Source organism: Eptesicus fuscus, chromosome 11, assembly GCF_027574615.1.
Source record: "Eptesicus fuscus isolate TK198812 chromosome 11, DD_ASM_mEF_20220401, whole genome shotgun sequence".
NCBI lineage: Eukaryota > Metazoa > Chordata > Mammalia > Chiroptera > Vespertilionidae > Eptesicus > Eptesicus fuscus.
In genome coordinates, this window is record NC_072483.1 from 41,856,517 (window position 1) to 41,928,605 (window position 72,089).

A 72,089-nucleotide genomic window follows, 5' to 3' on the forward strand; every position below is an offset into this window, starting at 1 on the left:
AAGTCCTAATTTGGACACTATTTACAATTAGCTACAATATAAACAAGCAGTAGCAGGCATCAAACATTTAAGGAAACTAGCTGGAGAAAAGTGAAATTGATGAAGTTCTAAGCCCTAGCTTAACTATTTGCTAGAAACTGGAAAAAAAATTGACTTTATTTTATTTTAGTGCCAAGAGCCATTCAGCTCTGTTTATAACACACCAGGAGCATGGTTTAAGACAATCTGTACATTTAATATAGTTTTTTACTATACTAGTAGAGGACACATAAGAAATGATTTTGATTGGAGGACTAGGAGGGTAAATTTAACATTTATTCTTCACCTTATTCTGCAACTTATAAAGTACTCATGGAGATGATGTACTTTCAAATATTACACGTGGCACACCGAGTACAATTGTAGTGGTGCCCTTTATAATATCGTCCATTATAATCTTCTATCAGTGCTGAATGAAATATTAAAGTCAAGTATGTATGTGGTGATTAGTGATCTAGCCTTTCATTTCCTGAAGATTTGGGAGTGATTTGACTGCTTGTACCAGTCCAAAAGGGGGATTAGCTATTGCAGAATGAAAGGAATCAGTGTACAATATCCTAGGGCATTTTTAACATGTCTTCTGAATAAAAAAAAAAATCTAAATCATTGTATTTGTAGAAGATAATATTTTCTTGATGTGTTACCTTTAGGATCTCTTACATCCTATACTTAATATTATAATAATAGAAAATCTGTGAGCAAAAACTGTACCATCTTCAATGTGTTTGCTTCTGACAGATGCTCAGCCTCATGATAATTGGTGAGGCATTAAAGTAGAACTGAAGTAAATTCCCAGTAAATTGTGCAAAATATTATATATTTAAAATTAAGATTATACCATAACATTTTGGATTTTTTTAAATTTTACATTATCACAGGGAACTGTGAAATCAGGTCTGCATTGGTCAGAAGATAATTGTTATTTTATCAACATCAATACTAATGAGAGAGCAAATTTAATGTTAAAATTCCAAATCGAGTTGTTAAGCAACATGTCTCAATACAGGTAATTGATAGCTATTTCAATGGCAGACAAGAAAGATATGATATGAATATATAGGGAAGCCAAACATCTATGGTTGAATTTGGGATCAGCATTGTCATAAATCAACTGAAAAGCTTACTTGTAAATCCTGGTGGTTAGCAAAATAGAGAGTGAGGAAAGGTACTTATTCTCAAAGGTATTTAGTTATTAAATTAAAAATTCTACACAGGTATTTAGTTATTAAATTAAAAATTAAGGTGAAACTATTTATTTTATCCCAGATTGATTTTTAATGATAATCAAAATCAGTAACAGATATTTTTGTGCTTATTGTTTTAATGATCCCCTCAAGAATTACCCTGTGAAAGCACACAGTGTCGAAGGGCACCACATGTGTCCAAGGTCCAGACAGATGAGGACTTCATTTGATCTTTTCAGTGAATGAACATGGAAGCATCTAGTTAGTGGATGAACACTGTCCGTGCTAATTTAGAACTATTGGCAATGGTGATATGCTTAGTGATTTATTCACTTAGTATTTTTATACAATATATAAAATTATGCTTGTGTCACTTCTTATGAATTCATAAAGTGCCTAAAAGCATTTATAAGAATTGTTTAAATAGTTTAATACAGATAAAGAATTTAAAACAGTGGCTCTCAAGTCCAGAAGCACATTAGAATCACTGTGAACCATAAAAAATACTGATGCCTGGGCCTTACCCCAAATCCTTTGAATAAGAATTTATCAAGGACATCCCTTCTAACCCTGAAAGGCCCCACACTTCCATGTTGCACAGAAACCTTCCCTTTCATGCTTTCACAGAAGCCTGGCTCTGCAGAGGACTCTGTTTCACTTCAAGCCTTCCATGTTTTCCCCCCACCTCTCTCATACCTTCCAGCCTGGAGGTGTGGTAAGTGCTTCCCATGTTTTTCATCGCTGTTTTAGACCTCTCTCCTCCCTTAAAAAAATCCAAAATTTTCCATTTCTTGTCAGATTTATACTACACCCTACCTGTCCTTTTTGCTCTATGTCACTCATCAATCTGGAATACTTTCTCTGTGCTTTGTCTTTGGAACTTTCTCACACTATTCCTGTCATAATTTCAATGACCATATAGCTAAATCTTTCCAAAACACAGAATTCTGAGTCCCATGACATCTCCTCCTCCAGTGGTCTTGTCATTCACCTTTCCTCACCTCCTAGGTCTGTAAATCCTAGACCTCGTCATTACAAGAACTGCAACTTTCCTCACTGCCTCTTGTTTCCTAAGATCCTCACATCCCTACTATGCAGCTTACATCTATGGTCAGTCTTCATCATTACTCCCTTGCATACACACCCAACTCCTCGTTCCTCTCTTGCTTCATTGTACAACCATGTCAACATTTCAGCTCTGCTTAAATAAAACCACCCCCTTACTCGGCATCTATACCTACCTGTACAGCCAAGTGTGGTTGTAAGAAAATAGTCATGCTAAGCCTCCATACTTTAACTTTATGACCACTAATCTCAAGTGTACCTTTAATGCTACCTGCTCCTAATCCACTAATTGCCCCACTACTTTCCTCTTCTTCCTTAATCTTTAATACTTTTCCCCCTTTCCTCAGGTTCAGTTTCTTAGTTCTCTAAGAAGAATAAGTAACAGAGGAGAACCATCCAAGTCCTGGCCACCAAATGAATTATCCACTTTCCTCTTGCCTGTGTATTCTGCCTAGTCTGATAACCATAGTCAACCCCATGACTTCTGTACCAGACAGCATCTCCTCTTGCCTATTCAAGGGTGTCTAATAATTTACTCAGTTCTCTTCTATATTATCAATTATTCCGTCTCTTCTGATTTTTCCCAGCAAAATGAAAATTAGTTATAAAGTTACCCAAATTAGTTACCCTTAATTTGAATATGGACTCTAGATTATAAAATAGTATTGTATCAATATTAAATTTCTTGATCTGGGTCATCATATTGTGCTTATGTAAAAAAAATAACCTTGTTCTTAGAAAATATACAAGGAAGTATTCAGAAAGGGGACACAGTAGCTCCAATTAATATTCAGTTCGTTTAGATAGAAAGTGGATAGAGAATGGGAGGAAGAGAAGTTAGGAGGGAACAAGAGAGGGTGATAGAAAAAAAGAGGGAGGCAAAGAGAGAATGGGAGACAGTAAATAGGTTAAGTAAACATCAGTGAATAAGGAAATGATATAGGGAGTTTCTTGGAGCATTTTTACAGCTTAAAATTTTTCTGTAACTTTGAAATTATAAAAAAAATAAATAAATATTACAATATAAAAACCTGCCGAAATGAGAGAAAAAATTCAAATAGGTCAACAGATTATGTGTATTGCTTCAACAGGTTTGGCTAAAATTATTTGCATGATACAATGCATTACACTATATTATGCCATGGGTTAATACATAGTTCAAAAATGGGTAAAGGACTTAATGTAAGATGGGAGACCATAAAAATATTAGAAGAATCCATAGGCAGCAAAATATCAGACATATGTCACAGCAATATCTTTACCGATACAGCTCCTAGAGCAATGGAAACTAAAGAGAAAATAAACAAATGGGACTACATCAAAATAAAAAACTTCTGTACAGCAAAAGAAACCATTAACAAAACAACAAGAAAGCCGACTGCATGAGAGAACATATTTGCCAATGTTATCTCCGATAAGGGTTTAATCTCCAAAATTTACAGGGAACTCACACAATTTAACAAAAGGAAGATAAACAACCCAATAAAAATTTGCACAAAGGACCTAAATAGGCACTTTTTGAAAGAGGACATAAAGACGGGCAAAAGACATGTAAAAATCATCTAAGAAATGCAAATCAAAATGACAATGAGGTACCATCTCACACCTGTCAGAATGGCTATCACCAACAAATCAACCAACTACAAGTGCTGGGGAGGACGTGGAGAAAAGGAACCCTCATGCGCTGCTGGTGGGAATGCAGACTGGTGCAGCCACTGTGGAAAACAGTATGGCGTTTCCTCAAAAAGTTAAAAATGCAACTTCCCTTTGACCCAGTAATCCCACTTCTAGGAATATATCCCAAGAAAACAGAAACACTAATCAGAAAGGATATATGGGGGAAAATGGCGACGGAATAGAGTCGGGTTTGGAGTCTGTTCCTGGGGCGGAGAGTCGGAGCAGCAGAGGCTCGCAGAGGGAGTGTATGTGGGCAAGCCAAGGGACAGCTAAACTCCAGGAGAAGGCGGGGGAGTGCTGGGCAGTGTTCCTCTGACCGCGCAGCACCCACAGGGGCTGGGTCCCCTCCTGGAGCTACTGGCTCGCCGGGCGCCTCGCCATCTTGCAAGGAAAGGAGGATTTTAGTGGAAACCTGACTTTCCGCGACAACTGCAAAAACTGAACTGCTGGGAGCACCAGACCACCGGTCCCCTATCAGCGCAAACATTCGGATTCAAAGAAACTCTTCACTGCACCACGGAAAGGTCAGATTTCGCCGGAAATGAGGGGCGGTTTCTAATCCCCGCGGTGGGTGAGGGAAGCGCGGCAGCCGCAGGACCGGCAGGAGCCGGGAGGTCTGTGCCTAGAAAAATCGGCGGCAGTTGGAACTGCCGTGATCTGTGAATGAGGAGGGGGGTCTTCTGAGCTGCTAACAGAAGTGACCTCTTGAAAGCAACTCATTTTAATCTGACGAGGAGGGTCAGACTAAGAATTTTCAAAGGAGTGCAGGCTCCTTAGTCTGGGGCACAGACCCACGGTCCGCACACCTGGGCTCTTTCCGACTCTGATTGCTAAGCCCAACACATAGAAAAACCCAGGTGGAAACCCTGAAAGACTGCAGGGGGAAGGTGTTTTTTCGGCACACCTCCACAAACCGGTAGAGAGTGCCAAAGAGGGGAAAAAAAAAAAAAAAAGAGCTAGAGAGGCCCGGAAGTCAATTCAGAAACACTGCCACCCAGGGGCTGAAACGCTAATTGTCTCTGGTGTAATAAAAAATAAATACGAGAAATTAAGACACGGCTGGCTTAAAAAGCAGGACTGGCTTCCAACACTGAGGAGCCCTGGAATGAAGCTGAACTGAAATACTGCCCAGACTGGGAAAAAGGCGTACCAAACAGAATAATAGAGGAAGTGAATGACAGCCGCTACTGCACATTTTAGTCTTCCTATTTTTTAATTTTCAATTCTTTTTTCAATTTTTTAATTTTTTTATTCTCATATTTTTTATTTGCATTTTTTGCATCTTTTACTTAAGAAACTAATTTTTTTTCTTTTTCCTCACTCGATTTTCACCTTTTTAATTATTACATTTTTATTTTCAATCAGCAATATTATTACTATTATTTTACTTTTTTTTTTTTTTTTTTTTAATGTCATTTGATTTTCTCTTTCTTTTATTTTTGGATTAGTGTCCTACATTTGATTTGCATCTTTCCCTTACAATCGCTTTACCCTATCTCAAAGCTAACATTATGCCATCACTCTCCTCCTAACCTTTCCCCCTTGGTCCCCAGTTTATCTTAACCCTTTCTGGCTTTAGATTTTCCCTACTTTTTCAGTTTACTCCCTGCTAAAACTTCACCCTACTTATATATCTAATTCCCAACCCCCTGCTCCAAATCCATACAAACCTCTCTCTATGCTACCTTAAAAAAATTATTTTTCTCTCGGGCCTTTTGTTGTTGTTTGCTTGAATGTTGATTAGATTGAATTTTTATGCTTTTTTATGAGATTGTTTTGATTATTCTTTTTGTTGGTTTGGTTGGTTCTTTTGTTTGCTTTGTTTTTGTTTGTTTTTTACTTTTGTTTTCCCTTGCCTCACTTGATATTAGCTGCTGTTGCAGTTTGTATTAATCTCCAGGCTCGTGTTGCTGGAATTTGCTGGGAATAGTGGTTGTTCTAGTGGAGTTTACTCCCCATATATATAGTTTGTTCCCCTTTTCTCTCTTAGTATCATTCTTGTCTCTCATACTTTTTTTTTTCCTTCTTTTCTTTTTCTTTTCTGTTATTTCTTTTTCTTTTCTTTCTTTCTGCTCTTTTCCCAAGTTCAGATTCACACTCTTTGTTTTTTTTGTTTTTTTTTTCGTTGTTGTTCTTTCTTTTTACTCTCCCTCTTCCACTCCTATTCCCTAATTTGTCTTTCTCTGGTGGTTACCTTTATTGGAGGTTATTAATATCGTGAATACAATTCTGTTCAGTGCCTTGTCTGTTGTGCCTGGTTGTGTTGTATTTTATACCTTTAAATCAACGCCAGAGAGAGAAATCTATATAACCAGACATCCGGAGAAGAGAGACAATGGGGAGACAAAGAAATAGCCCCCATAGGAAAGAGAAGCAGGCATCACCAGAAAAGGAAGTAAACGAATTAGAGGCAAACAACCTATCAGAGAAAGAATTCAGAGAAATGATCATAGGGTGGCTGAAAAGGATGGAAGACAAATTCGACAATATGAGTAAGAACCAAGAGGAAATGAAGAAGAACCAAGAAGAAATGAAAAATGACATCGCTGCTGTAAAGAACTCAATAGAAAGCATCAAGAGTAGACTAGATGAAGCAGAGGACCGCATAAGTGAGCTAGAAGACAAGATGGAAAAAAATACCCAATTACAACAGCTTCTAGAAACAAAAATTAGAAAGATTGAGGAGAGCGTAAGGGAACTTCGGGACAATACAAAACAAAACAACATCAGGATAATAGGGGTGCCAGAAGGAAAGGAAACTGAGCAAGGAATAGAAAACCTGTTTGAAGAAATAATAACAGAAAACTTCCCTGATATAGGGAAGAAAAAACCCACACAAATCCAAGAAGCTCACAGAGTTCCAAGCAAAATGAACCCCAAAAGACCGACGCCAAGGCACATTATAGTTAAGTTGGCAAACACCAACGACAAAGTAAGAATCTTACAAGCGGCCAGAGAGAGACAGACAGTTACATACAAAGGAACCCCCATCAGACTAGCAACTGATTTCTCAACAGAAACTCATCAGGCCAGAAGGGAATGGAATGAAATATACCAAGTCATGCAAAGGAAGGGTCTAAATCCAAGAATACTGTACCCAGCAAGGCTATCAATCAAAATTGAAGGTGAAATCAGGAGCTTCACAGACAAAAAAGGACTAAGGGAGTTTATCACCACCAAACCAGCAATGAAAGAAATGCTAAAGGGTCTGCTGTAAAAAAAAAAAAAAAAAGAAAGAAATAGGAAGCAAAGAAGTTACACAGGGGTATAGAATAAAAATGGCGTCAAATAAGTACCTATCAATAATAACTTTAAATGTAAATGGATTGAATGCCCCAATCAAAAGACACAGGGTAACAGACTGGATAAGAAAACAAAACCCAGATATCTGCTGTCTACAGGAAACCCACCTCAAAAAAAAGGATGCATACAGACTGAGAGTAAAGGGATGGAAAAAGGTTTTCCAGGCAAATGGAAATGAAAAAAAAGCTGGGGTTGCAATACTTATATCTGACAAATTAGATCTCAAAGTGAAGGACATAACAAGAGATAATGAAGGCCACTTCATAATACTAAAGGGAGAAATCCAACAAGAAGAAATAACTCTGGTAAACATATATGCACCCAATACAGGAGCACCAAGATACATTAAAAAACTCCTGGAAGATATCAAAGGAGAGATTGACAGTAATACAATCATAGTAGGAGACTTCAATACCCCACTATCACCATTGGACAAATCCTCTAAACAAAAAATCAGCAAAGAAACATCAATCCTAAATGACTCACTAGAACAGATGGAATTAATCGACATCTTCAGAACATTTCACCCCAAAGCCACAGAATATACATTCTTCTCAAGTGCACATGGGTCATTTTCAAAGATAGACCATATGTTAGGACATAGGCAAAGTCTCTCCAAATTCAAGAAGATAGAAATCATATCAAGTATCTTCTCAGATCACAGTGGCATAAAACTGGAAATCAACTACAATAAAAACAACCCAAAGAAATCAAACACTTGGAGACTAAACAGCATGCTATTAAACCATGACTGGGTTACCAAAGACATCAAGGAAGAAATAAAAAACATCATGGCAACAAACGACAATGAAAACACAACAATCCAAAATCTATGGGACACAGCGAAAGCAGTCCTGAGAGGGAAGTTCATAGCTCTACAAGCCTACTGCAAAAAACAAGAAACAATGGTAATAAATTACCTAACCCAACAACTCAAAGAGTTAGAGAGAGAGCAACAAGATAAGCCCAGTGTAAGCAGAAGGAAAGAAATAATAAAGATCAGAGCGGAGATAAACGACATAGAGACCAAAGAAACAATACAAAAGATCAACAAAACCAAGAGCTGGTTCTTTGAAAGGATAAACAAGATTGATGGACCTCTAGCCAGGCTCACCAAGAAGCAAAGAGAGAGGACCCAAATAAACAAAATCAGAAATGAAAGAGGTGAAATAACAACAGATCCCGACGAAATACAAAGGATTGTTACAAAATACTACGAACAACTCTATTCCAACAAACTGGACAACCTAGAGGAAATCGACATATTCCTAGAAAAATACAACCTTCCAAAACTCAATCAGGAAGATTCTAAACAGCTCAACATGCCAGTAACTATGGAAGAAATTGAAGCAGTCATCAAAAAGCTTCCAGCAAACAAAAGCCCGGGGCCAGATGGCTTCACAGGAGAGTTTTATCAAACTTTTAAGGAAGAACTAAAACCTATCCTCCTCAGACTATTCCAAAAAATTCAAGAGGAAGGAACACTTCCAGGCTCCTTCTATGAAGCCAGCATCACCCTAATACCAAAACCAGATAAAGACAACTCAATGAAAGAGAATTACAGGCCAATATCCCTCATGAACATTGATGCCAAAATCCTCAACAAAATTCTAGCAAATCGGCTCCAGCAGTACATCAGAAAGATCATACACCATGACCAAGTAGGATTTATTCCAGGAATGCAAGGATGGTACAATATCCGCAAATCAATAAACGTGATACATCACATAAACAAATTGAGAGATAAAAATCACATAGTCATATCAATAGATGCAGAAAAAGCATTTGACAAAATCCAACACCCTTTCTTGATAAAAACTCTCAACAAGGTGGGAATAGAAGGCTCATACCTCAACATAATAAAAGCTATTTATGATAAACCCACAGCAAACATCATACTCAATGGGCAAAAACTAAAACCATTTCCCCTAAGAACAGGAACAAGACAGGGATGCCCACTCTCACCACTCCTGTTTGACATAGTACTGGAAGTATTAGCTATCGCAATTAGGCAAGAAGAAGAAATAAGAGGCATCCAAATTGGAAAAGAAGAAGTGAAGCTGTCCTTATTTGCAGATGACATGATATTGTACATAAAAAACCCAAAAGATTCCATCAAAAAACTAATAGACTTAATAAATGAATTCGGCAATGTAGCGGGATACAAAATTAACGCCAAGAAATCTATGGCTTTTCTATACACCAATAATGAACTTACAGAAAGAGAGACTGAAAAAGCAATCCCATTTACCATCGCACCAAAAAAATTAAGATACCTAGGAATAAACTTAACTAAGGTGGTAAAAGACCTATACGCAGAAAACTACAGGACACTGAAAAAAGAGATAGAGGAAGACGTAAACAGATGGAAGAACATACCATGTTCCTGGATTGGTAGAATCAACATCATTAAAATGTCCATACTACCCAAAGCAATCTACAGATTCAATGCACTCCCCATCAAAATACCAACAGCATATTTCACAGACCTAGAAAGAACTCTCCAAAAATTCATCTGGAATAAAAAAAGACCCCGACTAGCCTCAGCAATCCTCAGAAAGAAGAATAAAGTAGGTGGGATCTCAATACCAGATTTCAAGCTGTATTACAAAGCCACTGTTCTCAAAACAGCCTGGTACTGGCACAAGAACAGACATATTGATCAATGGAACAGAATAGAGAACCCAGATATCGACCCAAACCACTATGCTCAATTAATATTTGACAAAGGAGGCAAGAACATACAATGGAGTCAAGACAGTCTCTTCAATAAATGGTGTTGGGAAAACTGGACAGATACATGCAAAAAAATGAAACTAGATCACCAACTTACACCATACACAAAAATAAACTCAAAATGGATACAGGACTTAAACATAAGACGGGAAACCATAAAAATACTAGAGGAATCCACAGGCAACAAAATCTCAGACATATGCCACAAGAACTTCTTCACTGACACTGCCCCCAGGGCAATGGAAGCTAAAGAGAAAATTAACAAATGGGACTACATCAAAATAAAAAGCTTTTTTACAGCAAAAGAAACCATCAACAAAACAACAAGAAAGCCCACTGCATGGGAAAACATATTTGCAAATGCTATCACTGATAAAGGTTTAATCTCCAACATCTACAGGCAGCTTATGCAACTTAATAAGAGGAAGATAAATGATCCAATAAAAAAATGGGCAACAGACCTAAACAGAATATTTTCAAAAGAAGACAGAAGAAAGGCCAAGAGACACATGAAAACATGTTCAAAGTCACTTATTATCCGAGAGATGCAAATCAAAACAACAATGAGGTACCATCTCACACCTGTCAGAATGGCTATCATCAACAAATCAACAAACAACAAGTGTTGGCGAGGATGCAGAGAAAAAGGAACCCTCGTGCACTGCTGGTGGGAATGCAGACTGGTGCAGCCACTGTGGAGAACAGTATGGAGTTTCCTCAAAAAACTGAAAATGGAACTCCCATTTGACCCAGTAATCCCACTCCTGGGAATATATCCGAAGAAACTAGAAACACCAATCAGAAAGGATATATGCACCACTATGTTCATAGCAGCACAATTTACAATAGCTAAGATTTGGAAACAGCCTAGGTGCCCATCAGCAGATGACTGGATCAGAAAACTGTGGTACATCTACACAATGGAATACTATGCTGCCATAAAAAAGAAGGAATTCTCATCATTTGCAGCAACCTGGATGGAATTGGAGAACATTATGCTAAGTGAAATAAGCCAGTCAATGAAAGATCAATACCACATGATCTCACTCATTTAGGGATAGTAAAGAACATTATAAAGTGGTGAACAAAAAGATAGATACAGAGACAGTAAAGCATCAAACAGACTTTCAAATTACAGGGGGAAAGTTTGGGAAAGGTGGGGGAGTTATGAAATCAAACGAAGGACTTGTATGCATGCATATAAGCATAAACAATGGACGCAAAACTCTGGGGGGGGAGGGCATGTGTGGGTGTGGGGTGGGGGGGGTAATAGTAAGATATGTACACATATAATACCTCAATAAAAATATTAAAAAAAAAAAAAAAAAAAGAAAGGATATATGCACCCCTATGTTCATAGCGGCACAATTTATAATAGCTAAGATTTGGAAACAGCCTAAGTGCCCATCAGCAGTTGAGTGGATTAAAAAACTGGTACATCTACATAACAGAATACTACGCTGCTATAAAAAAAGAAGGAACTCTTACCATTTGCAACAGAATGGATGGACCTGGAGAGCATTATGCTAAGTGAAATAAGCCAGTCGGAGAAAGATAAATATCACATGATCTCACTCATTTGTGGAATATAATGAACAACATAAACTGATGAACAAAAATAGAGCCAGAGCCATAAAAGCACTGAACAGACTGTCCAACCTAAGAAGGAATGTAGGGGAATGTGGGAAGAGAGATCAACCAAAGGACTTGTATGCATGCATATAAGCATAACCAATGAACACAGACAGTAGCAGGGTGAGGGCATGTGCTGGGGGTAGGAGTGGCTAGGGAGAGGTCAATGGGAGGAAAAGGAGACTTGTGTAATACTTTAAACAATAAAGAATTTAAATTTAAAAAGAAAACAACTTAGTGAATCTAAGTGTTTCTGATAAGTATATGGTAAGCAGATCTCCAAGTGGTCATTTGACTTTCTTATACAGGCATACCTCAGAGATATTTCGGATTCAGCTCCAGACCACCATCATAAAGTGAGCAGCGAAATAAAGCGAGTCATAATCTTTTTGCTGGTGGAGGGCAATGCCTTCCATTTGTAAAAATTGAGACACCTGTAAAGTACAATAAAGCAAAGCACAATAAGATGAAAGGAATGCCTGAGTACATAATAGAAAATACATTTCTACCAATTTTTAGCAACTAGAATTAGAATATAAATTCCATAATGCTAATGTTGTTCATTTTTTTTATATTATAATAAAATAGAGGCTGCCTTGCAGGAACCTTTCTACAGTAAGTGTCAAGAAGCACATAAGATGCAAACGAGTTTCTTCATGTTGCAAGCAAAAATGAATAAATTCCAGAATTTATTTCATTTGAGTCAAAAACTGGTCTAAAAAATGGCCTTTGACACTAAGCCAAGTCAAAATAAAACTGCTTAAAGCATGACTATTTCAGTAGGTGGGTTAATAGGGAGACTCCCTAAAATATGTTTAAAAGCAGTGAGTAAATGGCCATGAAGTTCCTACATTATTTAATAAAATATACCTCTATTTTCTGATTGTATTCAGGGGATCCACAAATAAATGCATTCTTCATTGTAATAGTAATAATTTCAGAACTGAGAAGTATTAGAAATTGACAAATTTATAAGGATTGCTACTTTGATGGGCAGTGCTATAGAATGATACTTACAAAAACCTTGTTTATGCCTTATATTTTATTTCATTCAAGCTGGATTTATGCTAAGGTTTTCCTGGTAGTGCTTTTCCCACAATATTGACAATGGGGCGGGTCAGGGATGAAAAGTGGTAGGTGTTACCCACTTACCCCTTGCTCACCAACAGGAGCCAGTGCTCAGAGTTCACATCACTCTGCACCCAGCTTAACAATCCTTCTCAGCACAGGACTCTCAGCAGCCACCTTCACTAGCTGAGAGCCATTACCATCCTCATAGTGGGTGGAAATCTGCTTTGATAAAACCTTATTTAGAAAGCTGCATTGAACTATGTTGATGCAGTTAAAGTCATCCTTTGTCAGTTTTCTGGCTCCAAATTATGAGGAGATGAGCACTCCTCTGTAGAATTTGTTATTGTAAAATAGCAATTACTAGTATACCAAAGGGGTCATGCTCAAAACAGGTTCAAGCATAGAGGAAACCTCAGAGAGCATCAAACTCAACCCCCTTATTTTCCAAATAAGGAAAACTGAAGACTAGAGAAATGAAATGACATGTACAATGAAACCCACAGGCATAGGAAGATAGAAAACAAGATTCCTTTTTTTTGTTGTTTTTTTCTGATTCCAAGAGAAGTACTTTAGCCCTTGCATAATGTAGCCTCTGATTTTAAAATTAGTTCATTTTTCCGTGTGTGTGTGTGTGTATGTGTGTATGTGTGTGTGTGTGTGTGTGTGTGTGTGTGTGTGTGTGAGGGAGAGAGAGAGAGAGAGAGAGAGAGAGAGAGAGAGAGAGAGAGAAAAGAATAAAAAATTATTTACTTGGATCTTTGTTTTATGTATCCAACTATTCACTGATGAGCTAAATTCATGTCAGTAGGACTCAATCATTTGAAAAGAGCAGACAGATAGAAACTGTACCAATAGCACACCCAATTTTCTTGACAGCTAAAGTATAACAGCCATGGGTGTCATAGGAGGTGGTGACTACATTTGAGCAGTACTTAAGATCTAATGTAATACTCCTCCACAGAACAGTGTAAAGAGTTAATATATAGACATTTCAAGGTAAATTTCTCTCATTCGGATTCAGAAAGTCAAATTTGAAAGCTATTAGCACTATGATAGATGATCCTCTTTCAGACACCTTTCTTTTTTACTGACAAGTTGCTGTTAAAAATTAAAGTAAAAAGAGGCCTCCTTTTTTGCTGCACATTTTTAATGGACCTGAAGCCAAAATAAGTCAGACTAAATTATGGGAGTAAATGACCTCCCGGGAAGTATTATACCAAATTCCAAAGTACTATAAAGACGTTCCTTTGATCTTTTTAGCTTCACAGCCTGAAATTCAAAATCTGTATTTAATTTTAGACTGCATATACCAGCTTTTAAATTTTCTTTCCAAAATGATATATCGTTTTAAATGATAGACCACCTTTAACTTGTATTTCTAAAACTGCTGACTGGCATTTCTTTATTCTTTTACTCTATAAAAACAGATATAGATATAATTAATTATGAGAAGTATTTGGGGTTGGGTGTATAATGGATAAACTACTGACCTTCACTTAAGAGATAGCACTTTAAACTCAACCTTCTTTCCTAAGTGAAATGACTCTGATCCAAAGTGAAGTTTTCAGTTCACACCTGATAAAGATGCTGAATAGAGAAAAAGAAGACTAGACAGAGATGACTTTCAAATCCCTGCTTTTAGGACTATTTTGGATAACGACATCTGATTCAGAATACATCTTTTAGCAGGTTGCAAGCAGGTGTGCTCGCTTTCCACATGGACCTTTTCTGTAGTTTCACATCTGCCTTAGTTGAACAGAATCTTGACAATAATGCATGCCCATTAACACCTGTAAATCAGTCCACATTCTTAAACAAAGAATCTCTTAGATCTTTTCTGTACATGCTGTATTAGCATAGTTGCAGAGATCAGTGCTGTATCTGCTAAGGTAAAAGTAACAGATACCCAGTAATAGTTTGATTTTATAACTAAGACTTGTCAAACTAGAGGACAAAAATTAAGTATTAAGCCTAATTATTGTGGTAGACATCAATAACAACAATACGCAATAGAGTCAATGTGTATCACCCAGGAACCAAAAATATTATTCACTCAGGCATAGAATGATGTTGACTAATGTTAACTATGGAAACTAATCATGTGAAATTTACTTCTACTACCACTGTTGGAAAGAACTCACATGGTTTTGACTAGCATTGCACATGGTTTTCTGAAACTATACAAAAAAAATTGTGTATCCTACCCATATTTACCGGTTATTTTCTGTTTTCTTTTATCAGTCTTTTAGGTTCTATGAAAATTAGAAAAGGAGACTTCAACCAAGATTGGAGTTGGGAGGAACCAAGACCTATCGTCAGAGCAGATGCTCCAAACAGGAAAATATATGCTTTGTAAATCCAACAGAAAGATGTTTTCTATTCTACTATTCCAGCAGGAGGAAGGAAGATTTTCTTTTCCCTCAATGATGGCCCAGCCATGAAAAGCCACTACACTTTGAACTCCCAGCTTCCTTCAAAGGACAACTCTTCCAAACTTCCCCTTTTCTTTGTAAAAAAAAAAAAAAAATGTTCCTCTCTTTTGTTTTCCTGACTTGCCTATGGTTGTGCCATAACTTGCATGTCCCAAATTGCAATTCTCTACTATTCATGAATAAATCCATTTTTTAACTAATTGTTTTATTTTTAAGATCAACAGTTCCAACGTGGCCTTAGGGAAATCACGTCGTTTTTCTATGCTGGTGCCCACAATTACACAATCATGGAATCAATTTTGCTCTACCCACCTCATAGGTAGGCCGGTAAGTAGGGTGAGACAAGTAAGGCACCTAGCATACAAAATTTAAGGAGGCACTCGCTCCTAGGAACATGCAAGTGCAGGATCATGAAAGTGTATTACCTTGAGCGTGAGTACCTCCTTAATGTTTTTTTCCCCCTTGGTGCCTCATATGTCTCCTTGCCCAGGTCATAAGGTTGCTGTAAAGTTGACATAGATTTAGGATTTGAAAGGTTTGAAAAGCTTGAGAGATTATGACCCACATCCTAATAATAGTATTTCTCATAGAAAGTATCAAAATACAATGTCTCTTCTTATTGCAATTAAACAAAGAAATGGTAACTTATTCACATCTTACTTTTTAATCAGACAACTTCAAAGAAATCATGACCTCTTATAAATTTAAAGATAATTTTTGTTAATTTAATTTTATTTTTTTTGGAGATTGTTTCATGTAATAGTTTTGCAGAGTGTGGGAAATAGATTTTGAAGAAAGGTTTAATTTACTAAGAGCACTTATTTTTGTTCAAATTTGGAAGGTCAAAAAATAAAAATTAAGTTACCTACCTGTCTTGTACAACCCTATCTTTCCACTCACCTTAGGCTTTCTCATGAGTAAAAGCCCTTGAACAACTAAGAAAAATATTTGTTCCCTCTTTATATTCTTCAGAATTCTAGTATAACTTAAATATCTTTTATGAGATGCCCAGTACAAACTTAGAATTTAGTATATTAATTACTTCACTTGAAAATGTTTGTTGAATGTTAACTATGGAACAAGAATGGGGCTAGTTTTCTAATATAGCTTATTTGAGATTACTCTATTTCTCTTTCAGAGTACAATTGTAGAAGTTTGGGGAAGGAGGAGAGGGAGAGAGAGAACACTATTTGAAGGCATTTGAAAATAACCAAGGCAATCAGAATTTGAGAAAAGAAAAAATCACTGAGGTGACCTTTACATTTACCATCACATTTTCTTCTTGAAACATTTGCCAATTTACATCAAGGAGAATAGAGGCCAATGATATTAGTATCAAATATGTGCAGACAAATCCTATCTAATAAAGAGGGAATATGCTAATTGACTGCCCCACCCTCAAAGATGGAAGCACCCACAGCCAATAAGAAGGGAATATGCTAATTGACTGTCCTGCCCTCAAATATGGCGGCTCCCACCACCACAAGATGGCGGTGTCCAGTCCCCTCAACCCCACTGGGGCAGCAAGTGAGCAGCAAGGCCGGGCCCACCCCCAGGTGGGCTTGCTCACTCCGCGCACCTGCCTCCAGTGTCCCCCAATCTCCTCAGCCCCCCAGCCACCCAGGGCCACCTGAGGCTCAGGTAACCAGGGCCGGCCGAGGCTTGCGCTGCTGGCAGTGGCAGCAGCAGAGGTGTGATGGGGTGTCACCTTCCCCTGATTGCCAAGTCACCTCCCATTACTGAGGGCTCCCAGACTATGAGAGGGGGCAGGCCGGGCTGAGGGACCCCCCACCAGTGCATGAATTTCATGCACTGGGCCTCTAGTAATATGATAAAAGAATGGATCAATTCACCACAGAAAGAAAATCTATAAAAGGAATCAAATAGGAATTACAAAATAAAAATACCAACATATGTATTTAATAGCAATAGCGGTAAGTAGAAAATCTAGAATAAACCTCTAAAAGAAAAAAGGATGAAATATATATAAAGTAGCATGATTTTCTGAGTAGCAAAGACAAGGTCTAAAATATGTGTAGCTACAGTCCAATAAAAGGGTAGGAGCAATATTTTAAGAGAAATAGGGTAAGAATTTTCCAAACAGATACAAGAATAAGGTCTACTAACTTTAAAGATAATTGCAAAAAAAAAAAAAAAAATGACCCCTGGCCATGTCAGATTAAAACTTAAAAATCAAGGACAAAAATAAATTTTTAAAAACAGTTTAATAGAAAACACAATATTTGCAAAGGAACAGTAATAAAAAAATATCTCACTTTTTAACACAAACAATGAAATTCAGCAGGAAAGAAATGACATCTTTAAAACATCAAAATAAAATTGCTGCCAGTCTATAATTATTTATGCAGTGCTTGGCTAACAAATGAGCCTCTCACACTTACTCTGTTTGCAGACTCATTTTCATTTTTTATGTGTGTGAAGAAAGTCTTCTTTGATGAGATTTTCATATTACAGTTTCTAATTTTTCTTGCTGTTGCTTTACTGTGAGTTGAGAATACTGTGATGACTGTTTAGTCTGATGTTGCCAATGTCTGTTATATTTTTTTAGCACAGCTATAGTGTTGCTAAAAAATATAATGTTTTGCCATCTAATTTGGTAGCAAAATAATCCATACTCCACTGTATCTTTAAATCATGATATTTAGAATTGACTTTTTTTTCCTTCTTTTGTCATGCTGGTTATGAACTGATATAAAAAAATAAAAATACTGCACTACAGCAATGTGTATGGCACTAGAAATACTGATCAGTTAAAACTCATCATTACAATTTGCAGTGCAGTGAGCAGCAATGCAAAGAGATGAGCGAGCATACCATATACATGGTATTTATTACAATGGCCACTGAGATCTGCTGTAGTGCTGGGAAAACAGCCATGAAAACAGGTAATGAATGAGTGTAGCTTTTTTTAATAAAACTTTATTTATGGACATAAGCTTTACATTTCATATCATCTTCATGTATTTTAAAATGATTTTTCTTTTTGTTCTTTTATAGCCACTTACAAATCTATCTCAGCTCATAAGTCATTAAAACAAATAAAAAAAAAAATAGCAATAGATAATGGGGAGGATTTGGCCCCTACATCATAATTTACCCACTCCTACTTTAAACAATGTTAAAAGATATTGGAGTTTTAAAATATATGTAGAAATAAAGTCCATAAATGGGGTTCAAGTGTTTTAAAGCCTTCAAATATTCTGAAAGTTACAAAAATAATTGAAGGTGGATTTCAGTAAGTTTAGTGTGCATATTATAACCTCTTAAATAACTACTGAAAAATCAAGAAAAGAATGTATAAATAAAAAGATAATGGATGGAAAATTAATAAAAACTACTATATTAATAAAAAAGGCAAGAAAAAATAGGTAAGATAAGTAGAAACCAATATAAAATGGTAGATTTAAACCCTCCAAAGCATAAATTAATTTGCATATAAATAAACAATATACACTGATTAAAATAAAAGCTATCAGAGTAGATAAGAACTGCAAAACAACTATATGTTATTGACATTTTAAATATAAAGAAACAGAAAGATTAAAGGTAAAAATAATGTGGTACAGTTATACTGACAAAGTAGATTTTAAGTCAAGAGGTATAACTAGAGATTGAGAGAAATATTTCATAATAATTAAAGGGTCAATTCAATGTGAAGATATAACATTCCTAATTTTGTATGCATTAACAGGAAAGCCTCAATATATAAAGAAAAATAATTACAGAGCTAAAATCAGAAATAGAAACCTCTACAATCATAGTTTAAAAACTACTGTCAATATAGTATACAACAAGGAAATAAAATATTAATATAGAGAAACTTTCCAAAACAACAGACTACATGTTTTTCTAAGTTCACGTGGAACATTTAACAAATTCACTTTGTTTTGAAACATAAAGCAACTCTGAAAAATTTTACTCTGAGCACAGTGAAATTAAGGTAGATATAAATTATAAAAAGATACTAGAAAATCCTCTCAAATTAGGTAACTAGACAATAAAATACTAAATAACTCATCTTTATGGAAGAAATCACTATGAAAATTAAATAAATATGTTTGCTCTTTTTTAATATCTTCTAAAATTAATGTTTACAAGGAAAGGAAGGAGTGAGAAAGAGAAAACATTGATGTGAGAGAAAACATTGATCATCTGCCTCCCCTGGGCATGTGCCCTGACCAGGAATTGAACTGGCAAACTTTCAGTGCATGGGACAACATCCAACTAACTGAGCCACACCAGCCTGGGATACATATATATTTCTATTGAATGATATTAGATATATGATACCTAATAATGTATAAAATTAGAAACTATTCAGAATATAGTTAAACCTTTTCTTTCACATTAAACTAATATTATTAAAGAAGAAAGGTACCAAATGAATTAACTAACATGAATCACAATATGCCAGTATATATCAATTAAGTAAAAACAAAGAAAAAAAATAAAGCTAGTAAAAAGTAGCTAAAATAAAAAAAAGTGAAATAGAAAAATCAACAAAGCTAAAGTTTTATTATTTTAAAAGAATAGCAAAATTTGTAAACTTCCAGAAAGTATGATAAAGATAAAGATACAATGAATAGAGCAACATGGATAATGTTTATTGTTGTTATAGTTATACATGTTGCAGTTTTCACAAATGTAATAATAGGAATTTATGAAAAACATCACAACAATAAACTTGACTACTTCAATTAAATAAACAAATTCCTGTGGAAGAAATCATTATTTAAGACTTTTGGCTATGACTGAGTCAAACTCATCTCTCCTAAAACATCTCTAAAACTCTACAGAATTAAGAACAACAACAAAACATTTCAAGGCTCCAGAAAACACATAAAGGTACATAGTAATCTAGAAGCATTTATGCAGCAGCTGGGATTTGAGAAAGAAGAGTGGAAGTTGGTGTTGTCTCTTTTGGGCAGCTTTTAATACTCCCCTGACCAGCTCAGCTGCTGAGCAAGGGCAAGGCAGGCCTTGAGAATGAGCAACTCTCTGCCATAGTTGAAGAGGTCTCACACAGTTTGGAATGATGGGCAATACCCTACAACATTGCCAGTTTATTTCTTGCAAGTCAGGCCATGTTCGTGATTGGGCAACTCAATATCATAAAAATGCCAATTCTGCCCCAAATTAAACTGTAAATTCAGTGCAATAAAAAACCAATAGGTTATTATGTGAAAACTGACAAGTTGATCTTTATGGAAATATTAGGAGCCAAAAATAGCAATGGCAAGGTTAAAGAGAACAAAGCTGTTGGATATACATTGTCAGACATCAAGACTTACTTTAAAGACAGTAATTAAAATGTGTGTTTTTGAAGAATGAAAAGAGAATAGAATCCAGGATCAATTACATATATAGGTTCACCTGATTTACAACAAGGCAGTGCAGAGGGGGAAAGAAGGTACAAAAATAATGGGATATAAAATTAAAGAAAAAATATTTAGCCCTTATTTCAGAAAAATAAATTCCAGATGGGTCATAGAACTAAATGTGAAAGCAATAAAGCTAGTAAGAGGTAACATAGAAGAGTATCCTTATGACCTTGGCCTAGGAAAAGACTTCTTAAATATGACACAAAGATAATAACCATAAAGGAAAGATAGGTCTGGACTTCATTAACATCAAACTTACTGATCATTAAACATATCATTAAAAGCATGAATGGTGAACTTTTAAGTGGGAGAGAAGAACTATCCTATATAATAAAAGCGTAAAATGCAAATTGACCAAATGGTGGAATGACCAGTCGCTATGACACATACTGACCACCAGGGGGTAGACGCTCAACACAGGAGCTGCCCCCTGGTGGTCAGTGCACTCCCACAGGGGGAGTGCACTCAGCCAGAAGCCAGGCTTACCACTGGTGAGCGCAGAGGAGGTGGCAGGAGACTCTCCTGCCTCCGCTGTAGGCAGGTGGTAAGGAGCGAGGAATCCTGGATTGTGAGAGCCCTGGATTGTGAGAGGAATGTCTGAGAGCTGGAGATCAGGCCTAAGCTGGCAGGCGGACATCCCCCAAGGGATCCCTAACTGCGAGAGGCCACAGGCCTGGCTGAGGGACCCCCCCAAGTGCACAAATCTCATGCACTGGGCCTCAAGTCTATTTATATGAAAGCCTAAGTGACCGGAACAATCAGAACGACCAGTCACTATGACACACACTGACCACCAGGGCGAAGACACTCAACTCAAGACCTGTTCCTGGTGGTCAGTGCACTCCCACAGCCAACCTACCTGGCTGGCCAACCTCCCATGGTCTCTCCCCCCGGCTGGCAGGCCCCGGTCTGGGATGGGAACTGGAGGTAGGTGGCGGTGGATGCAGCCCCTTTCCCAGGGGGGCCAAGGGCCAGTGGCCAACCTCCTATGCCTTGTCCCTACCCCCAGCTGGCAGGCCCCAATCAGCCCACCCACCATGGTGGTGGCACAGTGGTGAGGAAAGGAGGTGGGGAGGGGGGGAACCATGCAGTGGTGGAGTGCCAACAGCAGCGACGGTGTCTGGCATCCATTCTTCCCGCATTTGGCCTAGCAACCATTGCTTCCTCTCCTGACCCCACTGGGGCCTTGGAGCCCCGGGCTGGGATGGGGAACCAGGTATGCATGGCAGCAGATGTGGCCCCTTTTCCAGGGGGGGCTGAGGGCCAGCTCCCTCCTGGGGCCAGCAGCCAACATCGTGTGGTCCCTCACCCCCTTTTTCCCCCCGGGCGGCAGGCCCCAATCAGCCCAGCCCCAATTGGCCTGGCTCCGATCAGCCCTGATCGCTGGCCAGGCCTAGGGATTGCACCCGTGCACAAATTTTGTGCACTGGACCTCTAGTAAGTATATAAAATACATTATATATATATATATATATATATATATATATATATATATACACATATGCATATATTTATAAAACAGATCAATCACAAAAAAAGACAGCCAAATTAAAAATGGGAAAATACCATGAATAGTAAACCTCAAGTTTATTCTTGATGTTTAAACTTTTCAAATTCAAAAAGTTGGAACCCTGGTTATTTTAGCTTAGTGGTTAGAACAGGGCCCCAGGCACTAAAAGGTTGAGGGTATCTTCACTTGGATATATAATTGCCACCTCACATTCAACAGGTCTACACTCAAGTTACCTTTACATAAAAATTATCATCTGTATACTACTCAATCAATTGGTAACAGAATTTTCCAAGTTGAAAACCTTAAAGTCTTCTTTTAGTCTTTGATATTTTAATTTCATCAAATTTACTACTATTAAGTAATTGTGTCTTCTAAATATTTCATATACATCTCATTTTCTCTCTATTTTCATTCTTATGCCTTCATCATGTTCTCACTGGATGATTCTAACAGCCTCTTGCTCGGCTTCCTTTACATCAGAGTAGCTTCAAGTTGACCCCCAGTGATTTGTATCTGGTATTCATACCCTTGTGTAGTTTCTTCCCACTTATTACAAGACTTGGTCTTGAGACCAGTAAACTGTGGGAGAGGTAAAGGTATGTAACTTCCAACATCTACACTAATAAAAGAGAAACATGCAAATTAACCATCACTCTGCTATGACCACCAGCCAATCAGGAGGGAATATGCAAATTAGAAGGAGAAAGATGGCAGCCGCCCAGCTGCTCCAGGAGCGAAGTGGCCAGGTGGGGCAGGACGCCTGCTATGAGAGGGAGGGTGGAGGGGAGGGAGGCGAAGGGGTCTACAGGAGTGGCACTCTGGCCACAACAAAGACGAAGACAGCAGACTCCGGCCGGAGCGAAGGCCTGGGTCCCGGGTGCTGGAGGAAAACTGGTGCTGGAAGCCAAGGGAAGGAAGGCCTATTGCATGAATCTCTTCGTGCAACAGGCCTCTAGTTACATTATAAAAAGACTGTAGCTTCCATTGTGGGGACACTCTCCTTGCTTTCTTGTTCTCTCTTTCATTCTTGGATCACTCACTCTGGTAGAAACTGGCTGCTGTGTATGAGAACTTTGAGGCAGCCTTTGTAGAAGCCCTACTGGCAAGGAATGGAGGCTCCCAGATAACAGCCAGTGAAAAACTAAAGCCTACCAACAGCTACATGACCAAACTTAGAAGCGGTTCTTAATTTTAGTCTTATGTAAGCCTACAGCCTTAACGGACAGCTTGACTTGTGAGAGAAACTCAAGCTAAGATGCTCCCTTAAGAAATTATAAAATAATGTAAGATAATAAATGGATGCCTTCTAAGCAGCCCAGTGTGGGGGCTTTGTCACACGGGCAATAGATAACAAATACAGCCTTCACTTTATATGGAGGTAACTTCCTTACAGTCTCTAGAGACTTATTACTGTTGTTACTTTTGAGTCCAGATACCTCTGCTTATATTATTACTAGAGGCCCGGTGCACGAAATTCGTGCATGGGTAGGGTCCCTAGGCCTGGCCAGTGATCAGGGCCGATCGAGGCCTTCTGGCTGCCAGTCAGGGCCTCCCTTCCCCAAGCTGCCAGCTGCTGGCCAGGACCTGCCTTTGTTCTGTGCCACCCCCTGGTGGTCAGCACATATCATAGCGAGCAATCGAACTCCTGGTCTCCCGAACCAAACTCCCACAGGGACAATTTGCATATTAGCCTTTTATATATAGAGAGAGATAAACAATTCTTATTTCATCCTATCTAACATAGGACTTGAAGCTTCTCTGAACTTAATTGCTAATTCCAATACTACCCTTTGCTTATATTGTTCCACATTCTTGAATATTTTCTTTTCCTATCCACCTTCGAAGACCAAGAAACATTTAATTACTTCCATAAAGCCTTTTCCAATGGCTCTGTCATTCACACTGATTTCTTCTTTGGAGTTAACTCAATTTTATTCATATGTAAGTTCATAAGAGTTCACTTATTTAAATACATTTCCCCACCCCCACTACCTTCACAATATTCATTCCCTTTCAACCACTTTCCAGATAATCACTAATTAATTGTATGTTTAATCCTGTCACCATCCATTCTGATACCTGTTTGCCCCAACAAAGATTGCAGGAGCATTTTGAAACCAATGTTTATTTCTTGTGATCCTGACACTGCTGTTATTATTATCTCATCTAATTGTTCAAATGCTTAGAAATGCTATTATCTTGGAATGAAGAAAAGTGGTCAAAAGATTGAAAGTACACAAATGAAATTTGCAGAAGATACAAAATAATGGCCTTCTTAATAACACAGACAATGAAATAGTGACAAGTGGAAAAATATCTTAATAGCAATGCTGATGGATATAGTCATGCTTTAATATGTAGGTCAAGAAAAATCTAGAAGAAAAGTAAAAGATAATCAAGGGAAGTAATAAGATAACTGTACTGAAATAACCAGATGATTTTATCTGACTGTTATTTCTTTCCCTGAAATTAGAAGACATTCACCTCATTCAATTAGTCAATCACCATTTAAACATCCCCTCCCCCCAGTTTAATCCATACTAGGGGGTCTAAATAGGGAGTCACTGGATTTATGGAACAGGAAAATACAACTGCAGGTTCTTTTTTAATGGAACTGCTTTATTAATTTGTGGTTTCCTTTTTAGGTTAAGGTTAACATCTCATCTTTTTACATGCTTTATGTACAACATATTTAATGACTATATTTGTATATTGCAGGTAGGAAATTCTGAAATAAAGGAAGGAAGAGATTTGTATCTCTCTAAACTTGGAGAAGGGTTAATGGGAATGAATGATGAATATTCTTTGAGGGAAATTCAACTGAAAGACTTCGGTGGGTTTTGAAGTTCTAAAATCTGGTCCAATCTCTTTTGTGTCTTAAACTAACTTTTATTTATTTTTTACATTAAATTATTTTTTTAAAATGTATCTTTATTGTTGAAAGTTTTACAGATGTTCCCTTTTACTCCCATTGTTAAACAGAGAAATCTACCAGAGAATAAGGCTTTTAAATCCAGCTAAGTTTGTCCTCCCAAGCTTTTATAAATATAGGGTGTTCCAAGAAAATATATATTCACACGTCGTATAACGATAAAGGCAGGGTTTATTCAAATATTTTTCATTTTCAAAATTGAGCTATCAGCTGCTAAAGTGTTTATACATTTTTGAACACCCTGTATATTAAAGGAAGGCCTATTTCAGGCTATCAGGTATCTTCGTTTTAAATGGAAATAAATATCCAATGTCATTATTCAGGGCAACAGCCTCTAAATACATATAGAATTTTAAAATTTATTTAAAAAGGGAAAGTAAAGAAACTGGAATTTCAGGTAATTTTTAGGAAAAGCTATAAGCAACTAAAGAATCTCAGAACCAGTCTGAAATGTCATCTTTTCAAAGTACAATTTTTGCTTAGGATCCTGGGAGATTTTTGTCCTCAAATATCAGGCAGGATGCTTTTGGTGAAATAAAACTTCAGGGATACAAAATGGACCTAGAATTGATTTTACAAAAGCTAGATGTTTGCTGATAGAAAGGCACATTTACTAATCATTTATTAATTCAAAAATATTTATAAAGGGTCTACTCTATGCCAATATTTACCCTATTCTACAGACACTCACTATATTTGTATGTAAATATATATAAAAATCTCACATTGGTACATTCAAGGTATGAGCTAGTGCCATGGTGCACGGAGGGCCACGTGTTTAACTCTATCTGAAGACATGGGAGGGGGAAGGGAGTCTTGCTAGGGAAGATAGCAATTGAGCTGAGTACTGAAGAATGAGTAAGAATTTGTGGGCAAGGGTCAAGAGGCATGCTCAGAAAAGGAAAAGAGTGTAAGCAAAGGCGCAGAAACAAGCAATAACATGGTCCCTTCTGGGAAATGGGAATAATTATTTCAGGCTGGGGCTCAGGGTGCAAATGCAGATAATACAGGGGATAGGGCTGGGCAGCCAATCAGGGGCCCATCATCAACGGAAGCGTATACCAGACAGAGACTTCTGATCCTGAAAATCATGAAGAGGTCACTAAAGGATTTTAACAGAAGGAGCAATGAGAGTTATGCTGTGGAAATGCAACTCTGGTTTTAATGATAAATTGGAGTTAAGGTGACCAGTGTAAACAGGCAAGAGTACTAGAAATAGTCCCCGTCAGAAATTATAAAAGCTTGACCTCATGTGGTAATTAGAAAAGGGGACAGATTAAAAAAACGTAATTTGTACCACTTAGTTAACAACAGGGAAAGAAGAAAAGGGGAAGGAGAGTAGTACCATAAAGAGACTGTTTTCCAACTCATGTTTTCTCTAATGCCCTAGAAATGATAATTTCAGTCACAAGAAACCTTTATATACATTCTCTGTATCTGAGACCTATGTTTTTGGTTTGGGACTAAAACTAATGATGCCCTTATTCCCCAAAATTATATTTCAAAGATTACACTGTGGGTTCCTAAAGCCAAATACCTTTATCTAAGTGAATAGATAATCCTATATAATAAAAGGCTAATATGCAAATCAACTGAAGGGTGGAACAACTGGTTGCTATGATGCACACTGACCACCAGGAGGCAGACGCTCAATGCAGGACCTGCCCCCTGGTGTTCAGTGTGCTCCCACAGCGGGAGTGCCACTCAGCCAGAAGCCAGACTCATGGCTGGCGAGCACAGTGGCAGCACTAAGAATGTCTGACATGGGGAGCGGGCCTAAGCTGTCAGTCGAATATCCCCTGAGGCCTCTCGGACTGTGAGAGGGCGCAGGCTGGGCTGAAGGACCCCCTGAGTGCACGAATTTCGTGCAGGGGCCTCTAGTGATTAAATAAAGTCATAAAAGAGAGTGAATATTTCAAATACTGCTTTTTAAGTTAGCAAAATCAAGAAAATATTAAAAATTTGTTTATTCCAGTTTTTAACTTCCTAATAATCTTTTAGAATTCCTGATTCAAAATTTTGACCTAGATATAGATTATTTACATATTCATTACACAAATTTTGTGATACCTGTGAAGAAAGAGGAGGTGGTTAATATTTTAAATTGTTTGCATCATAATTGGAAAGAAAATAAATCATCAAATCTGATGGTGTTAGAAAAATTGGATCAAGTTACAAAGAATCCCTAAATCCTTTCCCAGAGGCAATTCCTGAATTGTTTGTGTGAGCATCTATGCCAGTGATGGGCAACCTTTTGAGCTTGGTGTGCCAAACTTCACCAAAAAACTGAACATAACTCGGGTAGTGTGTCACTTTGAGGAAAAAACATTATTTCGCAAATGTTTCATCCTCAGGAGCAGCAAATGTTTCATCCTCTGCATGTGGCCGCCTCAGCGGCCGCGTGTCATCAGAAATGACTACGCGTGTCAGTGCTGACACGTGTGTCATAGGTTCGCCATCACTGATCTATGCACTGGCATTGATAATACAGGGATCTGGTTGTTCATGTTGCATCTGTTTTTTTCCATTGGCATTAATGGGTGTTAAACATGCAAAGGAAGAGAAGAACAGACTCCATCTATGATTAATAACAACAGTGCTTTCCACTCTGGTGCAGGCTTCTTCCTTAGAAAGCAGCAGATCTTATCTAGTTCAACAAACTAGACTACATACACTTGGTAGGTAAGGATACATTGAATCTGCATAACACAAAGAGTTAAACAAAAGGTTTGAGATGATGGAACAAAACATTCTCCAAGGCCTAGCTGTTACAGACCTTGTCAATAGTTCAGATTTGTGTAATAACACTAGCGTTACTAAATTGAGTCCTTTCTGTGTACTAAGGCACCTTCTGCATTTACCAGTTAACACTCCTGACTAGTGTTTTGGTTTCTTTTTTGCTTGGGGGAATGGGAGGGTCGGCAGAGAAATGGATGTGTATTCAGCCCATGGTAACTTCAACTAGTTGTCAACCAAAGATTTTATCCTAGTAGCAAAACCAGGCAGAAAAAAAAAAAAAGATCTTTCAAATTAATTTTGAAGATGCCTACATTTCTAGAATGGCATTGCTTTAACAGGGCTATGCAAATGAGTCCAATTTAGCATCTTGTATTCAGCTGGAAACCATTGCTAAATGATCAGGATAGCCAGTCACAGATATTAAAATGAATTATATCTAATCTGAATTTTAGTCACGCTACATTAACTAATAGAAAGTTATTAACATTTCAAGAGAAAAAAAGCTTTTGCCTGCAAAATTAACAGTGGCTGAGATGTGACCTGTGAGCCATGAAGCCTGATCACTGTAATGACAGTGTAATGGCATATTTACATTAAAATCTCTGCAGCTAATATGGGATTCAGAATTGGACGGTAAGTCGAGGATTATTTAGTCTGGCCTGTTGGCCTTTCTCTAAGTAGTTTTTTTTTTTTTTTTTTTTACTTCAATACAAATCTGAAACTTTTCATTTCATGACTATTTATGTGACCAGTTTCTGCAGCTCAGTCTCTCCATCTTTATTAGACTAATTTTTGCTTTCATTTTCTCTCTTGTTTCTTTTTCAATATATTTCTTTCTGTATAGCTGTGTTTCTGTGTTTCTCCCCTTGTTTCTGGTTTCGTCTTTGCTTTCTTTGGTTTGATGAACTTTAGGAAACTGAAGCTCAATTACAAACCAATTGTGGGGTGTGTTTTTCTGGCTTCAAAAAGTAGGCCATTTTGATGTTGTTTTTAATTCTACGCTTTCCAAATGCAATTAAAGAGTGCAGTTTTGCAACAAACACTAGTTGGAAATGGATAACAGTGCAACTATTTGTTGACCTTAAAAAACAGATGGTTATTTCCACTGGCCAAAAAAATAAAAACAAAAAGAAAAGAAAGAAGGGAGAGGTTTTCTTCAGGAACAGCAGAGAATTATAATTTGGAGCAAGCATGCTATAGCAAAAACTATAGATAAGTTCATAAAACAAAAGAGAGGAACATTACTTTACAGAGAAAAAGAAGAAAGTTGGGACGGAATGATTTGAATGAAAGCCAATGTAAAGAATGAGAGAGTCCAGGCTAGTGATGGCTTCTCATTGGCAGAGTTGCAACAGTTTTTATTGGATGGGCTTGTTGCTGGTCAAGGAGAAAATCTTCCTCCTGTTGTGATTTTAAGACACTTCTTTTGGGAATGAAAAGTATTTCTTTTCCAGTTGGGGTCTGTTATTTCATTGGAGCCACCCCGCTTCTGGCCTCCCAACTCCATTTTAAAGGTTTTCTTTATTCAGTGTCACATATTATTATTAGTCCCTGGAAATGTGGGAGGTGTTCCTATTATCAGATTGTCTTTTTTTATAGTCAGTTTAGCATTTAAAGATTCAACAATAACATTTTCGTAATATACAGCACTCATTTGCCTCGTAGATTTAAGCTTCTTTGGTTCCTTCTTTCTTTCTTTTAATTGGAAATTAATTGTAAACAATATTACAAAATAGAAAAAGTAATTAAATAAAGGAAGAATCAAACTGACCATTTTTTTTTTGCAATTTTCTAACTGGACTGGTAAGAAACGTTTTTAAAATAAAAAAATAAATCATAGTATTCCATTGTGTAGATGTACCACAGTTTTTTAATCCACTCATCTGCTGATAGGCACTTAGGCTGTTTCCAAGTCTTAGCTATTATAAATTGTGCTGCTATGAACATAGGGGTACATATATTCTTTCTGATTGGTGTTTCTAGTTTCTCGGGATATATTCCTAGAAGTGGGATTATTGGGTCAACTACCATTGCAACAGCATGGATGGGCCTGGAGAGCATTATGCTAAGCAAAATAAGTCAATCAGAGAAAGATATCACATTATCTCACTCATTTGTGGAATATAATGACCAACATTAACCGATGAACAAAAACAGATCCAGAGATAGAGAAGCATCTATTAGACCATCAAACCTCAGAGGGAAGGCAGAGGAGGGCAGCAGGGGTGGGGGAGAGATCAACCAAGGGGAGGGGAGACTTGTATGCATGCATATAAGCATAACCACTGGACACAGACACTAGGGGTTGAAGGCACAAGTAGGGGGGTTGGGGGGACAATGGGGGAATAAGCACACATATGTAATACCTTAATCAATAAAGAAAAATAATTTTAAAAAATAAAAAATTAAATCATCTAGGAAGTGGCAAAAAAATCTGTATTGCAGAGAGCTAAATTTACAAATTATCAAATATGTCTCCTGTAGACTAGTTTATATTTTAACCTGTCAAATTTGAGAGCTGTATACAGAACTTTGATAATGAAATATAATAGAGAGGCATTTATTATTTTTAAAAGGATGGAGAACAAAAGATAAATAATGGATCCTTTTAATGCCTTACATATCTTGCAACAATTCTGCCTCAAAGATTAACCTAATGCATTCTTCTCTAATCATAACAACAAATAAAGCAGATAGATATTTCTAAACTATAACTTTTTTATTGCCTCTATTCTCAAAGAGGGTATTATCAAGTGTTACTTTGCCATTCTTGGATTTTTTTAAGTCTTCTAAACAAGGACTTTATCTGAAGGCAAATTATCTAATTTACACTATGAATTGGTGCACAAATATATTTCAACACAGACACATGTCAATCACAAAGGATGTCATGAAAAAAATGCCATCTCAGTTCCATTTCTCAATTAGAAAAAGAGTACCAATACAGTGACATTGGTTTGACTGAAATAAATCTGTACTAAATGCCTGCTAGGCTCATATTTATAATAAATATAGGCAATGCATTTATAGTAAAACCAAAGCTTCATTCTATTTCTTGGATCTTTATTAAAATACAGACATATAATAAATGTTGATTGAAGAAATAACTAGAAATTTGATCTGATGTAATATGATGCAAATTAAGTTTAAACAGTTTGAACTTTATTTGATATTTCTGAATTCATGGGCATATTTTGAATTTTTTATAAGAAATGAAAGTGCTAGGCAAAAATGAACTGACAACCAGTGTCTAATTTTTCCTCTAAAATTCATTTCTCCCTTTTTACTATTGATAAAGTATGCTTATTTTGTATGTTTATAAGGAATATTCAGAATTTACCCATCCTTGAGTATAATATAAATTGCGTAAAATCTTGCTGTTTAAATTTAATCATAGGAGGTTATTATAAGAGCAGCCAATTCCTAGATACTTAATAACATCCTAAATATGCCAAGATTCATATTGTATTAGGTATTTATTTTCTTAATATGTTGGACATGTGATCATGTTTTTAAAATATACAAATGCTTGGACAATAAAATATAAAGACTTTTATTTAATTACAAATAGGTTATATGTGTCTGCAGCCTAAATAGAAATCAGTTACAAACTGTAAAATAAGTTTAAAATAGGTACACACAAACTTCTTGGTTATCTATACTAATAAAAGGGTAATATGCTAATTAGACTGGATAGACTGGACATCTTCCGGACATCCTTCCAGACAAAGCCTCAGTGGCTGCAAGGGCCGAGGTGGGCAGGTAGCCACGGAGACCGGCAGTGGCAGTAGCAGCAGGGTGATGGGGATGGCGCCTTCCCATGATCGTCCTGTTTGCCTCTCGCAGTAGGACATCCCCTGAGGGCTCCTGAACTGTGAGAGGGGGCAGGCTGGGCTGAGGGTACCCCCCCGCCAGGGCACAAATTTTCGTGCACTGGGCCTCTAGTATGTTAATAACACTACTTCAAAGATACAATAGCCAGACTTAGATTTACTGTGATGGTCTTAGAGGCAAGAGGGAACACTGCTCAAATCCCAGTTCCTCCTATAGATTTAACATTTCATTTTAAAAGGAAGAATAGACTGTTTTTAAAATCAAGCCCAGAAGTTTCAAATGGGAGATTGATGAGTGGTAGCCTGTGAGAATATTGGTGACATGGAGGTAAAGGTAACAAAATGCCCCTTTTACATTCTTCAATAAAAGCATCATGTGTACCTCCTTTTTCTTCTTAAAATGGTATGTATTAGCTCTGACCTGGTAGCTCAGTTGGTTAGAGCATTGTCCTGATATGCCAAGTTTGTGGGTTATATCTCTGGTCAGGGCGCATACAAGAAGCAGCCAATGAATGCATAAATAAATGGAACTAAAAATTGATGTTTCCTTCTTGCCCTTCCTCCCTCTCTCTAAAATCAATCAATCAATCAATAAAATGGTATGTAGTGTGGTCTTGGAGAATCTAAAGAATACACTAATTTTCATAACTTTCTCTCTGTCTTGGGTTTTCTTGCCTGTCATCTATTTGGTTTATGGATTGACAGTTTAAATAAGCAAACACTGTGTAAAACACATAAGACAGTTATTTTAAAATAGATAAATGATTATGAAAATCTAATAATTGTATTTCAATTGTAACCATTATATAGTAAAGTATTTTATCCTCTTGCTGTATTATTCAATTATCTTAACAAATTATGAACCCATGAAATTAATCCTATTGATATACATATAAGAAACCATAAATCAATCTTTTTCTCAAAACTATTTGTAGCTCACATGCAGAAAGAGTACATTGTGCATATATTAACACTAGAGGCCCGGTTCACAAAATTTGTGCATGCGGCGGGGGGAGGGGGGGGGCGTCCCACAGCCTGGCCTGCACCCTCTCCAATCCAGGACCACTGGCTCCTAACCATTCACCTGCCTGCCTGCCTAATGTCCCTAACTGCTCCCTTGCCTGCCTGATCGCCCCCAACTGCCTCCCCGCACCAGCCTGCTCACCCCCAACTGCCCTCCTGCTGGCCTGATCACCCCCAACTGACCCCACCAGCCTGCTTGCCCCCAACTGCCCCGCCCACCAGTCTGCTTGTCCCCAACTGCCCCCCCCCCCGCCAGCCTGCTCACCCCCAATTCCCCCCCCTGCTGGCCTGCTTGCCTCCAACTGCCCTCCCCTCCTGGCCTGATTGTCCCTAACTGCCTCTGCCTTTGCCCCACCACCATGGCTTTGTCCAGAAGGACATCTGGAAGGTCTTCCAGTCTAATTAGCATATTACCCTTTTATTAGTATAAATTATTATTAATTGTACTCACTGTTATTCAAAGACAGAAGACAAAAGCATAAATAAGATTTAAATAATGTATATCCATCACTGGACACATCTATAATTAAAAAGGTTATGTGGCCTATGGCTAAATAATAAATATGTATGTTTTTTAAAAAAAACAAAAACAGTGGATCACATGGTGTAGTTTGAGGAATATGCCAGCAGTTTTCTTACTCAAATTTGTCTCCCTAGAAATGTGAACTTGAGCAAGTCACTTAAGCTTTCTGAAACCTGATTTTCTCATTTATAAAATAAGGGGGTTGAAATAGATAATCAGGAAATTCTTTCTTAACTTGATATTTTTCTTTGTCATCATTCAGTAACAACTTCCATTTTTGCAACAAGATAATACAAGGTTTTGAAATCCCCTACATATAAACTTCCCAAACAAAACATGCATCATTCCTTGGTTTGCATTTTGCTTTCTTGATTTTTTTAGGAGAGAAGAACATGAAAATGGCAGTATGGCTTGCATAAAAGGGAGACTTACAGAAAATGGAGAAATTATCTTGATGGAGAGATGGGGAACTCTAAACACAAGTTACCAATCCTAAAGGAGGGCAAGCATTCTTGGATGTGTAGAGACCTCCTAGACAACTAACTCATCAAAGAAGGGAGACATCAAGCAAAAAACATTCTCATCTAGATAAGCAACTTTAATCCAAGAACCATACTAATATCTTACTAGCTGGAGTAAGAAATTGAAATCATCAGCAGAAGAAACCAGACCCTCATTTTTTAGCATCAAATTCAATTCTGAGAAGTGTGTTGTCAAAAGTCTCAAAGTAGAATACATTCCCCATTTTTTGGTGTAGTTAGAAGAGCCAAGCTTTGTAGATAAAGCAGGTCTAAGAGTGCAGATAGATCTGGTTTTCCTAATCATTTGAATGTTTTCCTCCCCTTGCTGTTTGGTTAAAAACATTACCAAAATAGATAAAGAAAAGTGTATGCATTTTGATGAAAGCTAAGTATATGTCTTGTCCTTTCCAAACATTGAACCTCTCATAAGGCATAAGCCTATACTTCGCAGAAAGTGAGGCCCATCCAATGGCAATAGAGTCTAGTGGCAAATTAAGCTTAGGTGTCGTAACAACTTGGGTTTGCACTTAGCTATGCTGTTTTTGTCTACCTCTGTAGACAACTCATCCTTTCCCTCAAAGACCCATTTACTTATCAGCAAAATAGAAAAAATAATAGGGTTGTTGTGTATAATATATGACCTAATACTTGTAAAAGGCTAATCGTAGCTGACACTGGGTATTCATTGGAAAAAGTTGGAGCAGGAATATTCAATATTTTAAACCCTGAACATTTCATTTTTGATACATAGTATAACAATCTCAATTTATTGGGAAAGGCATTCAAACAACTTGTTCGTATTTGCTATTGGTCTTATTAAAGCCTGCACTCTTTCAATTATCTCAGCTTGCTGAAATAAGGGATTAAAATCAATAAATGTAGGTATGACACAGGAGACTATTATATGGGAGAACAGAGACTTTTCTTCATGGGAAAAGAATATGAGAATGTGACAGAGCAGCAAACCAAGGATACATGAGGGAGATATGGTGTCCACATTAAGGAAGGTAACTTCCAGTCCTTTGAGGAATGAGTAAAGTCTGAGGAAGTCTTTAACAAAAAGAAAAGAAAGAAATGTGTAGCAGATAGTTATTATCCCTCAATAGTCAAAGCAATATTATATTAAAGAGGGTGTATACTAATTCTGTATAACTCTAGAGATCTTTGAAACACTAGAAATTAAAAGGGGGCATATTTTATCACATGTAGATGTATTAGTTGGTGTCTAGACGCAATTGCCATAACAAAGAAACCCCAAAATACAGTGGCATTAAATAAGATGGAATGGTCAGTGACTGGGAGGTGGTCTGGGATAGGTAGAAAGTTCTGCTCTATAATGTTATCCAGGTATTAAAACTTGACAATCAACCCAGTCATCTTCAATACACAGCTCCATCTCTAAATCTAAAGTTGTCGCCATGTCCCTACTACCAGGAAATTCAGGACAAACAGTTTTGTAGTTAAACAGATGACCTGGAAGTTCCACATATTACTTTAGCTCAGATCCCATTGCCCCAAACTTAATTACATGGCTACAGCTAACTGTTAGAGAAATTTGGAAATGTGGTCTCTAGATACACAGCCATAAACCCAGCCAAAAGGCAAATGTGTTGGGGTGGGAGTGAGGGGTGACTTCTAATAAAAGAAAGAATTGAAGAAAAAACACTAGGGAGAAATTAAAATTTTCTGGCAGAAGAAAGAATTATATAAACATTACTGCCATCCAGTATTAAAATTAACAATCTTATGAGCCAATCACACTTCCTTTTTAAAATATATTTTTTATTTTTATTTATTTCAGAGAGAAAGGGAGAAAGAGAGAGATAGAAACATTAATGATGAGAGAGAATCATTGGCTGCCTCCTGCACGCCCCCTACCAGGGACTGAGCTCACAACCTGGGCACGTGCCCTAACCTGGAATGGAACAGTGACCTCCTGGTTCATAGGTAGACATTCAACCATTGAGCAACACCGGCCAGACCAATCACACTTTCTTAAGAAATAGTCAAACAAAGTCATGATTATAATAGGAAGAATTCAAAATTCAGTGGTAGATGAGGCTAGATTACAAATGTAGTGCCTTCTAACCCTTACATTGTGTGGTTTACAGATGGCCCTTTGGACAAGCCTGCTCTCCTCTCCTTGGCTGCTTAACACTGAAAACACTGTTGTATGGGATTTAAAGGTGACTGCTCTATACCTTGATATCTCATTTCTCTTCTTGTATCACTAGGGTGTATGGCTATGTCCTTCACTTCTACCTTTAAACTCTTGTGAATATCGGGAAACTTTCATAGCAATAATTTTGATTATTTTATCATAATAAAAATAAATTTACTTACATAAAATCCATACCTTTCTTACACTGATATACAGTATTTGGAGATGAATTAGATACATTTACACTTTATTTTCAAAAATTATAAAATGCATCTGTTTGTATGTGGGCACATGCACAACAGGAAAATCTTTCTCTTTACAATAATACAGAAAACTTATTCAACTCTAGATTCAGAGCTGAGTAATAAAACAAAGATTTATTTCTAAATAACATGGCCAAGTGTTTATAAAAATAATATATTTTAGAATTTTTCAATCTGACATAAAATTAATATGTTCATTTTTTTCATTGTTACGTGTAAAAATGACTAAAGTATTTATGAAAAATAATACTTCATGTGTGATTAAACTAATTTATTTCTATTTCTAATTCCACTTACCTTAACAAAATGTGAACATTAAAAGAGAGAGCAAGGCTTTAGAAACTGACAAGAAGTTTAGTTTTCAAGAAAAATCTTGGGATTGGAGCACATGCTTGTCTACACCATGATCACTGGCATTTACAGGGAGAAATTTGTGCAATGGGAAGGAAAATTATTGCTAATGCCTTCCTGAGATCATGAGGCTTGCATTTAACAAACATAACTTTATACTTCCCAAGGCCAACCTCTGGCTAGGAGTCAGGAAATAGCCCCTTGGCAATTAGGCTGGGGACATGGGTTATTGACTGACGTACCATGAAATACCACCAGGCCTTAGAAGGATAGCTCTCTGCAAATTTGTGCTAACTAAACAGACACTTAATTGGAAGGGTAAAATCTCCATGGCAAATTATAATATGCAATTTATGCCATCCATGTCCGCTGCAAACACACTCATAAAATGGATTATTCTCTAGCACTGAAAAAAATCACAAGCTGCTAAATCTTATATGAATTGTGCAGGATTCATCTCTACCTATGGCTTTTAGAATTTTGTTCTTCAGACTTGCTTAACAATCTTGATGACCAGTGTTTGACTCCCATGCAATATTTAAGGTACACACTGATATTTTTGTTTCAGCATTTCCCTTGGAAGGATTAGCCTGACAGCTCTTCCTCCACTAGAATGTTTAAATGAGTGACACCCAAGATGGAAGAGGAAGTAGGTAATCAAAGTGTCTCTAGTTCTCTTATTTGCTTCCTGCCCCATACCAACTCTCCCAGTTCAGTAGTTGATGGCTTCTGCTAACATAGGAACAGGGAAGCAAATGTACAGCTGTGGCCATTTTGACCCCCATCGAAACTCCCACTTTGATGTATTCTTAAGCTTCTTTCTTATTTCTTATGGTACAGGGAGGGAGTTCAACACAAGCCTCTCCACTGTCTTCCTGGCAGATTTGCAGAAATAGCCAAGACTAGTCCACAGCTAGGTGATGATTACAGTCAGAGTCCTCTCACCACTTTGCAGCAGAACCTCCCAAATGCTGAGCTCAGAGGGTCAATAGTGTCACATCAATCCTGGCTTGAAAGAGAACCCCATGCCACCCCAGGGCCCACCAAAATGCTTCAGGCTCTCACTAACAAGGCTCCAGACTTCAGACCTTGCCCTCTTTCCTCCTTTCTTATTAGGCTTTCCTACTTTATTTCATACACTGTCGTGTTCTGATGTTAAGCTTGCTAATGTTAAAAACTAATTTACACTACAGTGTTAGGGATTCACCCTAGTTTAAAAGTTTTATCTTTCCCCAGGGACATCAACCTTTCAAGGAAGAGTTCCAGGGATGCAACTTCCTAGTTGTCAGAGTGAATGTCTAATGGTAAGAGTTTCAACCAGCCAATAACTAAGATAGGTTGCTGAGGGTAATATTTTGAGTGGATGAATGCTCTAATGGCTGCCACTCACCCTGTCATCCTACCTAATAATAGAGTAATATGCAGATTGACTGTACCTTCGCCACACCCACCGGTTACGCCCACCAGCCACGCCCACCAGGAAACCATCCTGCCAGAGGCTTTTCTGGCCTTGGGCACCAGGAGATCCATCGCCAGGATGCTGGGGTGCGGCCAAGCCCAAGGCTGGGCACCAGCGGGGAGCCAGCAATGGATGGCAGGCAACTGGCGGTCAGCTCCTGTGACAACCAGAGGCTGACCAACTGGAAGTCAGTGCTGGCCCTGCCCCCAAGCAAGTGGTTAGGGGCAATCAGGCAGGTAGGCAGAGGGGTTAGGGGTGATCAGGTAGGCAGACCAGTGGTTAGGGGTGATCAGGTAGGCAGGCAAGTGGTTAGGGGAGATCAGGTAGCAGACCAGCGGTAGGGGTGATCAGGTAGGCAGACAGACCCTCACTGGGCTGGCCCTGCCCCCAAGCAAGCTGTTAGGGGCAATCAAGCAGGCAGGCAGAGTGGATAGGGTGATCAGGTAGGCAGACCAGTGGTTAGGCAGAGTGATCAGGTAGGCAGACCAGTGGTTAGGGGTGATCAGGCAGGTAGGCGAGTGGTTAGGGGCAATCAGGTAGGCAGACAGCCCCTTGCATGGCTGGCCCCACCCCCCATCAAAGAAAGAGGGAGGCCCAGGCCAGCCAATCCACTGCACCCCAGCCTGTCGCCTGCAGAGGGAGGCCACCAGTGGCAGGGGAGGGGAGGCAGTGCTGCACAGATGGCAAGCAGTGGCAGCAGCGGGGGTGGGGCCAGCTTCCTGCAGACCTGGGAAGGAAAGACCCGATAGGCCCTGATCTCAGGCCAGGCCTAGGGACCCTACCCGAGGGTTCCTGGATTGTGAGAGGGTGGTTGGGCTGAGGGACGCCCCCAAGTGCATGAATCTTCATGCACTGGGCCTCTAGTAGTACATATAATATTTCTGTTTAGTGAACTTCATCCCAGGCACTGTGCTAGGCATATTAGAAATAGGGGCTCATTAAGTCACCTCCTCTGCCTACTTGTAAAGTTGGGGCTGACCCAGCAATATACACACAGTACTTGTTTCTAAATTTTCCTGTTCTAAGCTACAACTTTGTCTAAGCTGAGTGGCTCAAAAATCATATATTTCACAAAAAAAATGCTTCATGTGCCTGTTATGGCCTAAGCCTAAACTACTTTCTGGTGGTTCAAAATTAATTATACATGACTAGTATCCCTGCGCACGAATCCACATGCCAGTAGCTCTCTGCGAGGCTTGGCCACTCTGCACCTGCTGCCCAGAGGCTCTCCGTGGCCCAGAGAACCATCCAAGGTCAGGCATGGAATGCTTGCCTTGTAGCTGCGGTGACGAAGCAAGCATTCCGCCAGGCTGCTCATGCTGCCCGCTCTCAGCAGCTGGCCTCCCGGGACTGGAGGACTCCAGTGAGGCTGAGAGGACTGGACGCCGCCATCTTGTGGCTATGGGCGCCACCATCTTTGTGATGGAGTGACGGTTAATTTGCATATTACCCTTTTATTAGAAAGGATTTCATTGTATGGTAAGATATATATAATAAAGGTATTTAATACAAATTTTAAATTTGCTGCATTAGTGCAAGTGCTGGTTTACTTGTGAGTGAGATCTCTGCTCACTCACCGTGATCTCCTTATGGCCTAAATTTGTGTCTTACCCATCTGCGTAATTATCCTTGCCTAACTTTAATAATAAAAAACATATTATATAAGGAACACAAGTATACTTTTCAATATTATGGACAAAGAAATTGATGTTTAGAGACTTTTAAGGCTTCTTCAAAATTAAAAACTGGTAAGATCAGAAGTGGGTTCAAATCTAAGTCCTTTGGCACCAGGCTACATGATCTTACCTCAACACCATTCATCTGTTGACAGTCCTTTTCAGGAATCAGCTTGATAGCAATGTACATGTAAGCATGAATGCTAAGCACAACCACCTACAGATATTTATAGTAATCTACTGACCACCAAAGTGTAAAGTATCTACTTCGTGGCTTATCTGTTAAAAATGATTGCTATCCGAGTGGCTTTCATTTGCCTCCTAATACACTTCTGAGCTTTTTGCCCTTTATTGTTGCTTGCATAGGAAACATAAACTACTGAGATTCTAATATTAGCCTAAATGCAACATGATTTAAATAATAAATCTAATATACCATTGCCAATTGACAGAATGTCACCTGAGTTTAATACAAATGGCTTTTAACAAATGTACCCCTGAATTAAAATAGATAATTTAGATTTTAGTGTACCTATGTCATTGTAATTTTCATTGAGTTTCTGTTTTGGGTAGGGGTAATTAAGAATATTTGTGTGCACTTTTCTCTATAAAGCTGCCCACCCCCAGCTGATATTTTATAACCTTCACTCTTGGAGGCTCAAAACCTCATGCAGTCTTAGAAGGTAAATCTGGGAAATGCAACCCTCTCTTTCTGAATTGTCATGGGGTGATGCCATTCCCTGGAAAGGCCTGCTAGTGACCTGCCAATAGTAAAACTCCCAGGTGAGCAATAGGATCTTTCCAAACACAGAAAGCAAATTCAGACTTGTCACAAGTGGCCATTTAGTCAGGAAACCATTCTCTAGAGTTTTTGTACATTACTCAAGTAATTTATTATTCAACATGTAAGCTCACAGATATAATTGCAAAAGACCAACCACAACAACACTGTAAAAATTAAACACACACACAAATAAGCCTCTGGTGACTTTTAACAAACAACCAAAAAAACTTTGTTCCACTTCTTTTCCCCTCTCCATCCAGATGGAGAGCACCGCAGGACACCCCAGAGGTAGTAGAGGTCTCACCAGCACGATGGTGCTCTTAAAACCACCAGGAGTTTTCATGAAGACATATGAAGACAAAAGTGTTTTGATCCTTTAGAATAAAAAGTACAGTGCATTTGACAACAAACCCTTCATTTTAAACTTTGAGGGTTTTAATCTTATATATAATAGATTTGGGAAAGTAACCAAGTTTATAGTTTTGCCCAGAATTCAGATGTATATTATGTGTTCCTACAGATGTCCACAAATGTACTCAAGTGACAGGGTGTTGATGACATATACTATATATGGCAATTCTAATAGCTATCTGTAGTATACAAACTACCTCACTAATCTACTACAGCAACCCCTTTTCATTCAGTGCTAGAGAAAAACTTAAGCATGGAAGTAGCCTAGCTGGTTAATCATCATCTTGTTGCCACAGAGAAAAGTCAGTTATCTCTATATACAAGCTTGTGCAAATGTGGGTGAGACCAAGAGAGAGAGAGAGAGAGAGAGAGAGAGAGAGAGAGAGAGAGAGAAGCAATATATTCAAGGATCTTTCTAATGCTATACATGTAGGTGAGATAATTGCCCTTGTATTATATGCTACAGAAGATTACATAGCAAAGACTAACTGTAACATATATATTATAATATATAATACAAGACTACAGGGCAAGTTGTAATCATTAATTGGGGGATAGAACAAGTAGAGTACCTAAACATTAAAAAGAAGACAAGATAAGAAACATTAACTAAGCAGTATTTATTTTAATCTCCATTAACATCAGCTGTGTGCAGAAGTACCCCTACAACTGATATTTTAGTAATTTAAACAAAATTGTAATTAAAGCTTTTAATGTCAAACCACAAAGCTCCATATTTTTAATATAGCATTTACTTAATTCATAATTTTTTTTTAATGTTGGCAAAAAAAGATCCAGTGAATCATTTCAGAATTTGGTTTGGTTTTGCCACACAGAAGTTGACAAAGCCAACAGACACAACGCAGTAAAGTGTTTTAATGTAATGCTATACCTCTGCTTCTAGACCCAGTAGCAAGATGAAAATCTAAGAACAAGCATCAAACATCCGTGCAGAAATGACAGAGCTTGAAGCAGTTTGAATAATTTCTCAATCATAACTTTACAAAGGGAGCGGGGGAGAAAAGGAGAAGCAAGGAGGAGGATACAATGGAAGGTGAATAGCTGATCCCACCCACATTGAACACTGAATTTAAGAGATTTATGCACATTCATATTTCCTACTGACAGGACTCCAGGTATTACCTACTGACAGGACTCCAGGTATATATCAATTGGCCCACATCATGGATACATTAGAAATTCTGTTTCAATTGTGTTGAGAGGGGACTGTGTACCCAGTTGGCAATGATGCATTTTTTACTTTGGCTACATACATACTTGTCACGTGCACAGTTGTGCATAATGGAAAACATGCACCATTCACAACGGCTTCCCTCAGTCTTCACTTTCCTTCCCCAGATATCTGCTGCTTGTCTTTGCTCCTGCAGAACATCACCATTTGGTGGGAGCTCTGTAAATCTATATTTAGTGCCTGAGACACCCTTTTCTCCCAACAGCTAAGATCAGCACTTCTGTTAATAGTTTCCAGGTTTGAACTCTGGGGAATGAGGCCATAGCCTGGAATTTACTATTCCTCAGGGACAAATAAAGCTTGAGGAATACTACAAAACTCACCCTTTCTGACTACCCTGTCCAGGTAGAAACTCTCGCATCTTTGACCATTCTTTCCCTTCTTGACAAGATTTAAATGGGAATTTAGGATGGGTACACTGCTAAAAATCTAAAATTTTTTAGATTAAAAAAAAAGAAATATAACATACTGATACAAGACTATATACATTTAAGACAAAAGAACCTGGCCTAATAGCCAACTATGATGTTCCCATTGGCATGTCTGTCCTGGTGGTCCTTTGTACCACTATGCCTGTAATGGGCTCAGAAGGCCTGTCATCTCCTTCTCTACACTGTAAATTCCTTTGAATCAGAAGCCAATCAAAGGTCTAGAACAGTGATGGCAAACCTATGACACGCGTGTCAGCACTGACACGCGTAGCCATTTCTGATGACACGTGGCCGCTGAGGTGGCCGCATGCCGAGGATGAAACATTTGCTGCTCCTGAGGATGAAACATTTGCGAAATAATGTTTTTTCCTCAAAGTGACACACTACCCGAGTTATGCTCAGTTTTTTGGCGAAGTTTGACACACCAAGCTCAAAAGGTTGCCCTTCACTGGACTCTAGAACATGGGAGGCCTTCAATAAATGTCTACTCGATTAAATTTGAAATATCAATTTAATTTATATATCTATATATATCTATATATATATATATATATTAGGGTCCAACTCCCCCTTTCTTGACTATGTTTATTATTGTTTGGTTAGGAACTTCTAAGAAGATATGCATTTCCACCCCTAGAGCGGGATGGTTGTCAAGGAATGAAAAATAGAGACAGAAGACAATCCCACACCCAGTTCCATCCCACTGACTGATCGCTACAGGTTCCTAGGAGTAGGCAGAGGATTGGGAGCAGGCTACCTCCACGTTGACCTGCAAGCCTAGTTTTCATATTAACTGCTATGGTAGACATTCAGAAGACCCAAGAAATGCAAAATATCAAGAGAGCAAAGGAGAGCTGTTGTACCAAGGTCACCTCACTCTCTCTATGTATTAGTATGCTAGATTTATCTCTGAAGCTAAGCTAGATCTGGAGAAAAAGAAAACGAGATATCTAAGCAACTACTTGGTAAGCTGAAGTTGAGCAATTATACCAAGCAGAAGAAAGCCCAGGTTTTAAAGTGCCTCAAGTATACGTGTCATAATGTACTCAATGCCCTGAAGTCAGCAAGGCTTTCTGGAAAGAAGCATGTCTCTTTGAATAAAAACTTTTCTGTAATTTAAATTCTATTTACCTGCATGTTTTATTTTCCATATAGCTCTCTTTGTAAAGAGTTCTAGAAGGCATAAGAAGACTTCAATAAAGCTATCAATAAAAGAATAGATGGCAATTAGAATGTGCAAATTAGTTATTTTTGCTTTAAAAAGAAATGTCGGAAATATGATTTCTGTAATGATCTCATTTTCTGAAAAAGAATCTGATCATAGACAAAGAAGCTTTCCTCTAGAAGCAAGAGATGTATGGCTTGAGAAATATTGATTTATAGTGAATACTTAGAATCACACTAAGCATTGTTCTCCTGGAAATCTCAAGTTAATTATTGATAAACACCCTGATGTCACTATTGGGCTCAATATCCAGGGGCTCAAGTTCTGTTTTCTGGTGACCTTCTACATCAATAGCTATTCAAATTTTCAGGTGGCTTCCATTTTAGGTTTTATTTATTTTGGTTTACATTTTGTCTCCTTCATAATAGATTACAAGGTCATTCCTACCTGCACTGTTCCACAAAGGTTACCTAGCACACATTATAAGCACGTGGCCCAAGAGCCAAATATAGCCCATAACAGTGTTTGTTTTGGCTTCCAGGGATTTGAAGTTTGTGAATTTCTTTAGATATGGATGCATTTTTCAGTTTGCAACAGTTCTTACCACACCCTATTATTTTAACAGCATGTTTTCAATTAACTTCTTGGTCCCTGTAACTGTCTGCATTGGTAACTCTTACCCTAGAGCCCGGGCTTTCCCTGATGCAAGAAATATTTGTTACCCCATGCTCTTCTTTACATCACACTGCTCTATTCTTTCACTTGCCTGATTCTTTTAGCACTAAGTTTTCATAGGCATTGGTTCATTCATTCATTCAGTGTTTGTTGAGCTGCTTGTACATTCCAAGCACTGTCCTGGGCACTGGTGACAGGGCAGTGTCTGCTGGTGCTCCATCATGCCTGCTCTCATAGACTTTCCATGCTTGTCTTTGACAATAAACAAATGCATTGCAGGTGGGGATAATTGTTATGTAAAGGAAAATAAAGCTGAGAAAGAAAATCCAGTGTGACAGGGGACACTATTTTCAACAAGGAATTAAGGTTCTCTCTGGGAAGGTGACATCGTAGTGCATCGCCTGGATAAAATGACACAGAGATAGATATCTGGGGACAGAGCTTTCCAAGAAAATGAGCCTTCTCTTAGAGAGAGCTCTGACTTTATAACAGGCAAGGGCTTCTACCTATAGCAGACTCCTTTAGTTTTTCTCAGCTGAGGACAGCAGAAAATTGCCAGTGGTTTTAATTCTGTTAGCATTTTTTACACTTTTTTTAAAAAAGCCAAATGGAGATAAAATCAGTAATTTTCAAACTCTTCTTTCACTATTACAACTTGACTTGATGCTTCTGTTATCCCTGAAATAATGATAATAGAAATTTGCTATTCTGAGAGAAAATATCTATTAAAAAAAACTACTTACAGAAAACTTACCAAAAATGCCAAGGTTACTGCAAATAGCAAAAACAATGACTAACAGATAATGGCATGGTTATGTGATAATAGAACCACGTTTCTTTTGCAAACAGGTTTTTTTTTAATTTCTTTATTGATTAAGGTATTACATATGTGTCCTTGTCCCCCCTTGCCCCCCCCCCCACTCATGCCCTCACCCTCCTGTTGTCTGTGTCCATTGGTTAGGCTTATATGCATGTATACAAGTCCTTTGGTTGATCTCTTCCCCTTACCCCCACCCTCCCCTACCTTCCCTCTGAGGTTTAAGCATCTGATCGATGCTTCTCTGTCTCTGGATCTGTTTTTGTTCATCAGTTTATGTTGTTCATTATATTTCACAAATGAGTGAGATCATGTGATATTTATCTTTCTCTGACTGGCTTATTTCACTTAGCATAATGCCCTACAGTTCCATCCATGCTGTTGCAAATAATAAGAATTCCTTCTTTTTTACCACAGCATAGTATTCCATTGTGTAGATGTACCACAGTTTTTTAATCCCCACTCATCTGCTGATGGTCACTTAGGCTGTTTCCAAATCTTAGCTATGGTAAATTGTGCTGCTATGAACACAGGGGTGCATATGTCCTTTCTAATTGGTGTTTCTAGTTTCTTGGGATATATTCCTAGAAGTGGGATCACTGGGTCAAAAGGGAGTTCCATTTTTAGTTTTTTGAGGAAACTCCATACTGTTCTCCACAGTGGCTGCACCAGTCTGCATTCCCACCAACAGTGCACAAGGGTTCCTTTTTCTCTGTACCCTCGCCAGCACTTGTCGTTTATTGATTTGTTGATGATAGCCATTCTGACAGATGTGAGATGGTACCACATTGTCGTTTTGATTTGCATCTCTCCGATGATTAGTGACTTTGAGCATTTGACAAAATCCTATACCCTTTCTTGATAAAAACTCTCAGCAAGGTGGGAATAGAAGGATCATACCTCAACATAATAAAAGCCATATATGACAAACCCACAACCAACATCATACTCAATGGGCAAAGCTAAAACCATTTCCCCTAAGAACAGGAATAAGACAGAGATGCCCACTTTCACCACTCGTGTTCGACATAGTACTGGAAGTACTAGCCATTGTGATCAGACAAGAAGAAGAAATAAAAGGCATCCAAATTGGAAAAGAAGAAGTAAAACTGTCCTTATTTGCAAATGACATGATACTGTACATAGAAAACCCTAAAGACTCCATCAAAAAATTATTAGACTTAATAAATGAATTTGGCAATGTAGCAGGATACACAATTAACGCCAAGAAATTTATGGCATTTCTATACATCAATAGTGAAATTACAGAAAGAGAGACTAAAAAGGCAATCCCATTTACCATTGCACCAAAAAAAATTAAGATATCTAGGGATAAACTTAACTAAGGACATAAAAGACCTATACGCGGAAAACTATAGGACACTGAAAAAAGAGATAGAGGAAGACATAAACAGATGGAAGAACATACCATGTTCATGGATTGGTAGAATCAACATCATTAAAATTTCCATACTACCCAAAGCAATCTATAGATTCAATACACTCCCCATTAAAATACCAATGGCATATTTCACAGACCTAGAATAAACTTTCCAAAAATTCATCTGGAATAAAAAAAGACCCTGAATAGCTGCAGCAATCCTGAGAAAGAAGAACAAAGTAGGTGGGATCTCAATACCAGATATCAAGCTGTATTACAAAGCCACTGTTCTTAAAACAGCCTGGTACTGGCACAAGAACAGACATATAGATCAATGGAATAGAATAGAGAACCCAGAAATTGACCCAAACCACTATGCTCAATTAATATTTGACAAAGGAGGCATGAACATACAATGGAGTCAAGACAGTCTCTTCAATAAATTCAAACAGTTTTAAATAATAGAATAAATGAACATTCTACTTACTTTTTAAAAATAGTAAGTAGTTGTTGTAAATGAGTAATTAAAGAAGCATAATTTCTGTTTTTTAAAAAAGCAATCATTTTATAATTTTAAAGAGCCCTGAGAGATTATTTACATCCATTCCTTCTCATGAACAAGAAAACTAAAACTCTAAGGGGCTAAGTGGCTTGTCCAAGAACACAGAGCCATTTATTGATCAAGCTAGAATCTAAGGGTTCCTAATTTTTAGACCAACTCACTTAAACTCTATAAACCACACTGTACTAGTGAATTTAAAAAAATTTAAACTACTATTGAGACTTTTTATTTCCTATGTTATGGGTTAATACCCGATGATTTCAAAGAGTTCAACATTCCCTTAGCGTGTCCACCTTGGCTACAGGAATGTGAAAGCATGTTGTATCAGGGAGGCTAATTTTCTCAATATTAACATGGCTGTACCTCTCCATTCTAAACACCCTGAGCCCCAGTATGTGACTGTGAAGAGCTAGACGAATTTAGGATGTTCACAAATGCTTTTAAAGGCACTAGTGAGGCCTGGTGGATTGGAAAGATGATGTTTAAGAAACAACACTCATTAGAGTAGAATATAAACCCTGTTGTGGATCTTTGCAGATGGCAATCATGAGAAAGAGGAATCCAAACATCTGCTAGCTAGCTAAGTTTATGCAGAATTACTAGACTGATAAATCTATTCTGATCCAGCCTTGTGTACATGTGTTATATCATTTCACCACTGCAAGAACAGTCATTGGTGATTTCTTTTCCCATCTTATCTTTAAATGAAAAACATTTCTATGACTATCTTAAAATATATTAGTTGATAATCAGACATAAAAATATTAACATAGAAATAATTTTAAACAGTTCTTCAAATTAATTTTATTTTCAAAAGTAACCTAAAATAATTTAGATATTTATTTGCTATTCCTAAAATTCATTTACTAATCATTAAATTTTCCTATTAGCATACAAGATGTCATTAAGATATGCTATATATATAATATTATCAACACAACAGCATGCTATTTCTCTTTGCAGTATCCCCATTAAAGACAAAAATTGTTCAAACGATTAGTTTAAATTTCTGTACTATAAACTAATAGAAATGTATTTGTTATGAATCTTGATGTAGAGTCAGTTTAGTTTGACAGATATATATATATACACACACACACACACATATATATATATATTGAACGCCTATTATAAACTAAGAATAGATAATGAAAAAGCAATTAAGAAATGATCCTTGATCTCAAAGAGCTTACTTTTTAAAATTAAATTTATTGGGTGACATTCATTAATATGTGTCAAGTGTACAATTCTATAATACATTAAAGAGCTTACATTGCATTCAGAGTTTCAGTTAGATGTCAAAGGCCTAATAATCCTTTATTTGTTTATATTTTATTTACATTGCAGTAAAATGTCATCCATTCAGAACTAATCAAATAGCCATAGCCTTAGGAGTATGTTACAAACCTGTATAATCTCAATCATTTGAAGAAAGTGAAACATACTATATTCCAAAGAGGACATTTAGAGCTGAAGGAGATAGATATCCGGGGGGAAGAGATTTCCAAGTAAAAGTGCCTTCTATCTTGCACACAGTAGGCTCTCCATAAAATCCTGGTGACTGAACAATGACTCAGTTCTTTTGTTCCAACTTGAAACTCAAGGAAGATCTCTCCCACATGGCAATCTTGTAGCTTTCAGGAAATCTCCATGCTGTGCTTCCCCTGAGATGTCACACCACCAGACTCTAAGCTACCATCATGGCAGGGGATTCTGGACCTCCATTGCTGCAAAAGACACTAGAAAGGGAATAGTACTCCAATAAGTTCTAGCAACAGTGAAGCCAAAGGTGCGTGGCAGGTGTATATAAAGGCCGCTTCAAAGTAGGTACTGCCAATCTCAGAATGGTCTGGACACAGATTTTGCAAATGTTCATAAGATTCATATAAAAACATTTAGTGTATACCCTTTATCCTCTGTACATCTTGAGAAGCAAAACATTACAACTAAAAGTAAGATTTGTTCTAGAAATTGGATTGTCAAAAAAAGCTATCAACTTGTTCTCATATTTAAGGGAAGCACTGCAACATTAGCAGAATAGATTAAATTTAAAAAGCTTTGTTTTGAATATATTTTTGAAACCAAAATAGCAAAAACAAAAACTGTAGCCCTAGCCGGCTTAGCTCAGTGGATAGAGCATCAGCCTGCTGACCAAAAGGTCCTGGGTTCAATTCCTGCCAAGGGCATGTACCTTGGTTGCAGGCTCCTCCCCGGCCCAGGCCCTGGTCAGGACTCCTGCAGAAGGCAACCAATCAATGTGTTTCTCTCACATCGATGTTTCTCTTTGTCTTCCCTCTCTCTTCCACTCTCCATAAAAAAAAATCAATGTAAAAATATCCTTGGGTGAGGATTAACAACCACAACAACCAAAAAACTGTGGAAAATGTATAATATGGTATCTTAAATTGAAAAATAAGATGGATGAGAGATGAAATATCCAATAGTGTTCTCTTGCTCCAAAAAACTTTTTTGGAAGAATTTGTGTTTTCAAGAGTGGACAACACTTATTACTCGCAAATAATTACTTTACTTTGTTAAAAATCTGTATATCTTTATCTTGATATTTCTAACAGCAACATATATAATGCATATGGTTATATTCCATTAATAATACAATCTATACTAATTAAGTGGGGAAATGCAAATTGTCCGGGACACCATCACAGTAACAGTAACGACCATCAGGCTGCCTGGGGCAACAAGGCCAGCAGGTGGGGGGGGGCAGTTAGGGGCGATCAGGCAGGCAGGCAGGTGAGCAGTTAGAAGCCAGCAGTCCTGGATTGTGAGAGGGATGTCCGACTGCCGGTTTATAAACCGGCAGTCGGACATCCCCTGAGGGGTCCCGGATTGGAGACGGTGCAGGCTGGACTGAGGGGACCCCCCCCACCCATGCATGAATTTCATGCACTGGGCCTCTAGACTAAAATAAATGCATTCAGCCCTAGCTGGTTTAGCTCAGTGGGTAGAGTGTCAGCCTGCAGTGGACTGAAGGGTCCGGGGTTTGATTTCTGTCAAGGGCACATGGCCGGATTGCAGGCTTGATCCCCATTAGGAGGTGTGCAAGAGGCAGCTGATCAATGATTATTTCTCATCATTGATGTTTCTATCTTTCTCTCTCCCTCTCCCTTCCTCTCTGAAATCAATAAAGATATATTAAATAAATAAATACATAAATAAATAAATAAATAAAATGCATTCAGGTATAAACCTATAAAATTTTTTCTAAATCTAATAATGGCCCACAGATTCTGAGCTGTAGCAATATCCTGAAATTTTAGGTAAATAATATGAACATTCAATTAAAATTTATAATAATGAGCCCTGGCCAGTGTTGCTAAGTGGGTGTTAGAGCATCAGCCCATGCACCATAGGGTCTCAGGTTTGATTTCCAGTACAGGGCATGTACCTGGGTTGCAGGTTCACTCCCAACCCCCAGTTGGGGCATGTGCGGGAGGCACCCAGTCAATTTCTCTCTCTCTCTCGCTCTCTCTCTTTCTCTCTCTCTCTTCACCTCCCTTCCTTCCACTCTCTAAAAAAGCAATTGAAAAAAATATCCTCAGGTGAGAATTAACAAGAAAAAGTGTGAAATAATGAAATGTGACCTAAATGCATCCTGCATGGACACCAGGTGTTTGAATACATATAGATAAAAATTAAGATTAATGTTAAATAATATTTAAGATATTAATACACGTATAATATGAAATAACCTAAAATAATAAAAAATAGTTGAGTCTACAGTTCAGCTCCTTCATTTTAAAAAATATGTTTTTATTGATTTGAGAGAGAGAGAAAGTGGGGGATAGAGATAGGAACATCGATGAGAGAGAAACATCGATGGGCTGCCTCCTGCACACACCCTACTGGGGATCCAGCCCACAACTGGGGCATTGCCATGACTGGGCATCAAACTGGTAACCAACTGCTTGGTTCATGGGTCAAAACTCAACCACTGAGCCAAACTGGCTGGGATCAGCTCCTTCACTTTTAAATGTATAAACTGAAGCCGGATACTTTCTTTCATTCACTTTCATGGGATCTCATAATTTGTTAATGGAATCAAACTCACTTTCTGCTGATATTTACCACTAAACTCTGCTATCTAATTAGGAAACTGGGTTTTTAAATAATAATTAACTACTGATTAGTTTATACCTTATTCAAAAATTTGAGAATTTACTTATAGTTTCTAATAAGAATTTTTTAAAAACAAAATAGGTTTCAGCAGTTAAAGTAAGAGCAAGAGGCTGCCAGAAGGCAAGAAAAGAAAAAAACAGAGAAAAATTTAATCTGCTTTAGTATTTTAATCAATGCTGGACCTTTCAAAACTTCAGCACTTTGTCACCCAATTCAGCCATTCTCTCCATGATGCTAAATTCAGTTAGAAAAATGATGATCTGTATATGAAAAATTATCAATATTGGTCAAAACTGGATTTTTTCCCTAAGTTTTAGATCTAGTTAACATTGCAGAAGATAAGCTAATTTTGATGTAGTAGATTGAATTCAAGTCCACTGAGGTTAGCATATTGAAAGGAAAATGAATTACCAGATTTTGGAGGCTGTATACAGTTGGCAGCCTTGACATTTGTAGCCACAACAAAGACTGCAATGTACAAGGGAGAAAAACCGCTACGTTACACTTTCCAAGCAGACCCTATTGCAATTGATTCTGTTTCTAGCCTCTCTCTGACCCCACTGTTACCTCAAATCCCACTCAGCTTCCATGCCGAGTTTTTTATTCTGCCGCTGTTTTCTCTTCACATAGTGTCTTTCCAAAACCCACATCCATGTTCCACTCATCAGCCACGGCTTTAGAGAGCTTCAGGCCGGATGGCCAGGCATGACGTGCTAGCAGGTGGTGTAGCTGTTAGGCAGCCTTGTGTATCACACGAGATCTGATGCTATCAAATTCCTTTCCCCCCCAAAGACTAAAGAGAGCAAGCCTTTGTGAGCATGCAGGAGGGGGATGAAAACAGTTTGTCTCCTGAGCAGCCAGCCTTTGTCATATTACAAATGAAATCACTTCGGAAATTTAGAGAATTAATATCATAATGAAGACGGGAGTACCCATTAGGGTGGTCTAATGTTGCTCTGGAGAAATGTGATGGATGCCCAGTGGCTGCAAGCCCTTATTTGCAGAGAGTCACCTCTGCAGTTGCCATTATTAGGAAGATGTCTGAAGCACAGGATCAGACACAACCATTGCAAGATGAGATAGTGTTTGACTGGTTTCCAGGGAACCGAAGGATACAAGCTTAGTTGTACCTGTCACTATGGCTCCCAGCATTTTTCCCCCTTAATGTCTTTTTTAGCTGTAGGAAGTTTCTCTTTAAAGATTCAGTGCTTTCCTAATGGCATAAAGTGAGTGATGGGGAGCATATAAAAATGTTATATAGATTACAAATGGATTCAGTCTTGTTTAAGACAATGCATGCCAGCCTTAAAGAACAATTTTATTTAGTTCTACTTCTCTCTTGAAAATAAATTTAGCAAGATATCCCAAAATGAACACAGCACTGGCCTCCCCATGTACATTTAGCATTCTATGTAAAAAATCCCTGGCTTTCTATAGCAATATTCGTGCCTACCCAAAATCTGATCTGCATCTGCTCTTTTTGCACTAATGCCTAGAATACGGTACTTCCAGGAATTACTGTAAAATGTAATTGAATCATCATTTCTGGTGCTCAAATATCTCTCATACTGCTTTCCAGTTGCATTGGTACACATAATAGGAAATGGGAGTTTTTTGAAACCTATATCAATTCCAGACAAGATAAAAAAGGATAATTTCCCTGAGAAAAAAAATTTGAAATGGGGTAAAAGAAAGAAAAGGATAAATATATCCTGGAAAATAAGATTATATCTACATTTTCTCCACTTCACAACTAGTTTTTTTTTTCTTTTTCTCTCAGGTGTGAATTTACACAATTTGTATGTCTTATTCCTAGGCTTGCATCAACTGAGTAATCCCTTCTGTGCAATATTTTTCTTCCAATATCTGCCCCTTTTCAAGACAAGTTTATAGAGCAGTTTATTCTATTGATGGATTAAAATGCTATTTTTATTGGAGACTGCTGTAAAGGCATAATCACCCATTTTGGAAATCTTTTTCAACTATAAATGAAAACAACTCAGGAATTACTCCCAATTCTTTTGAACAAAAACAATGTAGCTGAGCTTGCTTACTAATCAATTAGAGAGCAAAGTTGGACTACAGTAGGATTTGCTTCATTGACTATCCAGGTTCTTTCCGTTGAGCAGCTCATAATTTCCTATTCTCTCCTATACTCAAACCCTGTCAGGACAGCCAGCATAGAAATAAAGTCCAATAAAGCCCCTCCCATGTAAAATGATAAGCGGAAGGCCAAGTTCACCAAAGAGCTGAGATAGCTACTGTCTGGGTTGTCTCTGATCCTTTTGAAGGGGACATAATTAATATTATTTATAAAGCCTTATTATCTTCACAAAACAGCAAATTCTACTCATTTTCCAAACACTGAAACTTGAATATTCATTTGGGTATTTATAATATTTCAAATTTGTAATTCATCACATACCTTATTACCCTTTAATTTTATCACATATCCAGATCCTTTTTCCCCACCTAGAAATAGTCCCCCCCTAAAAATAAATTTTTTTTCATAGTACCTATATGTTAGACATACAGGGAAAACTCTAGAAACATATGCTAAATGAAATCAAACTGATATAACTAGTGAATTCTATTAACTTTCCAAAACTAAATAGAGGTAGACAAATTCCATGTGTCGAAGGGACTGTATGTGGTCACGCCTCTGTGTTGCTTTAAATTTTCTTCCAAACTCTTACATACATATTTCAATAATAAAGAAATTCAAATAAAGCAAATAAAAGGTTCCTAATGACAGTAATGTACCTAAAGCAAATAAAAGGTTCCTAATGACAGTAATGTACCCCACTAGTGTCCAGACTCTAGAAACGACAACTGTGATCTTGGACGGAGAAGAATCTAATGAAAACAATCACATTAAATGTAGCTCTTCCCTGCTCAGTGCTCAATAAGTGAGCAGCAGGCTCTCTCTGTCTAGCTTACAGAAAACAGGAGGTAGCAGTTTGCAAGGAGCAGCGTTTTAATGTGATTGGACTATAACAGACAATCTATTTACAGCATGCTCTGGGGAGCTTATAAACAAATGTTGAGTAATTTCAGCCAGCAGTAATTACCCTTGCAGCTGACAAGGATAGCATGAGACTTTCTCCTTCACCTTCAGCCCAGTCCAGAAGGCAGTGTACACAATGCCACTTCTAATTATTTCTGCATTTCTATGGCTAAAGACCAAAGTGTGTTATTAGAGAACATTTTAGAAGCTTTTTAAAAGCGTATTTATTAGGACAATTAAAAGTCATCACTATGACAGCAAATAAAAGGTTCCATTCTCAGGAATGCAGTACCAAATGAGCTTGTCTGCCCATTTACCTTTAAGGCAATGTGGATTTGCTCTGTGTTATCTATTGTTAAGAGCTGAGACTAAAGCTTGGCAATAAAAAAGAAATTGTATGGGGAATGCTTTTGGTTTAATTCTGAGATGTGCCTTTTGCCGTTTACAATTCTCAAGAAATTTCAAGTATATGACTGAACTTAGTTCTCAAAACACACAGAATTTTGAAACCTGAGTGTGAGTGTGTGTATGTGTGTGTTGTGTGATTATAGATGCTGCTGGGGATAAAATGCATGTGGTCATACTATCTTCCCCTTTCTGCCTCTCACTGGAGGCACCGGATTACCCTGGCTGATTAAAGACTTTTATCTGGAGGGGTCATTCATATTGCATCAGTTTGACATACAGAAGATGTTAAAAAAAAAATCAAAGATCTAAAAATAAACCTTTGGCAGATAAGCTTCTAATGGAGTGCTGAAAGAGTAAAACAATTATGCAGAGCAATCACCCTGAGCGTTTGTAATTAACAATCAAATTACTTCCCAGAAGTGTCCGACAAGAGAACTTTTGTTGAACATTTCTAGACGTGCCAAGCTATCCCAAAGTAATTGGGGAAATCGGTGAACTGTGGTGGTTGCCGGTTCTCAAACACCATGGCCAGTTTGGCATTCCCGGAGCTTTTGAGTGCCTCAATAAGTTCGGTTCGGGATCCCTCCTGTAGGAATTGACAGCAGATATCTAATCCAGCAAAGCGTATTATTTATATTTTTTGATATGTTACATTACATTACATTCTGTCACATTGCATTTCATCAACAACGGATAGAATGTTGCAAAACTTTATATGACATGGTGACAGCTCTCTCTCTCTCTCTCTCTCTCTCTCACACACACACACACACACACACACACACACACACACACACACACACCACGGAACTTAGATCAGAAGGTGAATCTGAGGGAATGCTTTTGGATTTTGGCCCTAAAAGTATCCTAGAAACCTTCCAATGATGACCAAAGCCCAGGGGCTTTCATGACAATAACATCATATTGCCCCGCACAGCAATGCCTACGTTTATTAAATATATATTTTGCCAGCTGTTTGTAAATATTCTTTTAGATTGGTCATTATGATCTACAGTGGACCACAAAAGCACATGTTCTGAATGTTAAACAACAACAAGCTGAAAATTAGCCTCCTTGAAAGAAACATCCAAAAAACAAATTACAGAGTTCAACAATACACCATTGAGATGCACGTCCCTACCATGGCTCTGCTCTCGTTGCTGAGACACAGTTGGCAGACGGACAATAATTTGTCCTTGTTCTTGAGACTGGCAGGTGTCACTTTGGCCAGGGTGGGATGTGAGTGACAGATATTTTGCAGCTGAAGAAATGAGAATGCAGAAATTCAGGACTACCTCTGGGGATTCTCTGGTCACTCATGGGCAGCACAAGGGCAGGGCAGGCCTCTGTGCTAATGCAGGGCTGCTTGCTGCCACTGCTGAGGGCTGCTGCCGATTCACGGCGTTTTAAATGATATTTCTATTAACAAGGGTGTGTTTCTGCTTTGATGGCGGCATTCAGAAAGCTTCTATCGAGGTTGTCAGTTATATACTAAACTGCTTTAATTGCTGTTCTGTGCTTTATTCAAAATTGCTTACAGATTTAGCATTTTTGAACATGCAGGTTTCATACACATTAACGTAACTTATCAAAAAGCTAGAAATTTGTTTTCCTCCTCTACCCAAAAGTGTCAAGTTATTTCAGTTTTACAAAAAGAGGAGGAAAAACTTCTTACTGGAAGATATTTAAGTGACGGTAATAGGAAATAATAATAATGGTAATAATAACAGAATAGATTACAAGACCAAAAATAATGGTATGTCTCTTTTTTTACCTGGATATAATTGGGAATGTATGTCTTCTTGGGTTTAATCTAATTTTATATATGTTAAAAAGAAATTAAACATGTAATGTATAATGTAAAAAGAAAAATAGCTATAAAGCCTCAAGCACATCTAAGCTATATTTTAAATATGATTTTTTAGGCTCACCTTTCTCTCTGAGTTAAAAGATATAATTATCCAAATACATTAACATGTAAATTTAGTGGAGTTTGAGGGTTATAAGAAAAAAATAGTTAAAAGCAGCATATTATAAAGATATTATAAACTAAATGTTCTCCAAAATTTACAGACACATGAAAGATAAAGATTACTTCTTTTTAAAATATGATGTAAAACTATTCACGTGCTTATTTTTTAATACTGTTTCTGGTGTTAAGATTGCAAGAAAAGGAATTTTTGTTTTGTTTTAAGTCTGAGTCATCCATGACATTTACATACTGTAAGCATGATATTTAAATTATCCTTTGTCTTAAGATTATAATAGCTATTTTAAGATATACCCTTGCCCATTAAACTTGTAGAACTCATGGGTGTTCACTCAAACTAAACTAATGTTGAGAGGATACATTTTTAAAAAACAAAGTTCTCTAGCTTGATTGCTTAAAAGAATGATTATATAGAGTGATATACAAGCAACATGAATAATAGGCTACAGTTACAAGAATAGTTATCTGCCTTCATTTTCCAGTAATTTCCTTCAGACCACTGCCAAAATATTACCTTGCAAAATTAAAATTAAAGCCATATGTTGATTTGGGAAAACATTGATGTCACAGCACATTTCAACATTCGCTGAAAGAGTTAACACTGAAACTATCTCCAAAGAGAAAAAAGATATGTTGATTCAGATTGACATTTGAATCTGTTGTTTAATGTCATTTGCCAAATGTTGTTTCATTTTTAAAATAATTGCTTATGTTAAATAAATTGAAGCATGCATGTTAGCAGCATGATATGAAATTAGTACTTTCCTGTAATTTTAAAAAACAGAAATAAGACTTTTCCCCATGAATGGAATAAAACATCTCCAGGAAAACCAACAATGAACCGAAAAACATACAGTCACAATTAGTTTTTTCCCCCACTTACTAGTGCAAAGATAAATTGTTCTCCTTTGGAAATCAAATATTTTCCTAAATACCATGTTTCTTTAATTGAACAGTATTCTTTATAATGATCAAATATAATTAGCAGTAACAAGTATTTAATGAAAACAAACTGCTACTCCCAAACCCTGGCTACATATTTTGTTTAAATCCCACAGATGCTCTAAGGATCACTGTATCTTCATTACAAATACAAAGCGTGCTTCCTCCCCATTCTTCCCACTCCCGTTTGAAACAACAGTACCATTTAAAACAACAGGGCAAAACAACAAAAACTTCTGGAATTCTAAGGACTTTAGTGCACATCAAATCCTGCTCCTCAGCTCAAGGCATTGCTTCTAAAGAAGCTTAACACTTGGCAGTTCAAATATTTTATAGATTTGTTCTTCGAAAAGACCATTTGATATTATCATATAATACAGCATGACCCTGGTATCTTTGTTTATTAGGGAGTGACCAAAATAAGAAGAGAGTGCTCACACTGGACTCATTGACAGCTAGGTGCTATATAACAAGTCTTCTGTGATTAATTGTGAGTGAAAGGGGGTTTGCTTTTGCAGCCTCGTAAAACTTTTCCCACATGGCTGAAACGTTAGGCAACATTAACTGCCTGCACATTTCTGCAAGGCTCTGGAGGAGCAGCTAGGCGCTGGGGCTCCAAGCCTGAGAACCTTGGGACATAAGACATCAGCGTCTACCTTTCATCTTTGCTGAGATTTGGAGTGGGTTCAGACCACAGAGGCCCCTTAATTCTCACTAATTCATTTGCTTTCCTGATTCACTTGGCTTAGGATAACCTGAGAATGATAATGAACCTGTGAGGGGAGCTCTTAGTCCCTTGCCTTTGAATGTGCTCGGCATGGATCGAGGGCTTTCTGTGAATCTTGCAAGAGGAAAAGAATCTTATTAGCACTGATTGCTAGTCATGAGGGTTCCTCTAAAAATTGCTCTTACGTTTTAACTCTTGCCCTGCTTTCCACAGAGCAGACTGGTGGGGGGAGAAAGTTACCCAAAAAAAGCAACCTTGGTGTTTCCCCACTCTTTTCTGCAACGGATGCAAAGTCCTTTTTCACGACCCATAGATAAACACTTTCTTGTAAGACAGTTAAAATTTTTCAAAGAAATACACAAACTCCCTTTTTTAAAAGAAAATCATTTTCAGACTGAATTTACACAAGTTAAGTTCACTGGCATTTCCAGTGGTTATGGAATTCTGTCGAATGACACTTTGGCTTTTACAATTATTGTGTGTGGACCTTTAAACTTCTACCTAGGAAAGAATGTGTGCTTGAGATGACAAAGTCAGTAAATGAACTTGGCAAAGTGGTGTGTTTTCGTGAAGCAATAAAAAGGGCAATTTGGGTCTACCAGTCTAGCCGAGAGTGACCATCCCTTAGATCTTGAGATACAAAACTACCGACCAAATTGTTGCCTGGTTCAGTTGTAATTGTGCCTTCACGTGTTCAGTTGCACAGTCCCTCCCATTCACATGCTAACTGGAGTTACATGCAGCAGCTGGGATGAAATAGATGCACCAGGGGCAGAGGAGGGCTTGACTCAGGAGTCGGAAAGGGACCGCGGTGGTAGGGCAGAGTGCTAACACACTCTGGCCCTTTACAAAAGGTGTGTAACCTCTGATGTCAGGTGCTTATCCTCCATTTGGGGACTCCCTTATCAAGATTTTAAATTTTCTGCACAATCTGAGTGACCAGAGCAACCTGTGACATCCATATGCGATGTTAGAAAATGTGTAGCCTGGGTCATGGGTTGCAAACCTAAGCCTCAATCCTCACCACGTTATGAGTATATAGAATACCAGAATGCAGAAGCAAGGGAGAGCCTTAAAAGCCCATCCAGGCCAACGCTCAGGGGTTTTAAAGATGACAAAACTCAGGACTGGGAAGGTTGGGAGATTTGTCCAAGGTCAAATGCCTGTTTAACAATAGAGCTAGAAAGGAAATTTAGATTTCAGATCCCAAGACTTGTGCTTGGTCTGACACTATCCACAAAGAGTGCTAGAATTTCCATACAAATGGTTTTGACATGACAATGCACATGTTCAAGGGCTTAATGCGAATGGAAAGTATTTCAAGCAGTAAGCGGTCCTCCTAAGCCACACGACGGCTCCTCTCCATTGACTTCCTATTGCCTGACACCCTTAACTCTGTTTCAATTTTTGCTCTTTCCGAGGACACCCCCTTTCATTTCTTCCCAGCCAGAGAATGTCTCCACTTATTAAATAACTTAATAACATCAGAGTTCAGTTTTTTACTCCTTTGCTTTCTCCATAATATCACACTATTCCCTTCTCCTGCCTTCTCTCAGCATTTGGGGCCATCCTTACTTCTGACCAATACTGAGCAAATCTTTACTAGAGTAAAATTTATTTATGATTTATTTATAATTCCATGAAATTACTTGCTTGGTGCAATTTCATAAAATCTGTTGTTAGAAAAATATGCAATTTGAGAAATACTTATGAAAAACACATCAATGTTTCCATCAAGAAAATGTGATCAGTTCAAACACTATAGAACAGTAAATAAGATAGTGGGTTTGGGAGCTGACAAATCTGGGCCTAAATACCTAGCCCCTGACACTTACAATGACCTTGAGCAAGGTATTTAACCTCCCTAAGCCTCAATTTTCTTCTTTATAATACATGAGGCTTATAAAGTCTTTCCAGATGCCTAGCACATAATTGGCTTTCAATGAATATCCCATTGTTGTTATGTTGTTATTCTATTGGTATCTATATATATAAAAAGCCAGCGACCAGAACTCTGTAACGACAGGAATGACCAGTCGCTATGACACCCAGTGCAGCTAGGAAACCAGACCGATCAGGGGTGGGGCCAGGCAGCCAACCTCCCGAGGCCCCTCCCCTGAGTTGGCCTTGCCCCTGATCGGCCTCTCTCGGGAAGGGAGGCCGGCCAATGCCCCCTAGGCCCCTCCTTCTGGCTGGCCCCATCCCTGATTTCCCCCCCATCTCAATAGGGGGCGGGGCCAGCTGGTCAACCTCCTGCACCCCCTCCCCCCAGCTGGCACTGCCCCCAATGGGCCCCCACCACCTCGATCAGCCCATGGCCCCTCCCCCCAACCAGCTCTACCCCCAATCTGCCCCACTCTGATCAGGGGCAGGGCCGGCCAGCCAACCAACCACCCATGGCACCTCCCCCAAGCTGCTGGCTTAGGAGGACCACTTACTGCTTGAAATACTTTCCATTAAAACCTCCCACCGTCTCCTCTTCCTGGCAGGCCAGGCCCCACCCATGGGTGAATTTGTGCACTGGGCCTCTAGTAAATAATAAAAGAAAAGATTCATGTATAAACATTGCAAAGCTAAAGTAACTGAGGATTGAATGGATTTGGGGGCTTTCCTAGAGATAAAGCAGGGAAAGAAAGATGAAAAGCTAATTCAAGCACTCCAGCTAGTGAGACTGAAAATGATGACATTACTTGTCACACCTTGACTGGGTGAGTCTTGGAAGCAGGTTCCAGTGAAGTGGCTTTGCTAATTGTGGATTTGTGTCAGGTGAGGGCAACAGAGAGCTATCCAGACAGGCAACTCTGGGAACCTGAAAACCATAAATTTGGTTATCAACCCTTAGGGGAAACAGCAGAGCCAGTTAGAGCTGAGAAGAAAGCCAAAAATGGATTTGAAGCAGAACACAGAGTCTCTGTTGGACTCAGAAGAAAGTCAATGGTAAAAGCTTGAAACAAGCCAACTCACTGAGCAATAAAAAAGAGAAAAATATAAAATAGCGCTAGGGTAGAGTCAGGAGAAATACCAGTGGTGGAGAACCATCAGAAAAGCTGTGTCTGTGATTCCCTAGTGAGGCAGCTATCATTGGAGTTTGTGAAAACCATGATGCCTTGGGAAGAAAAAGAATTTTAGAAGAGGAATATTGGGGGGTTGGTTATGGGAGGAGAAAAATGGTGTGTGCTTTAATATGCACAATCAAGGTGTCCAGTAGAAATGACCAACCAAGAGAAAAAAAATATGACCAAAACTTAACAGAAAATTATTCAGAAAAGTCAAGGAAACTAATATTTACTGAGCATCCAATGTGTGCTCTTCATCCTCACTTAATCCTCTTTATCTTATGCAGAAGTTATTATTAGTATCCCTACTTACGAGATGCAGAAACTAAAGTTAAGCAATGTATCCAAGAGCATATACCTCATAAATGGAAGAACCATATAGACTGAAAATTAATATATTCCTGGTATCAAAGCTCTTACCATCCATCCCTGCTGCTCAAAATTGAAACCATGAGAATGCACAAGTTCTCTAAGGGACAAAAAAAAGTGGGCAAGAGTCAAAGAAGTCAAGTAAGTGTTTAATGCTACAGTGATTTCAGGAATTAGGACTGATAGCAGCACACTGTTGGATTTGGCAATTAGGAAGACACTGGTGACCTTGGGAAAAGGAGTTCCTGTAAGGTGACGAGGACAGAAGTCAGGCTGTCAGTGAGGGGCGGCTGAAATTGTAAATTGCCCTTTGGAGAACTTGGCAGTGAAAGATGTAATAACTCTGAAGAGTTGTATAAGCTGGAGACCTCTTTTCCTTTTGTTAGGCAATACATGCAAATATTTGTGAGCAGTGACAATAGAATCACTAGAAATCCATGTTCATTCAGAAGAATCAGGGAATAATTATAAAACACAGTGATGTAGGAGGGAAATGCTCTCTCTGGCTAGTAAAATTGTCTTTAAATGTTATGAAGGAAAGAAAAGATAGCTAAAGTGTAGTTTTTCAAAAAGGATACAGATACAGATATATTGGGAACTTAGGGTGAGATAGGAAATAAAAAAAAAAAAACCTGTGTCATATCTTTTATCAGTCAAGTAAATAAGATGTTTTAAGAAATAGATCTGGGGGCCCAAAGAGCGTAGGTGAATGAATGAACAAATGACAGGAGAAAATCTATAGGCACTTTGGTTAGCAGCAGAGGGAGAGGATGACTAAATGGACAGAATCTCCTTGTTAGGTGAACTTGAGTTATGAATAACCCAAATGTGTGTTAAAAGTTGATGGATCAGAGCTGTTATAACTGACCCGACTAGGTCTATCACAACTACCTTGTAAAATTCATCCTACTGCAGCCTCCATGGGAGAGATGCATGTCAATAAGACAAGCAGCATCCATCTTGCCTCTATGAGATGTGGTATTTAATATGTTGCATAAAAACCAGAACAGATGAAGATATTTACACCTGCCTTCTCTTCCCACCTCATACAGAGTAAATGGCCAGGGCATCACTTCCAGAGGCAGAATCTAGCAGACTTTATCTTGGTGCCTGAACTCCACTGTTCAAACAAAAACTTACTGCTAAATCTAATTTTATTAGAGAAAAATAAGGTTTTGCAGGACTCACATTATGGGCATTTAAAAAATCTTGACCTAGAATGAACGGTAAATGTGGTAGCATTCTTTGAAAGGGCAGAAAAACCTGGCTAATATATTAGCTTGGCTATTAAAAAGTAGGTTGAACATTTGTTTCCTTTTTTTCTTTATCCTTAAAAACCTGTGACAACTCAACTTCCCTTTATTGATAAATTATTATCTAACAATTCAGTCAATATCCAAAGTACATACTTGAACAAGATAAGAAAAACAATGACTTTTTGTCAATCTGTAACACTGAGTTGCTTTACTTCTGAAATTCAAGTCAAATTTTAAGAAAAAGAAAAAAAATTATTTTCTCAGCATTAATGCCATTAATCCTGATGTAATTTGGAATTTCATAATGTTCTCTGAGCCAGAAATTCTAGAATGCAGATATCATGAATACAGACATTTTCAAAAACACCTCTACAGAGGCACATGTTGATTTAGGAAGTGTCCACATGATAGTAAAACAACCAATCAATTCAGTGAAAAAAAAAATCAATTGATTCAATAAAAACATCAAACAGGCTATTTGCTGTCATGAAGATCAAACTACTGTTCGACAGAACTTTTACTTTTTAATCAATGGTATCGATGTCTGTAAACACTGTCTTCAGTTAACCAGCCCATGTTCCCCATACAAAGGAGATCCGAGAGATCTGTGCTGCTTTATACGCAAATTTCTTTTGTGGATTCTATTCTCTGGTCAATTTTTTAAAGTCCAAAAGTAAGGATTGTCCCAATTTCCTAAGTTTTTATGCCAGGAAGAACAAAGAGGTGATTTTAACAAGAGACCACAAGTGAAAGCCCCAACTTCAGGCCCAAATCTCAATTTCCACTTTGCAGCTCTTTCCGTCATGTGCAATTTCTTTCTTATTAATTTCCTTCAGAAAGGATTTCCTTTTGCAGTGTGCTGCCATCTATTATGCAGCACGATATACCTCAGGCAACATCCTCATACTGAAAAGCATCTTAAATGTTTACCTTTAAAAGAAAGGTGGTAGATTTTAGCTTTCTTTCTTTATACACATCGTTCACCTTTTTCAGTTGATATCACTGGAATTTGTAGCATATCCATCATTATCTAACTGCCAACTGTTTTCAGAGGAGCTGTTGCTTTAAGCTCATTATTTCTTCCGGTTGGAGAATCTGCAGAGCCTCTCTCTACAACCCACAGCAGCCGGCATGGTACATGTGCACAGATGAATGGTCAGGTTTGTCCTTCAGAGACTCTTTGTACCCAGCTTTACCCCCAGAACTGCAGTGTGTAATGAGCAGCAAATGCATACTCATGTGTCTTAAAAGTGTACAGTGAAGCCATTAAAAATTGCCAAAATAGAGAGCAATTCTGTAAATAAGCTGTTATTATAGCACATAGTTTCACAGTGTTTCTTACTTACCTAAGAGTTTGGGATTTGTCATGACTCTCCTATAATTAGTTTCCACAAAACTTCCTTGATGTCAAGTAGGGTTCATTGGGCAGTTGCCTTTCAAGAAGAATTATATGAGCTACACTTTGGGAGATTTCCAACTAAATCTGAGAGTGGATAATGAAAGGACTAACATGCAGATTGGGGGTAAAGTAGGTGACGTCTCTGAATACTATTTAAAGGTCTGTGCAGTCACATCCTCACTGAGCTACAATCAGAGGGAAAAAAATGTATGTCTTATGTTGTTTTCTATAACTCATTATTTAATAACCTAAGTTAACAGGTATAGATATTTCAGAGTTTCAGAATGTAATTTGCAGATTTTTAAAGATTGAATGGTGCTTGGGAATATTGAAAATGTATAAACTTACCATGGGTACTGATCTCTAAAGTCTGAGGACATGAGATAATGGGGAGTATATATCTGCCAATAATTGCTAGGTCACCAAAATAAGTATGTTTTCCTCTCAAGGCACACATACAGAACACTCCACCATGATCATGCCTGCTCTTGTACATTATGCACTGTTACTGTTTTTGTTAAAGCAAATAAAAGCCAAAAGGATTCGTTATCTCAGCTGTAAATATCTGAGTTACAGAAACAGGGCTAGAAAGTCACGGTTTCCTCCCCTTCCACTGTCTTTCCCACGGCTAAAACCAGCACGGCTCTATTGAGGTCGAAAAGACAATGATGTGTTGTCACTCACTCCTGCCATACACACTCACGGGTACTATCCCTAGTGATCTAGAAGGATCTTGGATCTTCAGGTATTGATAACAATTCTCTATGCTCACATGAATGGGTTAAAATTATTGTGACGGTGAGAAATACCATCTGCACCCCATGATTTTAACAAGAATACTAAGAAAATCAGACAAAAAAATAAACAAAGCCTTTATATGCTAAGCCATGGGATATTAACTCCGAAAGGACAATCAGAAAATAACTATTTTTAAGCTCCCAGCAGGAGTATATGCTACCGCTGCTAATGGTTATATACATCTCAGATCTGAACGATGGAAGCTGTTCTAAAAGTTTAAATTTTATCACAATATGTTTTAAAAATAGATCAATGAAAGATGCTTTCCTTTTGAAGCATTTCTGTGCTGCTTTATACGCAAATTTCTTTTGTGGATTCTATCCTCTGGCCAATTTTTTAAAGTCCAAAAGTAAGGATTGTCCTAATTTCCTAAGTTTTTATGCAAGAAAGAACAAGCTGTAGTTGTTCAACCACTTCATGCCATTTTTCTATGAAATTTAAAGGCCATGGAATAACTAAAGAGTTTGATTGTAGAAAACATCACTGATGAACATTTCATTTAGGTGCTACACAAAGTAAGGAGTGGTGGAAGGTATGTTTAAAAAATCCTTGCCCTGACTGGTGTGCACAGTGGTTAGAACATTGGCCCTCGCACCAAAGGGTCGTGGATTTGATTCCCGGTCAAGGGCACACACATGGGTTGAAGATTCAATTCCAGCCCCTGTCGAGATGCTTGTGGGAGGCAACTAATCAATGTGTTTATCACCCATCCATGTTTCTCTCTCTCACTCTTCTCCACTCCCTTCCACACTCTCTAAAAATCAATGGAAAAAATATGCTTGAGTGAGGATTAACAAATAAATAAACAAAAACAAAACAAAAAAATTCTTATATGAGTTATTATGAGGATATCTACCATTCATATAATTAATTTAAAATGTTGATATAGTTATAGATTCAGACACAGTTGTAAGTAAAAATACAGAAAAATTATCTTCTACACTTTACCCAGTTTTCCCCAATAGTAACATTTTACAAACTATAGTGTAATACTGCAATCAGGATCTTAACATTGATACAGTCTACCTGTCTTATTCAGATTTCCACAGTTTTACTTGTGGTCATTTGTGTGTCATTTTATGTTTTAAAGATTTCAATATTCCAATATAAGAACTATTTTTTTAAAATAATGTGTTGATTTTTTTTTTGAAGGGATAATAATAGAGAGATAGAAACATCCATGAGAGAAAAACATCAATCACCTGCCACCTGCACACCCCATCCTAGGGATCAAGTTCACAACCCATCCATGTGCCCTGACTGGGAATCAAACCAGTGATCTCTTCGTTCATGGGTTGACACTCAACCACTGAGCCACACAGGCTGGACAAATATGGTAACTATTTTTATTAAACTTTGTCACAGTATGTGATGTGTAGGCACCATTTTGGTGCCTGAATCTGAAGCTAACTAAGCCTAGTTGTATAAATGAGCTAGTTCATATGTTTGATCATATTTAATTTCAAAAACCAATTTGCCACATGACAGTAATGATAACATAGTCCAAGACCAAAACAGATGTTAAACAAGAAGGCATAAGAGCTTACAAGGAATGCTGCTTACTTTCCCCCAAGAAATTGGGTGCTTTGAGGACCAATAAAAATATGGTGAGCTATATCTTTAAGTTCACTCTTGTGTACAGCAATGGGTTGAATTTTGTCATTATTTTTATTGAGAGCCCTCTGGGTATATAGCTCTATACAAGTGAAAGGAATATGATTTTATGGAGAGAGATACATCTAGAAGGCTCAAAGTCCTAAATTATTGGCTGAATCTTAGTGCAGACTGCCTAAATATCCCAAATGGCAATTTTTTTATTTTCTTTTTCAGTTTCTTCCCTTGTAATTAAAAATTGTGGGGTGTTACAAGGCAGAAAGTTACTGATACAGTAAAAAGAAAAGATTTACTATCTGATTTTCTTCTTTGCTTTCAAAAGAGCATTCTGTCCTCAGTCATAATCCTACCTAATAAAAGAGTAACATGCAAATTGACCCTAACTCTGCCACACCCACAAGGCATGCCCAGCAGCCAATTGGGAGCAAATATGCAAATAAACCCAACCAAGATGGCTACAGCCACAGAGAGCAGGAGGGAGGCTTGGGTTTCCTGGTAACAAAGGAAGCCAAGCTTTCCGCATGCCTAAGCCTCCACTCAAGGCTACAAAGTTTTAATTATAGAAGGTAAACAAATCCAAACAAAAATGGCGGCAGCCACTGAGCTTGAAAGAGCAGGAGGCTTGGGTTTCCCCGGGCAATGGAGGAAGCAAAGCTTCTGCAGCCCTGGCTGGCCTAGGCCTCTGCTCCAGGCTACAAAGTTTCAATTATAGAAGAACACAAACCCTAAAATAAATGGCTGCCGGCCACAGAGCGAGCAGGAGGCTTGGCTCCACTCCAGGCTACAAAGTTTCAATTGTAAAAGGTAAATAAATTCCAGATACCAGGGCCTCTGCTTGGGTCTCCAAGGGGCATGGCTGGCATGAAAACCACCACAGGCCCTTCACCCAGGCCACCCCACATCCCAAGAGAACCCCCACCCTGATCCGGGATACCCTTCAGGGCAAACCAGCTGGCCCTCACCAGTGCACCAGGCCTCTATCCTATCTAATAAAATGCAGATTGACCATCACTCCAACACACAATATGGCTGCTCCCATGTGGTCAAAGATCTTGCCCCCATGTGGACACAAGATGGCCACCACAAGATGGCCAGCAGGGGAAGGCAGTTTTGGGCGATCAGGCCAGCAGGGGATGGCATTTGGGAGGGACCAGGCCTGCAAGGGAGGGCAGTTGGGGGCAATCAAGCCTGCAGGGGAGGGCAGTTAGGTGTGACCAGGCCAGCAGAGGAGGGAAGTTGGGGGTGACCAGGCCTGCAGGGAAGGGAAGTTGGGTGGGACCCAGGCCTGCAGGGGAGAGCAGTTGGGGGGGACCAGGCCTAAAGGGGAGGGCAGTTAGGGGCAAACATGCTGGCAGGGGAGCAGTTAGGCATCAATCAGGCTGGCAGGGGAGTGGTTAGGGGGTGATCAGGCTGACAGGCAGAAGCAGTTAGGGCCAATCAGGAAGGCATGCAGGTGAGCAGTTGGGAGCCAGCAGTCCTGGATTGTGAGAGGGATGTCCGACTGCCTGTTTAGGCCCGATCCCACCAGGATCGGACATCCCTCGAGAGGTCCCAGATTGGAGAGGGTGCAGGCTGGCCTGAGGGATACCCTCCACTGTTCTCCCCCCCCCCCCCCATGCACAAATTTCGTGCACCGGGCCTCTAGTAATAATATAAGCTAATATCTAAGTATTTCTATATGTCATGATCTGTGCTTAGCTCAGCATTTGCACTACCTAGTTTAATGACTCCCACACCCCAAATGTGATCTAAAACCTAGAGACTATTATTTTCCCCATTTTACAGATGACAAAACCAAGGTTTAGATTATTTAATTTACTCAAGGCCATGCAACTGGTAGTTGGCAAAGCTGGATCTTGAATTACAGTTTCTACCACAACATCCATGTTTTTCTTTTACCCACTACATTATATTGTTTTCATTTCTACAGTCCATTTGTTCATTTTACTTGGGGTCAAGAGGAAAAATGACTTCTAGGATCCATAGTCCTTTTCTGTGGACAGTCATTGACATTTCCTTGTATTGCAGAAGTGCTACACAGGGATCTGAGTGAGAAATCTATGGGGAGAAATCTACCCAGAACAGGAAGATAACACTATCTATACTAATAAAAGGGAAATATGCTAATTAGACCAGATAGACTGGACGTCATTCCTGACATCCTTCCTGACAAAGCCAGGGGTGTGGCTGGCCTGCAAACCCTTAGCAGCCCCAAGCCTAGGCCAGCCCTGCTCCCCAGCGAGGACCCCCCACCCTGATCCAGGGCCCCCTTCAGAGCAGGCCAGCTGGCCCACACCTGTGCACCAAGCCTCTATCCTATATAATAAAAAGGTAATATGCAAATTGACCCTAATGGCATAATGACCAGAAAGACCACTGGACCAGTCACTATGAGGCGCACTGACCACCTCTTGGTCCCTTTCCAAGGCCAGCAGGCCTGATGGTCACCCATGGTGGGGGCGGGGCCAGTGAGCGGGCAGGAACAGCAACCTCTCGGTCCATTCCCCTGTCCCTCAGGCATTGATCACTCGATGGTGAACGGGGAACAGGGGGTGGTGGCGGTGGGAGGAAGAGCCAGCTGAAGACCGCTGGAGAAGATGGCTCTGATCGCAGGCCAGGCCTAAGGACCATACCAGCACACAAATTTCGTGCACCAGGCCTCTAGTATAATAATAATTATTATTCTTTTTAAAATGAAAATTAAGTTTATCTAAGAGTAACTGATAGCCCACTATTTTGTAGCAAGTAACAGTTACAGTGCCAGGGGGGATGGGGGAATAACGTGTGTGGTGAGTCATTTACACACCACTTGATAACTAGCAGCAAGAGTAAAACGGAGTCTTTTACCAGGAAAAGACCAGAAAAGACCAGAACAGTAGCACATGCATATCCTCTGCTTTAATCCAGAAGCACTGAATTTATGAGTCCTTGGAGGCCTTTTAAGAGCTGGAAGAAGAATCCAGGGCTGGTAGTCAGAAGACACTGTGCAGAGAACAAAGCCCTGATGGCATCAAATCAAGGGGTCCCACCCCCCTAAGAGGTTGTCATAAATCTCAGGAGAGACACCCACAGCACCAAATGGTTCTCTCTGGGCACATACATAAAATATTTTCATTCCCAGAGCATCAAAATTACTGCCTAAAGAGGCTTTATAATAAAAGAAGGTAAGTACACTTTGTCAGACTCACAGGCTGGCTGCCTGCAGCCTGCAATACTGAGAGTAAGGAGTCCACCCAGCAAGGGATGTTTGATGAGTAACTCAGCAGCAAACTGACCCTCATGGCCAGAGCCTGCTGGTGTGCACGCCCCATCGTACAGAGAGACAGATGGAGGTGATGAGCTGGGGACGGCTTCCAGTGCAGATGGGGTGCAGAAAAGGTGGCTTGTTAATAACACTGCTGCTCCAAGCAACTTCTTGTCAGCAGTCAAAGTTTCAGGATCATGGACTTGTGGCTTCTTGAAAATTGCTGGAGGACTGACATAATTCCTAGTGTAATTCCTGGTGTAGTTCCAATAAAAAAAAAAAAAAAAGAAAAGTCTTATAACACTCTAAAGGGCTGTGGTAAGGCCATTGGTATGAAGTGACTGACATTTGATGAAATTTTACATCTTCTAGTCTTCAGTATTTATACTGTTCAAGAATGAGATTTTTAGAGTTGGTGTGCATGTTAACTGTGACTTTATTTCTTTACTTTTTGGTAAAAGCAAACAATCAACCCCAAAGCACTTTCTTCTAGAGACTTTTCTCTAAAAAGATTTCAATGCATGCTATAAAGCCATTTTTGGTGTGAGAACAAGCAAGCATATGGATTATTGTAGGAGGAGTTCATTTTTAGACAAGGTATCAGGCCAAAGTACTGAATTTTCTGCACAGGGTCAGGTGATCTTTACTAAAAATATGATTAATGCAAAACCAACTAGGAAGCTTAATTTAAACATTGTTGGGATTTGACAACGTAATTACACACTAGCTTTTACCCCCTCACACTGTCACAGATGATACTCTCATAAAATGATGATATTCCTTTCTTTTCAAAAAATAAAATACAATAAACATTCTAAATGTCTTCCTGGGATAAGCCATAATGAAAAATGTCTTACTAAGACATGTCTTACAGAGCAATTTCAAACTGACAATGAGTATGACAATAATTTTATTGATTCTACAAAATGGACAAAGCTTAGTTTCCAGAAAGATTCATAATGGAACTTCCTTTTGTCAAAAATTAGATATTGGCTTTCATATATTAATAAATGGTAAATGTATTCCATAGTTTCCCTTTTTGCTCCCAGTTCCCTCTTTTAATGATTTTGAACTCTAATAGATAGTGCTAACAGAGTATGAGAGGCCCACTTGTGCTCCCCAAAATAGGAAAACCTTAGCTTCTCAATGCTTGAGACTGTAGTTAAAATGATGACAAACCTTTATGGTTTGGGTGGAGGATTCACAGAGTTCAGCCACATATAAATGTATAGGTGGCACTGAATCCCATGCTAGTATCATTATTCCCATTTTACAGTTTAAAATATCAAGGTTTTGTGAGGCTTAGTGTTTGCTCACACCTACTCAACTTGTAGACTGTAAAAGGAAATGTCTACAGCTGGAGGCACCAACAGAAAGAAACAAGATTATACTAGATACCCAAAGTCTGGTTACATGGTCTAACGAATACAAGAGTAGTAACGATGGGACAGCATATTTGAATGTTGGTTCTTTTCTGCATTAGGTATAGGATATAAGAAAGAACTATTACTTCCATCCCTGGCTCTTCTTAAAAAGTCATGCTGGTACACAATGAACTAGTTAGGATAATAGAGGAGAAGGGACCTGCAAACTATAGTCATGCTCTATGCTACATATTTGTCAGGAGTGACTGCAGCCACAGTTTGTGGGGGCTAGGTGGGGTGTTTCAGAAGCACAGGGCTAGCAATCAAAAGTCTTTAAAAAAAACAACAAAAAAACCTTAAGTAAACTTATCCCACTAGGGCATTTTATCAAGCTGTAAGACAAATAGACTCCTTTTTAAAAGAAAAAATGTCAACATATTTTTCTCTTTCACTTAATCTTTGATTGCCTTTCAGGTGGCGGCAGAAGGGTTGAAGTTGGAAGTGAGAGCCAAGTGTTGAAGGGAAGCAGCAGAGTCTGTCTCTCAAATATTCCTGTTAATCTGCTTCCTGCTGCCAGACCTACCACTCAGCAGACTCCTAGGGGCTAAGCAAGTATTAAGGAGCAGGAAAGGGAGAAAGAAGCAGCGGAGAAGGAAGAAACTGATGTTGTGGTTGGGGGAAAAGAAAGCAGCAAAACCTTGTTTTCCATGAACACCCCCAAATCCCTTATTTGGTCATGTTTCAATTCAGTGTTGATCTCTTTTT